This window comes from Cibotium barometz, chromosome 27 (genome assembly GCF_041138505.1).
Source record: "Cibotium barometz isolate CiBa-2024 chromosome 27, ASM4113850v1, whole genome shotgun sequence".
NCBI lineage: Eukaryota > Viridiplantae > Streptophyta > Polypodiopsida > Cyatheales > Cibotiaceae > Cibotium > Cibotium barometz.
Genome location: NC_141072.1, coordinates 38,966,259 through 39,038,347, shown reverse-complemented (window position 1 = coordinate 39,038,347; position 72,089 = coordinate 38,966,259). Strand labels below are relative to the sequence as shown.

The 72,089-nt window shown below is 42.5% G+C and overlaps 1 protein-coding gene across 2 annotated transcripts; it reads right to left on the bottom strand.

The window, feature by feature from the left end:
* Positions 1 to 27,500: 27,500 nt before the first annotated feature.
* LOC147623372 (uncharacterized) lies at positions 27,501 to 65,139 on the bottom strand. 2 transcript variants are annotated; one of them, XM_086821521.1, is made up of 6 exons: positions 64,907 to 65,139; positions 64,506 to 64,779; positions 63,773 to 64,062; positions 28,400 to 28,702; positions 28,176 to 28,282; positions 27,501 to 28,058 (listed from the first exon to the last, which is right to left on the bottom strand). In XM_086821521.1, exons 2-6 carry the CDS (start codon positions 64,704 to 64,706, stop codon positions 27,787 to 27,789), a joined length of 1,173 nt encoding a protein of 390 aa, XP_086677647.1. In that variant the 5' UTR covers positions 64,707 to 64,779; positions 64,907 to 65,139; the 3' UTR covers positions 27,501 to 27,786. The 2 variants fall into 2 exon arrangements, with proteins under 2 accessions (XP_086677647.1, XP_086677648.1); XM_086821522.1 differs by lacking the exon at positions 64,907 to 65,139 and having other exon boundaries at positions 64,604 to 64,741.
* Positions 65,140 to 72,089: the final 6,950 nt, after the last annotated feature.

The following is a 72,089-nucleotide window of genomic DNA, read 5'->3' as shown; positions in this document are numbered from 1 at the left end:
ACTGTATCTTACGTGCCTTGGTATTTGTTTCATAGAGCTTTACCAAGGTGTCCCACGCCTCCTTGGGGGACTTGGCATCCTGAATGTGCCCAATCATGGTGTCCTGTATACCAATACACATAACCTTCCTAGCTCCTTGGTTCTAGTCTTTAAACTCTTTCACATCTGCAGTAGTCGGATTTATATCCGGTATCTCTGGTGCCTCTTCATGCTCACCTTCTATGTAGTCCCAATAGCCTTTTCCCATCAGGAAAATCGTCAACCTGAACCTCCAAACATGGAAGTTATTCTTATCCAGCTTCTCAGCCACAATCTGTGTTATGCCATCATTAGACATCTAGCCAAACACACAATTTTACCAGAAACTGTACTCTGGTTTTTCCTGCACAACTGCTGTATTTTCTGCAGCGGTACTATAGTACTCTCAAATGTCACAACCAGTGACTTCAATGTGCATACATACACCCAATGGTAACTGTAGATCTCTTTGCAGCACCCACAGTGTTTGCACAGTCAATTTGTCTTCCTGCAGTTCTTGAAACAAAGTTCTGCAGAGAATCGATGACTTACAATGCTCGAAATCGCCTACTTTCTGAAAAACGGAGGTCCAGACGCGCCCGAAACGCGTTTTCGGCCCAGAAAATGTCGTCCGATATGACAGTATAGTTGCCCTATAGCTTTACTCCCGCGAAGAAAGCTCCTCAATCAGAGATCGTTGCCGGTGCCTCTCGTAGAGCTCCCGCGACAAGGGTGTAGTCACCAACACAAATAGGGAAGAGTAGTTGCAACTCTTACCCTTGTACCGCTTCCTGTGGTTCTCTTGCTTGCAGCTCAGCCCTTAGCACGAACCAGGCTCTGATACCATGAAAAGATGCAGGGGGGAAGAGAGCTTGAGCTCTTGCAAGCACACACACACACTCACAAAACCCTAATAGAGAACACACAAGGTGAGAGGCTGAAAATCTTCTTCTTCTTCACTCAACACTCAACACACCATATACAAGAATAAGAGTACACACAATATGAAAGGTACTCAACCAAATAAATACACGGGTTCTCTATAGTGTGAACCCGACTAAATGAGCTGGCGCTATAACTATGCCAGTCTCTAGAATGGCTGTCACACAGCCTGTCATCCCACTGGCCGCATATCACCCAAGATCTCACCAACCATGCCAGTGGTATAAGTGTGGGGCCTATCCCCCAAGCGGGTCATCAGTGTCCACCGCCTCACTAGGACGAGCTCGATATCTCAACAGTACTCCTTCATATCCACAAGTTGAGAAGCACATTAGGGGAAATACGGACTACAAAAAGGACCCTTTAGGATTAATTTTAATGACATTTTAATCTAGTTTGGACCAATGGGCGGGGGGGTGCACATTCTATCCACTAGCTTTAGGACGTAAAGTAGGGGTATTTATTGATATACTTTAGGCTTGTCCCTCTAGTAACTCCAATCACATCACATTTTTTATCCAGTAGCCCCACTAGTGTCACTTCACCTCCCTTGGGCCCCACCAGATCTGCATGGCCAAAAAGTAACCCTAAAAATCAAAATTTATTTTTCCTCCAAAAATGTGATTTTATCCCCAAAAAAGTGCTTCCATATTATTCTATAGTGGAAAAAGGATTCTCCAAGCTTCCTAGTCCCTTTCTATGCTCTTAAACTAATTACACCTATAAACCATTAGTCCTAGAGCTCCCTAATCCCTCTCTAATCTTGCCTACAACCTTCTAATCTCTTTTTCATCTTTGTTGTAAGCTTGTAATCTCTCATCAATCCTCTTGTGTGTCTTAATCTCTCCTTAATTTTACAGCAAGTTTCAAACCCTCTTGCAAGCTTCCATATCTCTACTTTAATTTTGCTTATAACATCTATAATCTCTCTCTAATCTTACCTGTAGCCTTTTAATCTCTTTATAATCTTTGTTGTGAGCTTATAATCTCTCTCCAATCCTCTTGTGTGTCTTTAATCTCTCCTTAATCTTGCAACAAGTTTCTAACCCTCTTTCAAGCTTCCATATCTCTCTACTAATCTTGCTCTAACCTCTTTAATCCCTCTCTAACCACTTGTAAATCTTTCTACAAGGTTTAATGGCTCTCTAATCTCTTGTCTAATCCTCTAGCAGCCTTCTAACCTCCCTATTCCTCCTCTAATCCCACTTAAGTCACTTTATCCTCTTGTAAAGCAAGTTCTCAACAGCCATGGAAACATCGAATAGGAGACCTAGTGATTCCATCTTTGAGTATGTTCTTAACAACTCTAGGAATGAGCAAGGTATGTGGGTTGGAGAGAGATTTAGGGTTAATGATTGGGTTTACTTATAGCCAAGCTCAAGAGGGTTACACAGAGTCAAAGCTTATAGTGTTTTGGAACATTATTTTAGAAGGAAATATTTCTAGCTTTCAAGAAAACTCGTAAATGAAGGCATGGTGGCAGTGGTTCAACATGTCTACATGGCTTCAAACATTCATCTTCCTCCTCAAATGGAAAAAAGCAAGTTTCCTTGTAATTTTAAGTATTTTGTTACTAATATGGTTCTATTCAAATCATTTTGTAATACCCTTATTATTCACTTCTTTTTTTTGTGGCTTTGTGTATGTAGACATATTCCCATCAAGTTACATAGAGGACAACCATTGAAGAGCATAATAGGGAACCATTAAAGAGCATAATAGGGACCTTCAATGCTTTCCATTCCACTATAGGTGAGGTTTTATTTCCCAACAAAAACCCTAGGACACTTCTTGGCACTAGAATATTATTTTTTACACACTCTTACATAGTTCCCTTTAGGCCTAAAAACTATGGAAGACTTGAAAATTTTCCATTTTGGACAATCCTAGACAAATGGAGTGTAGATGCCTATGATTAGTGATATCCAATCCTCTTTAAAATTTACAAAGCCTTCTCAATCAGTAGGTCTTAATTGGTATGCTCCCATTCATCTTTTTGAGCAAGTGTTTTGTAAGCTCTTGCCACAAGCCACTCCAGCAATGTTCACTTGCAAGAAATTGCAATTTGAGAGCAAATGAATGGTTTATTTGAATGGTTTATTTGAAAATGCATGGGATATAGTGGAAGGGGTGCATAAGGGAGATGTATATTCTTGTAGAGTTGTGATTTCAAGGATCACACTTCAATATTTGAAAGCACGCTCAAATTTATACATCTGATTCCAGTACGAGTGATGGATGAAGAAAAGGGAGGAGTGGATACCATTGCAGTCATGTGAGGGTGTTGATTCATCCATAGAACTACCGGTCAAACTACCCAATGGCACCATTGACCTTGTCAATGCTAGAAAAGAATGGAGCTTAGCATACATTCGAAAACACCTAGGCTACTAATCATGGGATTTGAGAAGTACAAGATGCAAGCTTCAAGATAGAATGTGGAAAGGTATTACCTTTTTACTCATTGATTTTAGAGTTGATTTTTCTCGACCATCCATGCTCTAGTGATATTTGTTCATATGTGTTTGTGTAGATTGGGAGACATATGGAGAAGTCTTTCATGGTTCGTGATTCTTGGAGGGACGGGGGTGTGGAATTGCAATTAGGAGTGTAATTGGGTAATTCATTGTAATTTTTTTCCATTGTAATCTAACTTTTCCATTTTTGGTCGATAATGTAATGAGTGGCTTGGACTATTTGGATCAAGCTTGAATGATTGCAATAAGTTCAACTTGGATAAGTTTGTACAAAATTATTATTTGGATACGTTTGATTAAATATATTACTTGGATTAATTTTTTAAATTAAAATGACTACATTTAATAAAGTATTTTGGGTGATCGGCCCTTTTTCATCCATTAAGTGTGAAATTATCGATTTCAAGCCCTTATTTTTTCTATAAACAGGGAAACTCCCTCATTTTTTTCATTTGTATCACTAGTACTCGCGCGCACTTTGCTATCATACATTCCCTACAGCTTGTCTTACACTCTCATCTTCATTGCATCTTCTATCTCTCTCATCTCTTTTTTGCCCGTGAGTTCCATTGTCTCATTCTCTTGCTTCTATTCTATATGGAATCCACAAAATGTCCTTCTCGTTCAATAAACTCTTGTGTCATATACAGACAACAAAAGGGATGATGGAACTTGGGAACCCAAGACTTTCATTGTAAACGATTGGGTTACTTTGTTGCCCTCAGCCAGGGATCTCACAAGGTGAAGAAAACGAAAAGAGAGGATACAAAATACCATTGAAAGGGATGCATTTCTGCTTTCAAGGTTACATCTGAAGGCTAGTTTGCTCAAGTCCAACATGTTTACATGGCAAGGGATATGTACTTACCTCTAACTCAACATATTCCTATGCAAGCACATTGTAAGTTGTAGTTCAATTTTGCAAATATGTTTTTTCTTTTAATACAAGTTTTAACTTTAGATATCTTTCCCTCAACGAGTTTTTAGTAGCAGCTTGTGGAGAGCTTCAGTGGTACTTTCCAAGCCATTCACAAAGAATTTGCAGAGCTCATGTATGGTGACCAGAATGCGGCTTTTTTTAGTAAGCGTAATCTTTTTGTATACTACGCATAGTACGTTGTTCCCCCAAAACCAGGTGTGTATGGGCAAATTAGGATTTAGCAGTGCTAAGCCTTTCTTCTCTTAATTGGGACATTCCAAATGAAGCAACGATACTGAGCTTCAAACATAAAATATCCCAGGATATTCAAAAGGCCATGACTCTAGGAAGGATCTCGAGGAGGATAATGTTATCATGGTTTGTGCCTCTACATGTCTTTGTAGCTTGCTTCAACGATGCAGAGTTACAGAGGACAAAGGCATCATGGCTAAGTAGAAACTTCTCAGCATAGCATTTGGACAACATTATAGGACTGTTTTGGAAATCTAGAGAGTATGACCATAAGGAACCTTTGGATTCTGATGTAGATTGCATGTCATTTAGGTTTGAGTTGCAGGAACTTAAGTTGGGTATCTAGGAACCTTTGGATTCTGATATAGATTGCATGTCATTTAGGTTTGAGTTGCAGGTTATTCCACATGCTGAAGGAAAGGAGGTTAATGTTAACTCTCTGTGGACATTAAAAGACCTTGGAGTTTCTTGACAACACCACCCCTAGTTATAAATTCAAGGTCAATGGTACGACAATTGGAAGAAGAGATGAATGCTCTATATCTTGTATGAGTTGTTTACCTCCAATTGTTGTAATCTTTGGACCATGAATGAATAGACAATTGACATTTTTCTTGACCATTGCCATTTGTGAACAAACATTTAGTAGATAACTACATCTTTCATAAACGAATTGTGATTTATATACAACAAATGGTACAAATACATCTTGCGAGTTATAAAATGTCACTGCGTATGTGTGAAGTTACAAAATATTCTAATGCTCTTGATCTTCACTTTGTTTATTTCGGCTCCCAGATTGGGTGCTCTTGATATTCTTAGGACTGGGTGCAATAGAAACCTATGCTATCTTTGGATCTTCAGTATATACTTTCCTTGCAGTTTGCTTTGTCCTTGCCATAGATTGCAAACTGAGAAATATTTGAGACATCCTGCAACTATAGTTAAAATCCTTTCTAGATTAACAGAAGACCCTCAAACAAGAAGAAATAAAGAAAGGATGTACATGGCTAGTGGTTTCAAAAAGGAACACAAAAGGATGTCCCAAACAAAAGCAAGAAAAATTTGTTCCATATACTTATATGCTAAGCACACAAAGCATATGGAGGTCTCAAAAGTGGTTGCATAAGGTATGACATAATAAAGGATTTGCCAAAACGCTAAGCACACACCATCTCTTGAAACCAAAAAGTGATTGCATAAGGTATGACAATAAAGGATTGCTAAAGTGCTAAGCACACACAACATCTCAAAACCAAAGACAATTAAGGAGGTTGCATAAGGTACTTGCAAATAAAGGACATGCACAACAATCCGTAACGGTGCAAGTAGGTGGTAAAGTCCCATGAAGATGCAGGCAATTCGCACCGTTACGGATGGCTAGAAACACTACTAGCTAATCTGCGATAATTCGGCAATGGCGCGAATAGGGGGTAAAATCCCATCAACATGCAAACGATTCATGCCGTTTATTACGGACGGCTTAAAAAGGCCTTGCTTGTTGGCTTAAAAGGCCTTGCTTGACGCGAATGTCTTTGCTTAGTGCTTAAGGGTAGTCCACGCCAACCTCAATGTTGAGCATTAACAACCTCAATGTTAAGAGCATTAATAAACAATATAAGGCCCTCGTTTCACCCCTAAAACCGTGTCCAACGGTGCGATAGGGGGCAAAACCATATGCTACTTTAGATCCTTTCACGCCGTTTATGGAAGCAAGAAGATCACAAGGGATCACCTTCAATTTGGGCACGTCGAGCCTTCACTTGGGAATAGTGTGGTCGCACGCAAGGACATAGCTCTCTCAAAGTCAAAAATGAATAATGTGGTCCCACATTTCTATATATACCTCACTGATCATTGAACACTTGGCACATTGCCATTCGTTGTCTCCAACAGCTATGACACATGAAACATTCTTATTGGATCTTTCATCTCAACAATACATTCCATGTGGCCTTTCGTGATTTGTTATCATACAAGGCATATAAATGTTGTTCCTCATTTCATTTTTCCAAATTATTATTAACGGCGCAAAGGCTTGATTTATAGAACTTGAAGGTCTCCTTTATCGCACCATTTCGGAATGCTCTAGCTACAACCGATGCTAGGTGGCTACAATAGAAGGAAATTTCTACACTCCAGGGGAGCACTGACAAAGGATGATGATGTGATAACTTGGAATAGACTTTTTGTACAGACTCCAAATTACAATAGATAACTTTTTGTACAAAGTTATGAATACAACAGTTCTCGTTTTTTACAGTGTTATGTGTCCGAAATCTCATTTTTCTGCATTCTTTGTAGTTGTCTTCTGAAAAACTAGTTTAACTCTGCAAGAGCATTGCTTCTTGTAGCCCCTCCACCATGTCTTGTGCTCCAAAAGAATGATGTGTGTGCCTGGTAATGTGACTTTTCCATCCCTTGGTTACTATATGTTGCTAGGGGTCCATGCTCCTCAACAAAATATGGCCCATGTACATGGAGGAAGTGCTGCATAACAAAAAAAAAAATAGCATATGTCAATTCTACTGAGTGTATCATGAATACAAAGGAGTCTTACCAAATAGTATGTGATATCTTTTTCTCCCCCCATGCTTCTTTGATTATTTGAATGAGATTTGTAATAGAACTTTTGTACTCTTGCGCATATGTAGCTGATGTCTTCTGTTATCTAAGAACATTTAAAAAGATGTCAAGATGCTTCCAAACCTCCATTCTAAGATTTGCTAGCCACGGTGTACTGGCATTTGTCATGATCTCACACAATTCTTTCCAACAATCCCATGTTACATTCACTTGTTTTTTACTATAGTTTCCTAAAAATCTTCTGGCTTTTGCATCTCCCATGGAGACATTTGCCAAGAGACATCTCGTGTTTTTTCTGAAACTGTTGGATCTTTCCTTAAATGAACGTGACCCCCATGAAAGCCCATTTTTTATAACAATGCTTCACATTTATCAATACATTGATCTACCAATGATGTTGGTTTAATAGAATATGCATAATCAAGATGCAATCTCAAAAGCTTGTCAATTATTCTTATCTCTACATGCAAAGTGCATATGTGAACACTCTTAAGAGAGATCTATAGGAAGAATGGGATCCCAAATGTCTTCTTTATTCTTGAACTTACTCAGATCTATAGAGTCTCTCATTGGGACTCATCAACGCGACTTGGCCGGCCTCTCTACCTTTCCTTTCCTCCCAAATCCAGATGCCCATTGGAAACTGCTCCACTCTTTTGATCCCATAACTTCCATACAATAAATGCAAGGATACTTTGCATTAGCCCCGTTGCATATTCTAAGCATACATTTGATAATCTTCAAGTCAGCACCCAAATGCCATTCCACTTTGAAATTTCCAACTCCATCAACTATCAACATAACTCCAACACTTTGGGATTGAATGATATTAGGGATACCTGTGTGGGAGAACAACCATTTGAGGGTTTGATGATTTTCAGTTGGTATTTGAGCTGCACCAAACCACCAAAGCTCCATCTCCGACTGGATTTTATGTTCTGGTTCCTCTCCTCTACCATTGTTGTACTCAATTGCCCTATTCATGATAGATATGCTCACTCTTTCCATCTTTTTTCCTTTTTGGATCTGTGCCTCATCCAGCTTCAACACATGAACTTGAGCACACCACCACATTCTTCTATAGTAATTTTATACATATGCACCATTGCAATTTGTACTTTTCTAAGATCCACCCATATATTGTTGAATGCATTATAGACAAATGTACTCTTTTTCTTCTGCTTCTCATAAGGCATTATCCCTTCAATATGTATGTACTCTCCAAAAATACTCAAAATTTTCTGATTCATAGCAGTCCTAGTAGTAGAAATTGAAAGGGATCTTGGCAAACCAAAAGCCCTTATTCTCTTGCATCTAAGATTTTGGAACCATAATCCAGAAAGAGCTTGGTAATCTTTGTGACTAATACCCACCATGTCACAAGTCTCTACTATTTCATCTGGTTTCACAATGGTCCTTAAGTCTCTTACCAACTCTTTGAGAGTAAGATCTCTCAAATTTGTATTCTCTGGAGATTGAAGAATTCTGACCAGGTCTGCCTTGTTCATGGTTTCAATGAGAAGCTTGATTCTCTCCTCATTTTGATGGATATAGCTCTCCTGAAGTGCGAGAGACACGTTTCTTTGTAAGGTTGAGTCTCCTCTTTTTAGCCCCACTATTTCAGACAACTCACTTATATTCTTTAAAGTTCTCTTCCTCTCTCTGAATCCTCCTGGGGTTTCTTTTCAAGTTTACTAGTTTCTCTTTCAACAAGGAGTGGTTTACAGCTTCTAGCTCTCTAATCTTATCATAAAGCTTTGAAATAGTTTTCTGAGATGTTAATAAAGTTTCTTTTAGTTGATGCATTTGGACTGAGCACACAGAAGATGTAGAATATAACTTCATACACAGTAACCAAGTAGACCATCAAAACCATCTCCAACAAATCTAATCAAGTCATGAGCATTTACAAATGGAGGAGGTCTACTAGTTGAAGGATCATTGGGATAAATACTTCCATCCACCCACAAATCAATGTGCTTTCTTCCCTCTAGTTGTAGTTTGTTTGCCTCATCTTTGTCCAACAATGCTCAGTGATGAATACTTCTCCAAGATCAATAGACTTGATGTATGTTAATAGCAAGTTTGTATCTGCATTCTCTTGCATTGAGTAAAGCGTTAACGATAGACATTAGAGTATAATCCATTGTGCGAGGGTATAACAAAAAAGAAGAGAAGAGAAGAGAAGACACACAGAGAGAGAGAGAGAGAGAGAGAGAGAGAGAGAGAGAGAGAGAGAGAGAGAGAGTGAGAGCGAGAGTGAGAAAAAGAGAGCACTCAAATGATGACAAGAGGAAAAACAGACGTGTTTTGGTGGGAATATTTGTACAATAGACATTTTAAAAGTTCAAATAACATTGAGAATAACGACTGAAAAGTACCTCTGACATGATTTAAGGAATGTTAGCATTTATTGTGGCCCATCTCTTAAATGCACCAAAAGTACCTCTGACATGATTTAATGAATGTTAGCATTTATTGTGGCCCGTCTCTTAAATGCACAAAAATTTCCTCTGAATAGCCAAATTTGGAGGTCTCATTCTACTAAAACCTCAGCTAATTAGTGTTGTAATCAAAACCGTAAAGGGCTCTTTTTTTTCGTTTTTGGCCCTAATGGGCTTTAAAAAAAAGTTTCGGATTCTTCGAAGAAAAAAATCCTAGTGTTTTCTGAAAAGTTTTGTTACGAATTCATAATTCAATTTTACAATTCAAATGAACTTTTTTTTTTGTAAATTTGTAAACTCTCTAGAAGAATTTACAAAAAAATTACAGTTATGTGTTTTATAACTTGCTATGAGAAACATGGTGCAATCGAGCTCAATTTTGTACCTGGTACATTAATAAAATATATTTCAAACTTAAATATTTTGAAATGTGTCCCAAAATAAAAATCCATGACTATACAAGCTTAAAATGAGACAAGATAAAAAAAACTTAAACTTTCTATTGATAAAGATAAGTTCCTATATAGCAACACTATTGATTACAAGTCTTGACAAGACAAAATTGGATGTATGGATGTGGATGTGGATGTATGAATGTGGATGCGAAAACGGATGTATGGATGTAGATATGGATGTGGATGTGGATGTGGATGTATGGATATACGAATGTGGATGTGAAAATGGATGTATGGATGTAGATATGGGTATGGATGTATGGATGTAGATGTGAATATGGAAATGTGGATGTGAAAATGGATGTAGATATGGATGTGGATGTGGATGTGGATGTGAATATGGATAGATATAGATATGGATGTGGATGTCTCTCAATTGACAATTTCGTGCTATCGGGATCGCGAGGACGCTTTCTACCAGTAGTAGCAGCATTGGGGGCAGGACGAGGAGGTACTCCACGTGCAGTATTCTTAGTTCAAGCCATGGGTGAAAAAGTGAGGAGAATGAAAGTGAAATGACAAAAATGAGGCCATAGAGTCCTATTATATGCACTTGAACAACAAGCCAAATTTTCAAAAATGACAATTTAGTGTGAAACCCCAAAAAAATGTCCTTTACAATTTAATGTTATTTCACCCAAAATTTGCCATTTCTAACCATTATGGCACGCTATGCAGCATGGTGTGTTGGCCCACTACTTTGGTTCCATTCGGCCTTATTGGTCTCCTTCATGCGGAGTTGGACTGCTTTTGCAATTTGACATGCCTTTGCTTTCTCCTTCAATAAGCTTCTACTCAATGTGTATCGGAAAAACCAATCAAACATTTCAATGAGGTAATTTGTTCATGTCACCCCTCCACCATGACGAGTGTTCTTGAAATAGATTCCCTTTGCCCTATAATGTGACTTCTCCATCCCTTGGGTACTCCACATGTTGAGGGAACCATAATTTTCCAAGTAATATGATCCATGAGCGTAAACAATATGATCCATGAGCATAAACAATATGCTGGAAACAAGTAATTGCGTGAGTGATTATAAATACATATAGATTGTAACAACTTGATAATAATAAAAAAGTACCATGTAATGGGTGATTAATGTTTCTCCCCAACTGTCATGAATGACCAGTGAGTAAACTTGATGATTAATGTTGTCTTGAATATTCTTTGTTGTTCAGCATTGGTAATAGTTAACAACATGATCAACACCATCTTGTCAAACACTGAACGAAGGCACCTTGTCCTTGCCCTTTGCAAGTGCCATTGCCTCATTCATGAGTGTAAGTCCCATTCTTTCCAATCTATGCCCTTTGACAATTTGACACTCATCTAGCTTCAATATGAAAGAGACCACTCCCATAGACTCTACAATCATGAAGCAACACATGATTAGATATACATGTTATTTGATTTTTCACCATGAATAAGAAAGTTAAAATCATACTAACCTTCATGAGAGACTTTATAAAATTTGATCATTTCCTGTTAAAGCCTCTTTAAATCCACAAAAAATGTTGTTGAAGGCATTGTAATCTACTTTGATATCACCCTTTGATTTTTCCTTTAATACTTTTGTTCCCTCTACATGGAAATACTCACCGACAAGCATTCTTACATGTGCATTGTTTGCTTCTTTGCCAATGCAAATTTGTACGAAGGTATAAGTAAGTGGCTTTTGATCCCTCGCTTGTGTGAAGAGCCTCCTTTGTGATGGCATGAATGGACTCATAGCCCTTGCAACTTATACCTTCTTCATCACAAGTACTTTGAATATCATTTGCACTCAAAATCCCCTCAATGTCCTTCATGACATATTTTGTCAAAACATCACAAAATCCCTTGTAATTGGGGTCACAAAAAATAGCCAACATGTCTTGCTTCCTAATGCAAGCTTTCAAAAGACTCTGGGTATGTGTTTGTGAATTCCACGTCGATCCATCAATCAAAAAGTTCCTGAAATGTAAACGTTGATGAAGAAAAGTGTTAGTTGTAGAACTCTTATTTAAATTATAAAACACTCAATTATTCTTATTCACCTTGTTTCCATGATTCACCTTTTCCTAGCACCACCGCCTATTTTGCAAGCCTATCAATTTTTGATAGCTCTCTTTGGCGTTCCCTTGCACCAATTGGGGTTTCCTTCAAATGATCTAATTTGAATCTAATCTTATTTAATCCTTTCTCTTGTTCCTTGATTTGTATCTCCCTATCTTTATCCTTATTCTCTAAATTTTATACTTGTTTTGTTGAATCTTCAATATTTGAATGAAGATGCAAATTTGATGTGTATATATGCTGCATGTAAGCCCTGCCACACACTGTTAGACGTTTACAATATCCAAGAAGTCCATTTTCCCCATCACCAATGTGACGTACTAAACTAGTCAAATCACTGAATGGTGGGGTTGTCTAAGGTCAAAGTGCACCATCAACCCATAAGTCTACATGTTTCTTTCCCTGAATCCTAAGTAAAGAAGTGGATGCATTATCCAATGGTTTTCTTACGTAAGGACGTTTCATTGATGCATATTCCTCTTCTACATGAATATGAAGATCTATCTTATGTTTTCTTGTGTTAGTAATATCTTCTAAAGGAGGCATGGTTTAGACTAAGGTCAGCAATGAAAGAAGGATAAGAGGGGGCTGAAAGGATGATTAAAGGAAGATGAGGTAGTTATTGTTGAAAATGACCTTGAAAAGGTACTTTTGAGGGTAACATATGATTGAGGGACCCTTTTTTTATTTTAAAATATTTAAATTTAAAATTTTCAAAAAAAACTAATTTTAGGGTCCCTTAAACCCGCGTTTTTCATATTTGGGGAAGAGAGGTGTGGGACCACATATATATGCATGAGATATGATGGAAAAGATATGGGACTTGAAGAGGCAATTATTAACTGAAAGTGATCCTGAAAAGGTAGTTTTGGAGGTTACATATGATTGAGGGACCCTTTTTTATTGTTAAAATTTTAAAATTTCAAAAAAAACCCTAATTTTAGGGTCCCTTACATCCGCTTTTTTTAAATTTATTAAAGAGAGAAGTGTGGGAGCACATTAAAAAGGCAAGTGGTCCAAGGAATCTCACACATAAAAATTTTCAAAAATGAGAATGGACTCTAGAAATAGTAGTAACTTTTTTAAAAAGTGAGTGGACCCTAGAGTAATAATAGAAGAGGATCTAGGAGTTACTAGTCTAAAAGGGATCCAAAAGTAGGGTATTCATTAGCTTGTCCCCTACTTTGGAGCCAAGTTTAGCATTCTCAACCCAAAAATTTAGCAACCTAAGGTAATCCTTAGAAAGCCCTTTCTATAGTCCATATTTTCCCTAATGATCTTCCATATTTTTACTGAGAAATGAAGATTCTATCTAGCTCTTTCCAGACCTCAATATCCTAAGCAAAAATACATAAGCCTAAGGTCTCTCGTATCTAACTCTGAACTCAACATCTCTTGTGTCTACTATCATAATGAGATCATCCACATATAGAACAATGATCACTTACCTACCATGCTAAGAGAATATATACAAATTTGTATATGGTAGGCTTTTAGAAAGACCAATACCTAAAAAGAAAGCATCTATCTGCTAGTACCATTGTCGAGGGGCTTGTTTCAGCCCATACAATGCCTTCCAAAGTTTGCACACTTTGTTTTTTTGAACCGGATATCTCAAACCTGTTGAAATTTGAGCATTGTGATGAGCTATGGTAGATCAAACACTAGAATCAACATCATTAACAAAGTGATTAGTAAATAATTAAGATATAATTAGTGGGTAATTAACAAATAGCATTGTGATGAGCTATGGTGGATCAAACACTAGAATCAACATCATTAACAAAGTGATTAGTAAATAATTAAGACATAATTAGTGGGTAATTAACAAATAGATTAATGTAGGCATGGATACTCAAAAACTAGCAAATTCTCATTAGGGAAATGCCTCAATTTATAGAGCTTACATCCAAGCATCAAATCCCACTGATTTCTCCATGATTCACTCCACCTCTTTTCCCTGATTCTCTCCACCTCTTCACTTTTCCCAAAATATCTCCACACTTCCCAGAATATCTCCACACTTCCTAAATCTTCTCATGCTACCCTTTATTCTCTCCCAGTAGATTCTTCTCACCTTTTCATAGGTTCTTTCACATTTACTCATCCTCTTTTACAGCCTCTATCCAAGGGCTTGTTCCCGCATACACCCTATTCACTTGTATTTTCAACAAAACCCAGGTAGCTATACCACATAAACCTCCCCCTCGAGATAGCCATTCAAATATGTTAGTTTCATATCCATTTGTAATACTGACCACTTTCATGAGCGGCCAAGGATAGCAATAGTGGTCAATCTGATTGTGGACGTAAACATCTCGTCTAAAAGTGAACCCTTCAACTTGTGCAAAATCCTTCGCCACCATGAGTCTTGCTTTATACTTATCCAGTGTACCATGAGACTTGTATTTGGCCTTCCAAACCCACTTGGTGCCAATAACCTTCCATTTTATAAGACGATCCATAAGATCCCAAGTGTGGTTTCTTAAAATTGAGTCATACTCTGATTCCATGGCCCCAATCCAGTTTGGATCTATTAATGCTTCCTCTAAACTGACTGATTCTTGTACTTTCATTATCTCAGTCTCATCAAGGCCATATTGACAATGTGAGTAGAGACCCTCTTCTACTCCTCTATTCTCTTGGATCTATAAATAGTTGATGGATTTTTTGTGATTGCAGGCGGAGCTTTCCCACATCCAAAATCTACTTCGCCTATTTAGGATATGGCTCCTTCTGTGATGTTACAGGCTTCTCTTCTTCATCATCTAGTGAATCCACCTCTTATGGAGTTGGTACTGCCCACTGGTGGTTGCATCTGTTGGGCTACTTCTTCTTTAAAGGATAGTGTGAACAGAGCCTTCTTCTCCTGATGAGGATGTTCCTCAAACACCACATCACAACTACTAATTATCTTTTTTGCCTCTCAGTTGTATAGTCAGCAACCCTTTGACTCCATATTATGCCCTAAGAAGATATGCTTCCTAGACTTGGGATTCCACTTGGTTTTGAATGACTCTCGAACATGCACAAAACAGTCAAAACCAAATGTCCTAAAATGTGCAACTGAGGGTTCCTTACCTGAATAAGTTTCTTGAGGTGGTATGCGCTTTACTGCCTTCGCACAACAGCATTTTCTTGTGGAGTATAACTATCAAATCTCTCTTGATCTCATGCTCCTTGCACAGTAGGCATTAAAAACTCGCTTGATATGAATTGGCCTCCTCGATTTTTTCAAAACGTTTCAGCACCTTTCTTGTCTCATTCTCTACCAAGCTATGCTAGTCTTATCTTGAAGAAAATACACCGACATCTTCGTACTAAGGTCATCAATCAGTAATAAGAAGTAGGAAGAACCACTCAATGCAACAGTTGGCATTTTACCAAAGATTTGCATGTACAAGCTAAAGAGAAGCCTGTGCACGATTCCTGCTTTCTTGTGGAAATGCATGCCGATGTTACTTGCCCATTATACAAGCTTCACACATCTGACATCTCTGAAAAATACTGGTAGATGTGCTATAATCCCAGACCTTTACATCTCTTTTAAGACAACAAAGTTCAGGTACACAAAGCTCTCATGCCATAGCTTGCTTGTCAGGCTTGAAGAAGGGAATGCCAGCTCCCTTTGACTTGTCATATGTTGGGATACTCCACTGTTGATGATTCATGAAGCATAGGATGCTGAGGAATGTTCTACCTTTGCACTGATTGCTTCTATTTCCATAAACAACTCCAATTCTGCTTCAACACCGTTTGTGGGCTTCTTCAAAGGCTTCAAAGTTCCATTCTTCTCATTTGCTTCCCTCACTCTATATGATTTGACCACATGCCCAGGCTTGTCGCACTAGAAACAATTTGCCTTTGTTTCCTTTTTCTATTCAAAAACACAAGAGTTATCAGAGCCCATCCCCTTGCTTTTCTTTGCATTTGTGGAGAATGCACCATCACTGCCATCTCTGGCTTTGAAACGCATTTCATCCTACACCAGCATCACATCGAACTCCTCTAAAGTAAAAGGTGGGTTTCGCACCTGCATGTTTAGGAGATGTTCAATGAGGTCACCAAATTGTCATAGTTTGGGGAAAAACGTCATACTAGTTCCTCACTAGACCATAGTTACCATATGCTCTTGTAGATGCTTTATCCACAATATGAACTACTATGACAACCACCATGCATTAGCTCAATATTAAATCTAATACTTAATCAAAACACGTGTGAAGGAAGGATAGTTTTGAAGCCCACCCTAGAGATTGCTAGCTTCCATAGTCCAGTTTGTGTGCCACGAACCATAAAGGAAATGTTCTGAATATCATGACTCACATGTTCAGTGGATAGGCCTAGTTGTGAGCTATTCATTGAACCATAAATGTCCTTAAACGTGTACAGTATCAAAATTAATATTTAATCGTAAAAATTTTTTTGAAGGTTCAGGAAATTTAGAAACACACGCACCTAGCCTCCGTGAGGTGGAGGCGGCCCTGCCGGGATGAGGGCTGGCGAACCCATCGTACATGCTTATAATCAACCCATCAAGGGTAGGTACCTAATGAGGCCCCCAAGACTCGAACACAAGACCTTGGGAGAGGAGACCAACGCTCTACCAGATGAGCTAGCACTCGTTGGTAAATTTAATCGTAATTTTGAAAATATGCAAGGTTATAGATGTAGGCTGCACTTACAAGTGACATTAATAAAAATGTTATTTAAAAAAATGTAATTTACACTTTTGATTTCAAATTAAACTTCAAAATACCTATATAAATCTAACAATCTATTACATATTATTGAGAGACATAATTTTTGCAAGGTGGCCAGCTGGAGGATGAGAGAGAGCTGAAATGGAGCAAGAGGTGGTGCTGACGTTTACGCTGGCTGACGCTTCATGGCACCTGCAACGGTTGATTGGCGATCGTTTCGCACTGCTCCTGGTGGAGGAGGCACTATTTTGCTTGAAGGTGAAGCCGCCGATGGAGGATGTGCCTGCGTTCTGCGTAGGATGGAGCTGTTGGGCATGTCTACCGACGCGCCACAGTATTGCTGTGCCAGCAGCTACTGGAAGGTAAGTTCCTGCAGTTCGCTTGCCTTCGAGTGCTACTGATTTCCACTACTGATGGAAAGGCAACTACTATTGTGAACGTTGGAGCTACTGTTGATGTGCTGATGTCGAGTTGCAGTGCATCTTGCTTTGAAAGAAAGCTGTCATGCTTCTGATGTTTACTGGCGAGCTTGGGAGAGCTGTGCACTGAGGTAAAGCTAGACCAGGGTTGAAGTGGAATGGCGCAGTAGGCTTGCTATAGACACAGCACAGAGGAGGTAGGTACTACAGACGACGATAGTAGATGCTGCCTTTTTGTTGAGCTGCACGTTCTGTTTGAAGAGGTGCCTAAGAGTATGCGGCTCGAATAAACATGCGTTTATGAGATGGAAATCTCTCTCTCTCTCTCTCTCTCTCTCTCTCTCTCTCTCTCAGCCTGTTCTAAATCCTCCTCTAGGTAGCCCCAACACCAACTTGGAAATCCTCATAGCTTGGGGGGGATAACCAAAGCAAATAATCAACCTCCTAATTAGATAATGAAGGTACTATTTTATTTATAATAAAGCAAATAATCAACCTCCTAATTAGACAATGAAGGTATCTAAGAACTTTATTGATAAATAAAGCAAATAATCAACCTCCTAATTAGACAATGAAGGTATCTAAGAACTTTATTGATAATAGGCTTAGCAAGATAAGTCCAACACAAATGACATCAATCTATTCCATTAAATTTTCGCTCTTACAATGATTCCAAGTACATCCAATTGTAGCTAAAGGAGCATTACCCACAAACACACTCTATTACATATTAAGCACAACTGTGCCTGCCTCTTTAAGTGGAGAAAGGAGATGAGATTTGTTGAAAAGGAGAAAGGAAAAGAGACGACGGTTTTTCCACACACCTAGGGGTCTAAGTATGGTATGGTGGAATACTATATGAGTTATATAGCCCAAACCTTGCCTTGCTGCCATGTTTATCACATGATCTGCTTTTTACACATGTGCATACCCTGGCTGTAGTAGCGGAGTTGTGTCTAAGAGGGCAAAGCACACGGTAGGTTAGGCTATAGCAACTGTTAAGACAGAGCCCTGTTCCGGTAAGTTGCTGACTTGGTATACAAAGCAAGTACTCCACATTGATGGTTATGGAGTAATGATACATTGAATTTGCATTTTCAGGTAGTGACAAGCCGACGTCTAGTTTTGCAGCAGAGGAGACCATGCAAGTACGAGAGAACATGTCAATGCATGCGACTGGTAAATTTATTTTATATATTTGTAATAAAAACTTGTATCTTTCAAGTTTCTTTGGGGATCTTCTAATGTCTCTACATGTATACATGTAGAACAATGCTCTCATGCTAGTTTGGACAAGGTGGGGGGTTCTCAATTTGAAGAAAACCCAACCCTAGAGGTGCGACGCAAGAGTGAGGCAGAGTCAACATTGGATGATCAATATGTCGAGTCACTTAGGGAGATAAGCGAAGTGGCAAAGAATCTTGGAGGAACCCCCTCCCCAAAACCTATGAAGCCATCCCCAAAGTGCCTCTATGATCCACCCCAAAACGATTAGGTGTGATGAAGAATTTGATGTCCCCTTAATCCATGGTAGGAAAAAGAAAAATTGTGCTAGAAAGCAAAAGTTGTATGCTTAATGATGGTATTGTGCATTGTCACATGCCATGCATTTCCCTTTTGTAGCCACCATCTTTAACAACTTGTTGTTATGGCTTTCCTATTCTTGCAAGTGTCTATATTCATTGTTGCAACTTTTTGTTATGGCTTTCCTATTCTTGCAAGTGTCTATATTCATTTTTTTTATGAATGTTCTTTTATTTCTCCAACTGCCCACGGATTTTCCTTTTGTAGCCATCATCAATGGAAATGAACAACTTCTTGTGATGGTTGTTCCTATTCTTGCAATATTTGACATGCATGTGCATAAGCAAATATTTGACATGCATGTGCAGAAACATCCAACCCTCCAGAGAATGTCACTGTGGCGGCAGAGGCCAATGCTAGTGTTCAAGAGAATGTCAGTGTGGAGGAGGAGGTTGTTAATATAGACACAGAGGTTGTTAATATAGACACAGTTGTGGATGTCACTGTGGAAAATGCCAGTGTTCAAGAGAATGTCAATGTCACTGTGGAGGAGAATGCCACATGGAGGAGGCTGTTAATATAGACACAGCTGTGGATGTCACTGTGGAAAATGCCAGTGTTCAGGAGAATGTCAATGTTAGTGTGGAGGAGAATGCCACTGTGGAGGAGGCTGTTAATATAGACATAGCTGTGGATGTCACTGTGGAAAATGCCAGTGTTCAGGAGAATGTCAATGTCAGTGTGGAGGAGGATAATAGCCATTGTGGTGCCAATGCTAACGTTGAGGACAATGTGGCTGTGGAACAAGACAATGCCAGTGTGGAGGAGGACAATGTCGCTGTAGAACAGGACAATGTGAGTTTAAGAAATGACACTATGGAACAGGACAATGCCAGTGTGGAGGAGGATGTTAACATGGAAACAAAACAAGACAATGGTCTTGCAGCAATCCCATGTCAGGTTATATGTACGCCCTTGCGTGTGAATATTTGATGCATATTGCTCAATGTCAATGGTCTGTTAGTGAAAAGGTATAGAATAACATATAATCGGGGAGTCCCTCAAACATGGATTGATGCTAAAGTATCCAGTCTATACCATATCATCAGCACCCCAAAGGAGGATAGAAAGCCTCAGTTTCAATATGTTGTAAGGCCTGATGCTCTTAGATTCCTCTGTGCAGTTTGCGACACACTTTCATGCTGCCTTATGGACTAGTATGGTCAAGGACAACCTGTATGCAATGTTGAAGGCATGTTTTCCTGAACTACAAAGATCCTTTCTTGTGGATATTTTGCCACAAGAGAGATGCCAGGTTGCACCATTCACCTTCAAAGATGTGACAGGTATCCCCATCTCTGATTCCACAGACAAACCAATATTTTTTACGGTGATTAAGGATGACTTCTTGTTATAGCACCCACGGTTTTTTGCCCAAGACACTTTGTTGATCGATGACACACGGTACAAAAGCATGAAGAACCCCTGGGAATGTTGTATATGTCCACCCTCATTTGAACCGGAGGATGAATCTCAAGAACCAAAATTCTTAACGAGGACCTTGATTCCATGGATGGTCAAGTGGAGGTGTGCTAAGGAACCGGAGGATGAATCTCAAGAACCAAAATTCTTAACGAGGACCTTGATTCCATGGATGGTCAAGTGGAGGTGTGCTAAGGATCCGTGGCGTTATGCATGGGATAACATGATGTATAATCCTAAGGATAATGTATCTGCTGCTGTCATCGAATACTATGAACACTCGCTGCGACAAAGGCAATGAAATATGCAAGCGCTAACCAAGCACTACATTGGAGGCTTTTTGTATACACCCCCATTATCCTTTTTGTATACACCCTCATTTTTGTAACATCCATTAACTTGAATATAATACAACTGGCGAAGTTATTATATGATTTATGGCTCAACTAGAATTGGTTCTTGTTTTGTCTATGCTATTTTTTATTGCTTAATCCTTGGTTCTATGTTTTGTGCACTGTGTTATGCTATATAGTACCAATGCTATATAGCACAACCAGATTGAACTTAGAGTGAGAGCGGCATTGTGTTGTGCTGTATAGTACAGGAATTGTGCTATATAACACAACTAGACATGGTGAACTTAGGGTGAGAGGGGCATTGTGTTGTGCTGTATAGTACAGAAATCGTACTATATAGCACAACTAGACATGGTGAACTTAGGGTGAGAGGGGCATTGTGTTGTGCTGTATAGTACAGGAATCGTACTATATAGCACAACTAGACATGGTGAACTTAGGGTGAGAGGGGCATTGTGTTGTGCTGTATAGTACAGGAATTGTGCTATATAGCACAGCTAGACATGGTGAACTTAGGGTGTGAGAGGGACATTTGTGTTGTGCTGTATAGTACAGGAATTGTGCTATATAGCATAACCAGGCATGGTGAACTTTTAGGGTGAGAGGGGAAATGTGCTGTGATGTATAGTACAGGCATGTGCAACACATTTTTCCTTCGCTGCTTGATTTGCAAACAATACAATGACATTTACACAAGCTTCCATGAAAGCCAAAAGCATCTAAGTGCATCCGACTGAAGGCATCTTTTAGGTATAACATTTGTATGTGGTACACACAGCAACATGTGTTCCAGTCATTTAGCTTGCACACAAAGAAAGGTTTGAGCTTCTCGAATGAGCGTTGGCCAATTTGCAGATGAGGATAAGCAAACTTAAACCTCAAAAAATACTCTGTCTACAAGGAACATAGACTATGAAGAATTTGCAGATGAGGATAAGCAGATACACAGTGCTATGTATTCACAAAATAGGTCAGCTATATAGTACATGGTTATGCATTAGTACTGTACTATATAGCTCGTACTGATTGCTATGTAGCACATGTGAGCTATATAGCACATGCACATTGCTATTTGTGAATCTTAGACATGCATCATTGTACAAATGCTATATAATTGGTTCAGTGCTATATAATTGGTTCAGTGCTATATAACTGGTTGAGTGTGTTGTAGAGAGTGCTATATTGTACATGTACCAAATAGAACCCCAGGCTTTAATGATGTGTGCTATATTAGGGGTGGTCATTGAACATGTGCTATGTAACTGGTTAACTGTGCTATATAGCTCGTAGTAGTGACTGCTATGTACTCTCTATGTACTTCATGGTCATACAAAATAGCCCTAGGGTTAGTAGTCAATGTGCTATACCAGTGTTGTGAGCTATTAGTCAATGTGCTCTATGAGTAATTCTTTCAGCTATATAGCGCGTGCACAATGCTATTTGTGAATCTTAGACTTATACATCATTGTACACATGCTATATAACTGGTTCAATGTTATATAACTAGTACATGGCTATGCAATAGAACCCTAGGATTTAATGACGAAGGGATAGTCATTCAACATGTGCTATGTAATTGGTTAGCTATGCTATATAGCTCGTATAGAGACTGCTATTTACTACATGATCATGCTATATTAGGGATGGTCATTCAGCATGTGGTATGTAATTGGTTAACTATGCTATATAGCTCGTAGAGACTGCTATTTACTACATAATCATGCAAAATAGCCCTGTGCATTAGTCAATGTGCTATACCAGGGTGTTGTGAGCTATATAGCATTCTTCACTGAGTAATCCATGACCTCTACTCCATGATATGCAAGACATGAATAACAAACTACGCTCTTATCCACAGTGGAGGTATGTACCTGAGATTCATCCAACAAGTGTACCGGATGTTCGATTGATTGCTTGTAGCCAGTTCGAAAGCCGACGAATATCTTTCTTGTTTGGAGACACCCTTGTATGCTCCGTCCAAAATTTCACTACTATTTCCTTGACCTCTTCAGTCAGCTAGAATGGGAACTCTTTCTTTTACATGCTTCCAGTGGCAATAGAGAAGCCTGAGCATCACTACTAGCTCTACTTACCGCAACATAAAGGTTTCTTGGGTGAATGTTAAGAAGCTTTGCAGCTTGAAGAAGGCTGAGGTCTTTGTCACCATATCTGAAAACGTGATTTAATCCATGAATAAGCATTGTTAGAGTGTTGCGCTTCAAAAACAATTCATCCGAGGATCTGGAGTCTTCAACACCTATAATGAGCTACTGATTGCAGAGACCAAAAGAGAGAGACTTTTTTATTTGTCCTCTGTATATGGTAGAATCTATTCATTACTGAGAGGACTTGCTTAACGATATCTGCCCTTTCATTTTTCTCGTAAGGTTTTAGCTCTGTCAAAATGTGCTCAACTAGGTGCTCTGCACATTTTTGTTTCCTTAATTCAATGTCTTCCTCATTGTCTATGACTTGTGATTGGTTCTGTAATAACCGACGCCTTTTCCGATACTCCCTCTTTGTAAAAGCTTCATACTTTCTAACTGCATCCTGTTCATCTTCAGTGAGAAGCTGATTTCTTCTTGAAGAATGGGAACATTCTTGAAATGAAATGAAATGTGCCTGTGTGCAACCATCAAATGCACAACAGAAAACATCCTTCCTGATTTGAAGGCTCTATACTATCTTCTCTGCCTTCCATTAAACAAAACCAAGGATAGATATGGAAATAGCCTCAAGCAGATATGGAAATACCCTGTTAATCTGTGTGTGTGTGTGTGTGTGTGTGTGTGTGTGTGTGTGTGAGAGAGAGAGAGAGAGAGAGAGAGAGAGAGAGAGAGAGATGGACAGAGGTTCTCTATACGGCTCTTTGTGTGTGATGACAAGGAGATGGGCAGAGAGAGATAGGTATAGAGAGGGAGGGGGAAGCAACAAAGGCTTCTGAAGAAAGAGGAAACCCACATAGCAACCCCACTACATGGGAGTTTCAAATCCGAGATGGGAAGAGAGAGAGAGGTGCAGAGAGGGAGGGGGAAGAAACAAAGGCTTCTGAAGAAACAGGAAACCCACGTAGCAACCCCACTACGTGGGAGTTTCAAATCTGTTATACATATAATTTAATTTAATTCTTCTTTGTGACTTTTGAAACATAAACCAACCCTTGAAATATAGTGCAATAGCTAGTGTCCATGGACACATCTATATGAGCCACCATACCATGCATTCACCCATAGATACATTGGCCGCTCACAATTAATTGTCACATCAAGTCACTTGCTCATTGAATGAGTTTCCTTTATATATATATCATTAGAAAGCAAATTGCCCACCACTCCACACACACATATATATATCTTCTAATATTATATTATGTGCATGTGTAAGAGAGAGAATGTACATACCTATACATACATAAACACACGCATATATATTATGTATGTATTTATATATGTATGTATCTATAGGTATGTATGCATGTATAAATAAATAGATCTATATATATATATAATACATTAGAAAGCAATCCCCCCCACCTCTACACATACACACACGCACATATCTTCTAATATTATATTATGTGCATGTGTAAGAGAGAGAATACACATACCTATACATACATAGATAAATAAATACATACATACACACACACACTCATATATTATGTATGTATGTATGTATCTATAGGTATGTAAGCATGCATGTATAAATAGATCTATACACACACACACACACACACACACACACACACCAAACACACATGCTATGTGCACACACGCACACAAATACCCACACACACACACACACTTGCACATATGGACACACATGCACACACATAGAGATATGCACACTTACACGCACACACACACAAGCTTGCACATACACATACATGTGTATACATACACACAAGCACATACATATACACACATACATACACAAGTACATGCATGCACACATGTATACATAGATGTAAACACATACGCATTTGCAGGTGATACATGCACACACTCATACACACGTGCACGTGCACACACATAGACAGAAAGATATACACACAGACATATTCACATGCTCACACACATGTACATGCACACACTCGCACATGGATACACACAAACACAAACATACACACCACGTACACACACTTACACCATACACACACTAGCACATACACATAATCAAGACACTTGCACAACGCATGCATGTATGAAGTTGACATTACACAATCACACACACGTGTGTATGTGCACACACAATCACATATATATGTGCAAGTGTGTGTGTGTGTGTGTGTGTGTGAGAGAGAGAGAGAGAGAGAGTTTCTATGTATGTGTGAGGGGGTGTGAGAAGAGAGAGTGCATGTGCATGTATATTCATGAGGTGTGTGTGTGTGTGTGTGTGTGTGTGTGAGAGAGAGAGAGAGAGAGAGAGAGAGAGAGAGAAAATCAGAGAGGGGTGGGTATATTGCATGTGTACGCATGTGAGAAAAGAGAGGATGTTTGTGTGTGTGTGCATGGGAGATTGTGTGTCTGTGTGTGTGTGCATGGGAGATTGTGTGTCTATGTGTGTGTGTGTGTGTGTGTGTGTGAGAGAGAGAGAGAGAGAGAGAGAGACACGTGTGTGTGTGTGTGTGTGTGTGTGTGTGTGTGAGAGAGAGAGAGAGACACACACACACATGCATACATGCACACATGAACATGCATATGTACACACTCAGGCTTACACACACACATGCATGCATATGCATGCACATAAGCACATACATACATGCATACACACTCATGTACGCAAGTACACGTGTGCACACATGGACGTGCATCGCCCACACATGCACATGTATACATAGATGCACACTCATACACATTTGCACATGCACACATATGTACATGCACATGTACACATAGACACAAAGATGCACACACGGACACATTCACATGCATCCCCACCATTAAAATTTAATTAATTAAAATTATATGTGTGTGTGTGTGTGTGTGAAAGAGAGAGAGAGAGAGAGAGAGTGTGTGTGTGTGTGTGTGTGTGTGAAAGAGAGAGAGAGAGAGTGTGTGTGTGTGTGTGCGTGCATGTGTAAGGGGGGGAGAGACAGACAGACAGACAGAGAGCATTTCTATGTGAGAGAGAGAGAGTGTGTGTATGTGTGTGCATGAGAGAGAGAGAGAGAGAGAGAGAGACAGAGAATTTCTGTGTGAGATAGTTTGGGTGGGAGGAGAGTGTGTGTGTGCATTAGTGCATGTGCAGGTGTGAACATGTGTGTGTGTGTGTGTGTGTGTGTGTGAGAGAGAGAGAGAGGGCTATAGAGAGGGAACCGGTTTTTTTTTTTTGCAACCTTGGTCGCCGCAGCAACGCACGGGTCCAATACTAGTATATATTGTTGCAATCCAATATATAAGATGCAAAGGTGAGTAGCAAGTTGACCGCCTACAAAATAATGTGTTCAAGACCTTTCTAAATATATATTGGTACTCTGTTGTGCTTGCACCATTTGTACTTTTCAGGCACATTGAGGCTCCAAGTCATGTAATTTTTGAAGCGTTGTACTGCTGCTAAAATTTCTAAAGACAATCCAATGCTTTGTGCCATATGCTACATGGTGCAAAAGTATCACGTGTGGCTACTTGCCATCTTCACCCACTTACTTTCACAACTCGTGCATCAGAACCTCCAGCTAACCTTTACCCACAAGAAATTAAATTAAACAATTCTATCTACCTATAAGAAGAACTTTGTGTGGGCTTTAACAAGAGCGATAAGTTGTGGCCGAGATAGCACTTGCTACCAATGGCTACAAGTAATCGGGTGATTGGCTACACCTCACATCTCTTTTAGCGAGGGAGCGGATTGAACTCAGGCACCTAAGAACAGCTTCGGATAGCATACCCTTCAAGTAAATAAACCTCTCGAGTTTCTACCATCCTTGAACATCCAACAGCACCCAATCTGTTGCAAGTACAATCTTCTGCAAGGTTTTTGTCACACTGGTTTATGGCATGTCATTGACCCAATGAACTCAGTTTTACTATAGAGTAATTCCCTGTAGTCATGCCGACAAACTCAGCACTCCCAAGAGCACCAGAATAAGCAGCAACATAAGCTTTTGTATTGATCATGGTAGCATTTACAGACACTATAGATAAGTCATCTAACACCGTCTTGTAAACCACCTAAATATTATTGCATCTTACCAAAACCCCACCTCAACTTTGCACCGCTCTCATCCTCCTCCCATAACCGCATGACACTACCTTCACTAAACTATATGAGCCGTCCGAAGACACATACAACATCTTACTTCTAACACTACTCAACACAATAAAACTATCCTCACGGGCAAAATGTCAGAATTCTCCCCATAAAGCAGGTTCTACGGTTTAGCATCCATCAAAAATAATAAGCGACGTATAGGCATTTTTCTTCATGCAAAAAAATGGGTCCATGTCCTACTTCGATCCATCCTAGGCCCAAGTATAACCTCAGTCCCTCCTACCTATGCCCAAGCTCCATTTGGCTCAATTATCTTTTGTAGGAGCATCCATATGATTTCGCCTGGCGTGCCACCTCACGTATTCCGTTCCACTCATGATGATCTCAGGATCTTTTGTAGTACCATCACATGGCATCTAAATTTTGAGTGGCTTGCCACTTCATGGTGGTAATTTATGAGAATTTAAAATTGTTGCTCTCGAGTAGGCTTCTTTACCTTACTTTATAGAATCATAATCTGCTTGTAGCTCATTTGAACAACAGAAAAAACCAGGACACGGATCGATAATGGTGGAATTGTATAACACTGGTGCCTCCCAACAAGTTCACAACACGAGGTCATATCAATAAAAACAACCATTCACAGATGTTTGACTGAAAACTTTAACTGTAAATCATTTCCCTTCTTGTGTAAGGTCTTACACAAAGGTAGCACAAACAAATGATAACGCCATAATGTCACTATTAACCTGGCCCTCAGATGGTTCCCCTATCTTGATAAACACAATAAGGCTCTTAACCATGTGCTGCAGAGTCAAAACTAGTGCTTGAGATCAAAAGCACCATCGATGTTTGATTAAAACCTAAGATGTGGCTCTCCAGATAGCTTCATAGAAAGAGATGTGGCATAGATGCCGTGTTTGACACTACAACTATCAATCTATGTGCTGATGGAATCCTGGAAGAAGGGATGTCACAAAACCCACCACAAGCATTTGCACTTCCTTTAGAAAACCCCACCATGTGGGTCCCTGAGGAGGAGCCTGCTGACGCACTTGATCTTCCCCAGTGTCACCAGCAACACCACCTCCAACAGCTGGTGCAACCGCATGGTCATCTGCTGCTGGTGCAGCACCAGCTGGTGCACCTGGAGCGGGAGCATTTGCTGCTGCATTCTCACCTTGCACATGACCCCCCAATTGAACATCTGTACAACACAAACTTCGTGAGGCCACTTTTCTTTCCGGTATATGATAATGTCATTTCTTACACAAGAAGACAGCAGCTGGAATTACATCTGGTACAGCAGCATGTCAACTCATACCTGCTGGCACTGCATGCACAGGCTGCAGTTGCTGAGGTGGCATCATTGCCCGCTGGGCGCTTTGTGAAATCCAGCGTAGAAGGGGAGCGAGTGCTCCAGTTTGGTACCTAGCATTGCCCATTACTACATCCTGGTTAGCCACTCCATAAAAATAACCCACTTCTATTCAGAAAAGCACCTATTGAGATTAAATTTCATAAGAGAGCTTCCACTCAGAAACTTACAGGTAAACAAGACCAGCAAGAAACAGCAGTAGGAAGAGTCTGTCTCTGGAACCATCTTGGTTGAAAATAAAGACCACTACTGCCAGCTTGAGGATAAGAAGCAAATCGATCTGAAAGGCCACATGAAATCTTCGAACAATCTGCCTTTGCCCTTCTGGCCTCTGTGCTTGGCCAGCCTGAACAGCAGCGGGCACTGGGAGGTGTGGTCCAGCACCTGGACCCTCCTGTGCTGGAGCTGGCATGGCTCTTTCAGAAGGTTGCGAGGCTGCAAATGATGTCGCACTTCCAGGTACGGGCATGCTCCTGTCCACCCAAATATAAGTTTCCACAATAACAAGACTAAGTATTATTTAGCAAAGATCAGATAGCAACCACTTAAACAATCACTTGTTGCCAACGCCACCCCCGCAAAACATGCACAACCCCACTTCAGCAACTCTGGTAATTAGTTAAAACAATAGCCAGCTACTCCATCCAAAGCTGACAGCTTCCTAAACTTTCAATGTTGTGACAAATTACCCAAATCGCACCACATTCACAATGTTGCTGGTGGGTCCTCAATACAGGTCCCCCCAATGACATCCATGACAATGTTGCTTGCACTCATGAAAGCAAGTCAAGGAAATAGTGCTTCCAGATTGCTAGTCAAAGTGCACAACGAACTCACAACAGGGCAAGAAAGTGTACAGAAAGAAAATGATTGCAATGAACATAAACCAGTAAATCACTAAAAGAGGTGCATTTCATGATTTGAAGGTGCAAGAAGTGAGGTTATTGACTTACAACATGCTCAGACTCAATCATATGACAACTAGGACTTGTGATAGAGCAACCCACCAACCCAATTCCCAATTGGCAAAAATGATCTCAGCATGAACAAGCATGATTTTATGTGGATTTGCATATACAGGGAGACATGGTGGTGGACATGAATTTTGGTGTGAGCGCTTTATCTATCTCAATATGAGGCCAGATGAAAGCCCAGGTATCCATGTCATGCTCATTACAAAAATGTGAAGTTTTGTCACCAAGAAGAGGTACTGCTATTAGGAGACTGAAAGCACAGCAGAGATCCAGGCACAGATGCTAGATCCATGAGAAAGCACTGATACTTCCAAAGTGGTATTTCAGTCAGAAGATACAGGAGATATGAAATACTTGTGCTTAGTGTGCAAGAGTTTGACTGAGAGGTGAGCAGTGGAACAGAAAACACAAGCACGTCACAAGTAAACCTAAACCTACTGTATATATATATATATACCTAGATGAATCCAAGAACATGCCCAAATTCACCTTTTAGGAACGTGCATGTTATATACTCATGATACTCAACCCACAAGACTATATAACTATCAACTCCATTATGCATAGTATGGACTAGATACAACGACATCCCCACTAACGTCATCAGTGCCCAATAGTGGGTGTAGAACTCTGTATCAACACGCACTCCACACACACACACACATAAGAGCATATATTCACACAAAGCCCTTCGTACTGAGTTTCTGTCAAACCTCCTCTATATTTCATGTACAAGAAAAGGTTACAACTGAATGTACTCAAGTACAAAATGGAAACGCCAGTAGATCTCCCCAGATCTTAGCTAAACACTGCTGTTGACAACAGCTCAGCCCACCCAAAGTTGACTGCTGCAGATTAGGCCCCAGCTCTTTGTGCTACTGAGAATCGCTCTGGCTGCAGAAGAACTCCATGATATTGATGAGATGCGAAGCAGTGACCCCAAATGCCGTTTATAAGTAGTACAGGATAACCATCCTGCTGCAAAACAGCACCAATAGCATGGTTACTGGCATCTGTAGTGACTTCAAATGCCAAGCCAAGTCAGCCAGCCCTTGGCCTAGTCAGCCAGCAGCAAGACTCCTATATATGCATGTGCATCCAGCTAGAAGCCCATCTCTCATCATCGCTTGCACACATAAGCTGAATACCACTGTTGGATGCAGATCTCAAGCATAAACGCAAGCAGCCAGAGGTCGATTACAGTCCCAAATCAGCATTAGAAGCAGAACGCAGGTATTCTACCTGTGTGAAGGAAAACGCACTTCACACGTTCTGTCCAGCAGGTGCTACACAAGGTGTTGGGATTAGAGTTAGGGTTTGCAGCAATGCAAAAAGTCGTGAGCAAGGAGGCACAATAATCTATGCTGATTGAGTGTACCACAATGCTAGTACAAAATGATAAGTGAGTGACCTAATGTACAAAAGTCACTTCATACACACACTCCCAAAAGTTGGATATCCTCTGCATGGGGAAAAAAAACTCCTAGTGAGAGAATAAGTGCCCTGGCTGATCCCAAAGTGTTCATACACCATTGCCCATGACATCCCCAAGAGTGATGATGTGAACAAGTACAGGGATATGGTGGATATGACGGATCAATCCCCGAAAGGCAATATGCCCAAAGCTTTGCCAAAGGCTTCGTACTTTTCACAAGGAAAAGCCTTCATGAACAAACTTGCCACATTGTCATGTATAGAGACATACACCAAGCTGATCTCTCTTGCATGGAGCCTCTCCCTCACATAATGGTAATGCAACTCAATGTGCTTCATGTAAGCATGAAACATTGGGTTCCTCACACAACTACTACCAGTGCACTCTGAGAGTCGGTGTAGTAGGAGTGGAGGGCTGCTATCCCAACAATATGATCTATCCTATATCTTGGACTTTAAAAGGCCCAATCATCATAACAATAGTTTGCTTCCTCTATGGGAAGCTCTTTTTGATATTTGCATTTGCTTTTTTTTAGTTCTTTTCATTGTGGTTGTTTTTCCCACAATGTCTACATGGGTTCTTTGAATAATAGTCCTTCTCAACATGATTGTTCCTACCACAACGAGAACATTTTTTACCTTTGAAGCTCTTTTTTATGAAGGAAGAGCTGCCCCCAAACACAACCCTCCTATTTTTGAGCTTTTTTTCTTCTTCCTTTCAAGGAGGCTATGACCCCTTCTAAGGTGAGATTGGGCATGTTCTTTAGTGCAGTGTGATGAGGTTTCCGAATTGCTCTTCAAGCATTGATTTTATCAATATTGCTAGGGCCACATCTTCTACATTTGCTCTAAGTCCTGCAAGTTGGTTCATTAAAGACTTCATTTTATTTAGAACTCTATCGGAAGAGAAACCTTTGAGTTTCTTGCCTAAGCTCAAAAGAGCTTGTCTAGCTTTTCATAAGCCTCTTTGGAGGTAGGGAGATCTGCAACATGATGTATAAAGTTATCAGAAAGGCCAAGGGCTATGAGGCCAAAGGCTTTTTGATCTCTGAGCTTCCAAGCCTTCTGTGCTACATCTTCAATCTCTGACATCTTCTCATCCCCTTCAATGAAAGGTAGTGGCCGCCTCTCATCAAACTAAACTTCAGCTTAGTCTACCAAGTGTGGAAATCCTCCCCATAGAATTTTTCAATGAACATGTGGGAAGCCATTTTTTGCTTTGAAATTGGGAAGGTTTAAGCAAAGAAAAGTATCCAATGTTAATAAATAATCCTGTACAAATAATGCCCCAAAAAATTAGGGTTTTTTGAAATTAGGGCTTTTTGAAAATGATGCTATAGGGGAGCATAGCAACACTTGAATGCTTAATGTGTCCCCTCAATTTTGAAAAATGATGGGAGATTTCAAATTAATGATCTAATTAAGCAGGATTTGTTGAAATGAAGGAAGATCTAATTAAGCAGGATTCGTTGAAACGAAGGAAATCCTCAAAAATTATGATTGTAGCAACATGAATTTACTCTTCATTTCAAAAAGCTCCAATTTGATTTATGATGTTTGCATCTTTCTGAGTTGGTGTTGTTGATTTTGTTGCAGATAGTTTTTCTTTTTTTGTTAATTCACGTGCCGGCTAGTCGATGTAGGCAATGCAGGTTGCTAAGCTACGTACTTGGCTTAGCTTGGCTAAGCTTAGCTTATGGGTGGCAAGGACAAGCGAACAGTAGTTGTTGAAGTCAAGCCAGGTGGTAGTGCGAACAGCTATGACCAGACAAGCTGGAGCTAGACGGAGCGGTGTGCGGCACGCTGATTGGAGTGAGCAGGGCCACAAGTAACTACACTACTGACAGTTGGCAGCCCTATTGGCAATCAACAGCGCACGACTAGAGCGAAGCAACAAGACACCATGCGGGCTATAGCAATAAAGCAGCAACATGGTGTTTGGTTGGGCAGCTACAGGTCGATAAGGTACATGGCTCTGATACCATGTTGAAGTTAATGATAGAGGCAGCTATGGTGGCTGGAAGATCTTCATGTCATAGGAGTGAGTGTGCAAAAGGATAAAGAGAGAGAATGTAACTACTTGGCCCTCCTAGCTCTTTTCACATGATGGAACACATGGCCAGACACATGGACGGGTTGATGAAAGCATGGGAACAAGGATCATGAAGTTAGCTCAGGAAAAAGCACCAATTATGGCAAGAAATAGCAAAAAGTCAAACTAAGTTGACCGCGAGCTAAGGACACCATTAGAAAGAGGTGAGCCGGATCAAAAAGCTTAGAGCCACTTTTCCAAAAAGCAGCGCTCCAGGGCCAAAAAGCAAGGCCTTGAAGCTAGATAAGTAATAATTCAAGAACTTTGACAAAAGATGAGTAATATTTAATTATTATTAAAATATAAAAGCAAAAAGACAAAAGCAAAGCAACATCTCTTCTAGCAAAAAGCCGGGCTCTTCACACGAGTATAAAAAGAACCTTGAGCCTCTCTTTTGGCATCAAGATTGTAAAGAGCAAGGATATCATCACCATCATCTTCATCATCTCCTTGTCGCCATCACCGCCACTGGACAGGCCTGTGCCAGCCCCTACCACCAGCTGCGCCGCCGTCGCCGCCTGTGCCACTGCCCAACCAGGCTCTACCTGTTGTGCCACCAACACCACCCTCAGCCGCCAGTGCTGCCCCGTTTTTTCTCTAGCTTTTCGGCAAGAGATTTACTGCCATCTTGGTGTTTACTTTCTTGAGGAGCTTCTTGAGGATTTTCTACAAATTGGGTATTGAGTTTTCTTGGACATCATTGAGATTTGGGATTTGATTCAGATTTTGGACATTGGTACTAGACCGGTGAGAGATTCTTGAGGGTCATTCTTGTGGTGTGCTCTACATCAGAGATCTTGTGCCTCAACATCGACTTTGACTTTGATTTCTACATCGACATATTTGTTTAATATTGTATTCATTGATTGTATTGGTCTTGGCTTGGAAAAGCCCCTGTATTATTCCTGAATAAATTCCCGAAAGGAGGCGAGGCCTGTTCCCCACTCAGTGTGGTATACTATGCAAGTTCCCTATACCTTTCTCTCTCTCCTCTCTCTCTCTCTCTCTCTCTCTCTCTCTCTCTATCTTTATCTCTTGGATACCTGGTTGAATCTGTCACGACACGCCCCGCTGGGCTTAGAGTGGTATCAGAGCAAGGATTTCTTTTGAGGAAATCTTTCTTGGGGTGGCAAAACCATGTCAAGAGCAGAGGGAGACCAAACGCCTAATGAAGGGAACAATTATGAGGCCAATACAAGACTTCAAGATGGGAACCAAGGCCGACGATCTATTTCTCATGAAACTACGGCCATGACATCGACAGAGTACCAAGATTTTCAACAGTTTAGACGGTTTCTCCAAAATGAAGAATTCCTAGCTTGGAGAACCAAGAAGGAACACGACCATAGAAGGGCTCGGATGTTTGAAGATTTCATCAAGGACCAAGACACCAACGCCGAAGAAGTAGAAGCTGCCAAAGCTTATCTTCAGGCCAAAGGGGTCACCATTGCAGAAGGATCTAGAGCTACCCGTTCCGTTTCTCGTGGAGGAAATAGGGAGGCTATCCCTAGGCCCGCTCTCTCGGATGCAGCATCATCAGGCCAAGTAAGGGAAAAGAAGGTGAAGGAGCCCTCCACAGCCGACAAAGTGGACTTCAAGCTCGGAGAGAAAAGCGTCAAGTTCGACGCCTTTTATGGAAAGCGAGACACCCAAAAAGCCCTATCCTTCATCAAGCAGTTTGATGCCGCTTTTGGAGGCGAGGACTTCTCCGAAAAGTCCAAGCTCTGCATAGTTCGTATGCATTTGAAGGATGCCGCCTTGAATTGGTGGCTAAAGGTGGTTAAAGATGGGACCAAGCCAAAGTCATGGACCGATTTTAAGACCATGTTCAACAAGAAGTTCTTACCCACAAATTTTGAAGCAGATATGCAGAAAGAATGGAATGAGGTAAAGCAAAAAGTCGGTGAGAATGTCACAACTTACCTTCATAACATTTCAGCCGTCTCATTAAAGTTTACTTCTTATACTCCCATTCCATCACTAATGGAAATGCATAAGTTTGTGAATGGATTGCAACCTAAGCTTATGCAAGCAGTTTACATGGCAGGACCAAAAACGTTGGAGGAAGCACAAGACAAAGCTCTACAAGCCGAGGCTTCAACACTAGGATGATACACCACCAGAGAGAAGGCAACTTTTCAAGGCTTGGGACAAAGTGGCTAACCAGCCCGTGCGTATCCATTTCGATAGCGGTGCTACCCACCACTATATCCATCCTTGAGTGGTTGAAGCTATGAACCTCCCTCCAGATAGGTTTGGAGCTCCTATTTCTGCAAGTGCCGCCTTCGAGGAAAAGTGACCCCTATCTTAGGAAGCTTTATATACCTAGATGAATCCAGGAACATGCCCAAATTCACCTTTTAGGAACGTGCATGTTATATACTCATGGTAGTCAACCCACAAGACTATATAACTATCAACTCCATTATGCATAGTATTGACTAGATACTACGACATCCCCACTAACGTCATTAATATCCAATAGTGGGTGTAGAACTATGTATCAAGATATGCTCTCACACACGCACTCCACAAACACACACACCACATATGAGCATATATTCACACAAAGGCCTTCGTACTAAGTTTATGTCAAACCTCCGGAGATGCAGGGCAGACTCAGCCATAATGAAGCCTAGCACTAAGGGAAGTAGCAAATAGAAAGAATTAGTACAGCAAATAAGTAGTTGATAGGGTAAATGCACCGCTATAGATAGAAAGAATTAGCACAATATCAACTGGCCGCAACTCCGACGAAAACTTCACAATGTGAGATCTGCATGTCCGCTAATACGGCTGAATTATATACCTAGATGAATCCAGGAACATGCCCAAATTCACCTTTTAGGAACATGCATGTTACATACTCATGGTAGTCAACCCACAAGACTATATAACTATCAACTCCATTATGCATAGTATGGACTAGATACTACATCATCAGTGCCCAATAGTGGGTGTAGAACTCTATATCAAGATATGCTCTCACACACACACTCCACACACACATACACACACACACACACACACACACACACACACACATAACAGCATATATTCACACAAAGGTCTTCGTACTGAGTTTCTGTCAAACCTTCGGACGACGGAGATGCAAGGCAGACTCAGCCATAATGAAGCCTAGCACTAAGGAAAGTAGCAAATATGTCACGTGCACACCAGTCAGGTGTACAGTGACATGGCATCATTATGGCATCATTAGCATCACAGATTCATCAAGTATTTTTACCAGCATTTATCAGGCATTTTTATGCATTTTTGGGGCAGCCGACTACCATTTATGGTATTTTATTAGCATGTTATGGGAGATATGAACTGGCCGACTGCATCAGTGCTGGCCGACCAGCCCTCTCTCACCCATATAAATACAGGCGCCTCTCCATTCAGTAGATCATCCATTCAGTCATCAGGGGATCATCAGAGTGAAGCGCATCCTTCATCTGGATCAGCAGCGTTTCAGCATATCTCCATCAGCATTCAATTAACGCATCATCTCAGCAGCAGCATCAGTAAACGCATCTACATCAGCATTCGTCCTCAGCAAACGCATCATCATCAGCCCATCAGATCTGCGTTTCATCCTCAGGACAGCATTCAGCATCATAATCAGCAGTTCAGCCCGCATATTCAGCATATAGGCAGCATGTTCAGCTTTACAGATCCATTTGGATCTTCATTGTAACATCATTCATTCATTTAATATAGCTGCATTGCATTGACACATACTTGTCTATCTGTTTGTCTCTTAAACATCATTAAGTGCAGTTAAGTGTAGACTAAGGTTGTGATTACTACGGTCTTAAGCTCTCACATATCACATTGGTATCAGAGCGTTACAGGGTAACCAGCCTTAGAGCATGTTCATTCCAGCAGTCATTCAGTCAGTCATCATTTTTATCGCTTCCGCACAGTTAAACCCAGTCCTGAAAATTTTGCAAGCCACCCTTAGGGATTTTCCCTTAGGTCTGCATTAGTAACCCATCCATCTGCATTCTTGCACAGCATATAGGGTTGCACATGGTTTGCATAGCAGTCATCCTAGCAGTCATCTTAGCAGTCAGTCCTGCATACATGTTACCCATGAACTCTCAGGGAAGAAGGACATCCATCATCAAAGGAGCACATAAGTTTTGGCTTCAACTGGCAGCAGGGGGTTTCTCTTCCACAGAAGACGGAAGTTTGCTCCAACATTCGCCTCAGGAGGTTCAGAGCTTCAGGTACGACGGAGATGGTAGGTGAAAGGTTTCCAGGAACAGGTCAGGGGTGACTCAGGTAGTTGCCATTCAGTTCCCACAGTACATAGAGTCTTGGCTCAAGGATTTCACTCCTGCAGACGGCCTCAGTCCCAGCAGAAGACAGAAGGGGGCAGTGGTTCGGAGGAGAAGGATCGCAGACGAGTCGAAGGTTGCCAGGTATCCACCCAGCAACAGCTCAGCAAACGCATCATCATCAGCCCATCAGATCTGCGTTTCATCCTCAGGACAGCATTCAGCATCATAATCAGCAGTTCAGCCCGCATATTCAGCATATAGGCAGCATGTTCAGCTTTACAGATCCATTTGGATCTTCATTGTAACATCATTCATTCATTTAATATAGCTGCATTGCATTGACACATACTTGTCTATCTGTTTGTCTCTTAAACATCATTAAGTGCAGTTAAGTGTAGACTAAGGTTGTGATTACTACGGTCTTAAGCTCTCACATGTCACAAAATATAAAGAATTAGTACAGCAAATAAGTAGTTGATAGGACAAATGCACCACTAAAGATAGAAAGAATTAGCACAATATCAACTGATTGGGTATGTGGACCATGAAAACTTTGTTGTTGGAAAACTGGACATTGTGATGTAATTTTGGGTATGCCCTGGCATAAGAAGATAGATCCGGCCACTGATTGGACTGGAAACAAGATTAGGTTTCCTTTTAAAAGTAAAAATGTTACTTTTAATGTAGGAGTTGATGGGAATTCTATTCCACTCATCAATCATGTACAGGTTCCTAAAGCAATAAAGCAATCTAGATCCAAAGGAATCCGTGAGTGATGAATCACTCCCAACCCTTGATCATGAAAGGAAAGACTTCCTAAAGAAATATGAAGATTGTTTTGCAGATACTCTTCCAGGAGAGCTACCTCGAGAGAGACCGGAAGATCATCAGATTGACATCATGCCAAGAAGTTCACCTCCTAACCGACCTCCACATCGTGTGAGCCAAGCACAACAGGAGGAGATTATGAAGCAAGTGAATGAGCTATTGGAGAAGGGTTTGATTAGACCGAGTTCATCACCCTTTTGCTCTCCAATTTTGTTGGTTTAGGAAAAAGATGGTTCTGTGTATCGATTATGGGACTCTTAACAAGATCACTATGAACAACAGGTTTCCTATTCCTAGGATTAATGACATCCTAGATAGATCGGATGGAGCCACCATCTTTAGCAGGATTGATTTGAAGAGTGGTTACCATCAAATCAGGATTGTTCCAGAGGACGTTCCAGAGAACATTCACAAGCCCACATTCAAGACTACATTCAGACTCTGAGTATTTGGTGATGTCTTTTGGTCTTACCAATGCCCCACCTGCCTTTAACCGAACGACGGAAAGAATATTTCGACCACACAAAAAGTTTGCAGCTACTTTCTTTGATGGCCTTATTGTGCATTCTAAGAATGAGAAAGAGCATCGAAAGCACCTGGATATCGTGTTTTAAGAACTACGTAAGCACAAGTTAATGTGAACGGCAAGAAGAGTGAGTTCTTTTTGTCATAAATTCACTACTTGGGCCACACAGTGTCCAAGGAAGGGATCAGGATGGATCCAGACTAGGTCAAAGCTATTAAGGAATGGCCAGAGTCGACCAATGTGCATGCAATTCGAAGTTTTCTTGGCTTATGCTCTTACTACAAAAAGTTTATCAAGTGGTTTGCCGTGGTAGCTAGTCTAGTGCATGATTTGACAAAGAGAGCCGTGGGATTTCAGTGGGCCAAACCTGAAAAAGAATCCTTTGAAGCATTAAAATTCTATGCTAGCAAAGGACCAATGTTGATTATTCCAGACTTATTAAAGCCTTTTATGGTAGAATGTGATACCTCAGGAGATTGCATTGGAGAAGTCTTGAACCAAGAGAGCCATGTTGTGGTCTATCCGAGTCGAAGACTTCAAGGAGCCGAAAAGACCGCAACTAAATTGGTGGCTATCATTCATACCTTGAATATTTGGAAGCACTACTTGATGGCCAGTCCACAATCAAGGGCCATGCAAAAGGGACCAAAAGGACACCAGAAATGAGTAGAAACTGGGGATGAATGTGCTAACACCCCCTCTCAGCACCAGATGCTGAACAAACTCCGAAAAGCCAATGAAGTCGTCCTCTGTCAAAGACAAAAGAATGCAGCAACAACAGGTACCAGGAGAGCTCCACAAGCAATCTCCCCAGCAACTTAGCTACAAAAGCAACAGAACAAGCTGCCAGGTACACTGCTCCTCTAGAAGAAAACAACCATGTAGGCTACGTCATGCTGCTCCAAATATCGGTGCCAAACCCAAATGTAAACACAGTGCCACGGAAATCCCTAGAATCCTGTAGCTCCAAGAAGATAATACACGCGGAAGCTTTGGGAGTCTTCTTTCAGCCCTAAACACTCTTGGAAACCATCTGATGCAAAACGCAGATATAAAGAAAGAGTAGAGAGAGAGAGATGTGCTGGAAAATTCAGTATATTTCATATAGTACAAAAAGGGTACTTTGCTACAACCCTAGGCTGCCTTCATAAAAAGGTGATAACACCCAAAATTATGTCCCCCTATGGGACTCCTAATGACCCAATCCCTAGAGGATTGAATGAATCTTTCAAGGAGCCTCTTGTGCTATTCATAGTTCTTTTGACTTTATGGAGAACTGGCCGACTACTGGTCGGCCAGTTGATGGGACAAATAAATCATGTTTTGATGCGCTTGTAGTCCCTTTGCCATATCCTGATGCGTTTCAGCCGCCATGCTCTCTCGTACCGACAGAGCCTGTGTCCAGCCAATAGTACCCCCTTTCCAGGTAGCCGACAGCATCCTCTTCTTGTTTTCCCCAAGCTGTCACGTGCATCCCGCACTTGGATGCCACGTAGACATTTCTGTACAGAAGGTGCAGGACCTGGGATGGTGAACTGGTCCCATATGAGCCCAGTCCGGGACGAGTTAGCGAGGGATCCATCTCAGTCGTTCGAGGTCAGGTATGCATTGTCCTGCACATGAGTCCAAGGTCAGATGTGCACTGTCCTGCACATGAAACAGTGCCAGTCCACGCTGTGAGTCTCCCTCTGGAATGATGTCAGATGTTCTGTGTATCTAGTTTGCAACCAGATGCCAGACCTCTGTGGGCATGTAGGTTTGCATGTAGAGATGGGGCCAGCCCATAAGGCTACCCCAGTGCGAAGATTTGCACCCTTAGTGTGGGCATGGGGAGATGTAGAACCACCCCCAAGGAGCCAAGAGGGCCCACCAGCTATGGCATGGGCTGGAAGGGCTGTCGGCCAGCCCTAGTGCTTCTGGACAGGCAGCCGACAGGGCTAAAACCCCTACCCAGCAGGTCGGCCAGGTGTAGGGGGCAGTCCCACACCCATGCGCAGAGTGCCCAGCAGCCTGGCACTGTCCCAGCAGGCATGCGCAGAGTGGCCAGCAGCTTGCATAATGTGAAAGCATTTTATTTCTAAAAACCTACTCGTGAGGCTTTTATAAAGCTGGCCGACTGGATGATAAGAGGAGTATAAATACTCCAGCCAAGAAACAATGAAGGCATCTCATAATTCACCAAGTGCTTAAGCAAACAAGGGCCAGGACAGCCAAGAAGTTGCTAACGCAAGGGGTGAAGGACTGAAGGTCAAGGGCAGGATTTTCCAGCCAAGAAAAGGTCAAGTTTCTGTATTTGTTTTCAGATTTACATCATTCTAATAAAGCAAATACACCATCCGTGGTGGGGGCCCTACAGAGGGTAATTGGGACCCAATACTGTGTCCTCTCCATCTCCCCCTTCTCTCTCTATTTTTCTGCACATCTCCTTTCAGTTTGTGCGTTAATTCCATCGCGAAAAGAGTGCTGATTTCTGAGTTTTGAAGTACCGATCCTTCTCCGAAGCTTCCGCATATTGCAGTGGTATCAGAGCCTACTTCAAGGACAAAGATTCAGCAAAGAAAACCAGAAAAAAAAATTTCGCTCGTGTGGTTGGTTTTTAGACGCCGGTGGATTACCCCTTTCGGAGTGACTCCTGTCCCTCGAAGGACGGTTGGTTTTTAGCCTCCGGAAGCCTCCGGAAGTCTCCCACACAGATAGTGGATGGTCAGATTGCGTTCCGGAAAGGAATTGCATTTTCCCGCTATGGCGAGTTTTGGCGACGAGAGAGAACCAGAACCATGGGACCAGAGTGCACCAGGCAGCCCAGCTAGGGCACCCAGCTTGAGTGTCACAGACATGTTCCAGCAGATGATGCGAGCAATCGCAGACCAGACAACCAAGTTGGATGAGCAGAAGGCGCGGATTTTGGCTCTGGAGGAGCGTTCTCGCTCTCCAGCGTCGCGTTTTCCATCTCCTCCTCCCTCTCCTTGCGTATCCCAGATACCAGATCCTCGTCACAGGGACCCTCTCGCGGGGTCACAGCCGCAGCCAAGCTCCTTGCTTGAGATGCAGATGCGTGCATTGGAGATTCGACAACGAGAAGACGACGCCATGCGACGAGTGGAACACGAGCATTACCTCAGAGCTTTGGACGCCAGATTGACACCGGCGGCGCCCTCGAATCATTTTCCCGAGAAAATGAATTTCAGTAAGTATAATAGTAAACTCGATCCCACTACTCTTTATTCATGGTTACATCAATTTGAAGCTTACTTTGCCGCAGTTAGGAAAAAAGATACTGACAAAGTGATCTCTCAGTGGGCTCATGCCCACACCAGAGCAGGTATAGCAGCTTATGTGTGGGACGAGTTCGTCCGCGACCTTAAGCAGCGGTTTCTACCGCCCCACTACCTTGAGCGACTCGAAGACGAGTTCAGGGAAGTGCGTCAGAACGCGCAACCAGTCCTTCAGTTTGCCAATAAAATTTCGACCTTGTGTCTGCAATTAGGCTTATCTGATACGGACAAGAAAGGGCAGTTTTTGTATGGCCTGCACACGCAAATCCAATGGGAGGTACGTATGTTTAGGCCAGCCACCTTTGAGGACACACTCTCGCTTGCGCAGAGTGCAGAAATGAAACACAATGGTGGCAAGCCCAAGACTTCCCAGCCGGCTTCTCCCAAGGCTAACGCCTCGGGGGGCAAAAGCCAAAACCAGGCGGGGTCTTCCCCAGCACAGAGCCCGGGAGCCTCTGGCTCCAAGAACTCGAACAATGCGTCTAAGCTTACTCCAGACCAAAAAGCGGAGGCAGGCAAGACAGGTGGCAAGTTGAGTGCTGAGGAGCTTTCTCAGTACAAGAAGGAGGGTAGATGTTTCTTTTGTCACACAAAAGGACATACTTCTCGGGATTGTCCGAAGAAGCCTCCAAAGGCCGCCGCCGCCTCCACAGCTTCCGTGGGGTGAGCACAGCTCCCACACAGACCCCAGCGGCTACCCCTAGTTCTTCAACCCCCGGTGCTTCAGTTGGAGCAATTATTAGCCGGGAGCTCGAAGATAAGCAGAAGGGCACCCATGACCAGGAGTATGAGCGCAACGAATTGCTCAAGTCCTTTGGCTACATAGGTGGCCAGAGAGTCGTCGTCTTGTTTGACAGCGGCAACACGGAGGATGTGATCACGGAACAGGCCGCTAGGCGTGCCCGTTTCGAGCTGACTCCGGTGGACAAACAAGTTGAGGTTTTAGCACAAGTATGACAACGAGCGTCAAGTATGAAGCTCTAGGTGCTAGGTTAGTGATTCAGGGCATAGAGTTTGTGCGTGACTTTATGGTTGCCCCTCTTGTAGGAGCAGACATAATTTTGGGTATCCAGTGGTTTCACAAGTTTCTTCTTGATGTCAAGTGGGACAAGCACACGTTCCAGATCGATCGGAATGTGTCAAACACCCCGGTGACCATTAAGTGTGAGCCAGGCATTCCAAACTTTCCGCTCATAAGCCACTTGCAGGCTAAGCGAGCAGTCAGGAAAGGCGCACAGTGTGCGATGATTTACATCCAGACAGCCCAGACGGTGGCCAGTGCTTCCGAGAAGTACTCGGTTCTTCATGAAAAGTTCCAGAAGATTTTTCTTCGGGACAGTCTCCCTCCCCAGCTTCCCCTGTCCAGACCGGAGGATCACAGGATTGACCTCCTCCCAGGCTCGGAACCCCCGAGCAAGTTTCCGTATCGCCTTTCTAAGGCAATGGAATCGGAGTTGGACCGCCAACTCCAAGAATTGTTGCAAGCTGGCTTCATCCGCCCCAGCGTGTCGCCATTTGCAGCACCGATCTTGTTTGTCAAGAAGAAAGATGGGTCTTCTCGGTTGTGTGTCGATTATCGTGCACTCAACAAGCTGACTATCAAGAGCAGATTCCCGATGCCTCGAATTGACTATATTCTCGAGAGGCTGAATGGAGCTAAGGTGTTCTCCAAACTGGATTTAAAGAGTGGGTACCACCAGGTACGGATTGTAGAGGGGGGCATCCCCAAGACAGCCTTCCGTACAGAACGGGCCCACTATGAATTTGTGGTTATGCCATTTGGATTGACGAACGCCCCAGCTACATTTAACCGCATGATGATGCGTATTTTCCGGGAGTTGATTGGAGAGTGTGTGTTCATATTTCTGGACGACATACTCATATTTTCAGCTACAGTTGAGCAGCATGACATTGATGTGGAGAAAGTCCTTAAGTTGCTGGAAAGCAACGAGCTCTATGTCAATGAAAAGAAGTCAGAATTTTATCTGTTCCAGGTACATTACTTGGGATATATAATTAGTGCTGAAGGCAATCGACTTGATCCGGCTAAAGTGGCCGAGATTGTTAACTGGGAAGTACCTCAGACCGCTTATGACATTAGATCATCTGAGGGTATATGCCAGGCATATTCCACCCACATTGACAAGTTTTCTGATCTCTCGGCAGACCTCACTGATCTGCTAAAGGGAGTGAAAACAAGAAGGCAAAAGATTCGAATGACTCCACGAGCGTTGGAGGCATTCCAGAACCTCAAGGTGGCTTTGTCAGAAGCGCCTTGTTTAGCCCTTGCCTCGTGGGACGAACCATTTCAAGTGATCACCGATGCGAGTAACATCGCAATTGGAGGTGTATTGCAACAGAATGGTCATCCAGTAGCTTACATGTCTCGTAAGTTACTGCCCGCCGAAAAGAACTACTCAGTCTATGATCGTGAACTCCTAGCAGTTATTCAGGCCTTGAAACATTGGAAACATTTCCTGTATGGCCGTGACTTCGAGGTTCGCACTGACCATCAGGCATTGCGCTGGATTCAGACGATGCCAAGTGCACAGTGGAGTGATCGACAACACCGCTGGAGTCAGATATTCCAGCAGTTCGGTGGCATGATTGAGTACCTTCCAGGAAAGGCCAATCCAGTGGCCGATGCTTTGAGCAGGAAGGGACAAGTATCTGCGATTCAGACCACTAGACTTGACCTTGTTGGTACAGGACTAGAAGACATGAAGCACACGTACGCGGATTCCGAGGAATTCGGTACACAGTGGGAACAGGCATTGGATGCCACAGGACCATGCCATTTTCTGATACGCGATGGTTGGCTTTTCTACAAAGGCCGACTATGTGTCATGAAGTCATTCCGAGCAGCTCTTCTCCATGATGCCCATGACGCCATTACAGGTGGTCATATGGGCATGAATTCGACTCTGGAGAAATTAGAACGGCAATACTATTGGCCAAAGATGAGGCGTGATGTGTTTACATATGTACAACGCTGTGACATTTGTCAAAAGGTGAAAGCTCCTCGTGGAAAGAAGATAGGGTTGTTACAACCTTTGCCAATTCCTGAGGGTCCTTTCCAGGACATTTCGATGGACTTTGTCACAAATCTGCCTAGCGTAATACGCAGTGTTTAACTATTGTTGATAGGTTCAGCAAATTTGTTATGCTTATTCCTTGCAGGGCCAATGTGACCGCCGAGGATGTTGCCCAGCTATTCATTCGGCATTGGTACCCGATTGGCGGGATTCCTAGGACCATAGTGTCAAACCGAGATACCAAGTTTACCAGTCATTTTTGGAGGGCATTGTTTGATAATTTTGGTACTAAGTTGAATTTTTCCAGTGCATTCTGTAACGGGAGGCGGAAGCGTGTATTGGAATCGTATAAATGTGAACAAGATTCTGAGCACTTAACACTTGAGCATTACAACCACAAAGCTGAAAATGACAGTACACCACATAAAGGGGCCGATGATAGGCCGACCCCCCCCCCCTTTAGGTTATATTACCAAAAGAGTCTACAAGTACAAGTTTACGGGTGCCTGGGGATTCACCACCAGCCTGCACCTGATTCTTCCAAATACATCATGAATGAATACATTTCAAACAAGAGAATCTGTAGGTACATCCGCCCTACACACAGGTACATCCGCCCTGCACAAGCCTCTTCACAGGTACATCCGCCCTGCACAAGAGTATCACAATCCTCACAGGTACTCCGCCCTGCACAAGATGTAAATGGATCTTTAGGCCCTGTTTCCACGCGAGAAACTGATCCAGAAACTTGTGTTCTCCGCGAGCAAGTGTCCCCAATGCTTGCCCTAAGCACCTGTTACACCAGGAGTCCTTGAGACACATCCATGCTCACATATTCCATTGCTGTCCGGCCTGTTTTGTGCAATAACCGGTCCAAAACAGCAACTTTCCATCGCGAGAAATCCACCTGTAAAGGGTCCTACAGCCCTGTGGAGGTCCCTAGAGCTGTCCTGTACTGTCCAAGTTGACTTTGGACACCTGTAACCAGCCCAATACTTGCAATAACCAGAAATTGCAGGTCTGAAATTTACCAACCAGCCCTTTAGAAGAGTGTGGGGATCGATATCCAAGCTTGTGTGAGCCCGGGAAGCAAGCAACCAGCCCTGTAGCAACTCCCAAAGCTTCAACCAGCTCTCCAATGTGTTGAGTTATGAATAAAACAGCCCAAAAGGGCTCTTGAAGGAGGCGCCTTTCTCCAGTGCCACCTAAGGGGCTTGGTGGGTACACATACAGGCTGACAAGTGTCCCCATAAGGTGTCCAGGTAGGTGTCCAAGTATAATACATACATGCATCCGCATGTTTCTAGGCCTGACACGCATCCACATGTCCCTAGAATATAGGGATTTGTGACATCCCCCCGGCTTCTAATCAGTTGACCGCAACTGAAAAGCCTCCAGATAGGCCTTCAAAAGATCTGGGTAATCCTCGAAGTAGGCCCCATCCATCCATTTCGCATCCAAAGCTGAATAATTCTTGAACTTCACAAGGTACCTACGAACAAGTTTGCCTCCCGCAAGCTTTCGTTCCTTGTGAAAAACAATCTGTTCAGGTTGAAGAATCTCTTCCAGCTCATCCACCTCGGGTGGGTCTTCCAAAACCGGCTCAAACGGTGTCGGTCCCACATAAGGCCTCAATAGGCTCACATGAAAAGCATTATGCATATTCCAATGATCTGGGAGTACAAGCCGAAATGCAACATCATTGATCTTCTCCAAGATCTGAAAAGGTCCATAATACCTGTTGGAAAGTTTAGGGTACTTTCCCTCTTTTCCTGGCCTCTTCCAAAGGCGTGCCTTTTCAAATTTCAGCAAGACCCAATCACCTTGTTTGAATTGTACATCCCTTCTATGCTTATCAGCTGCCTTTTTATTCTTGGTTTGAGACCTCTCTATGGCTGTCCGTACCTGTGCAAATGCAGTATCCAAGTCTCTGACGTACTCATCTGCTGCAAAAATCTCATCCTTTGTACGAAGGATGGGTGGTAGTACCACCTTGCCATAGATAATCTCAAAGGGCGCCTTGCCCGTAGAAGTATGTACCGTGTTGTTGTAGGCAAACTCCACAAGTGGTAAATACTTCTCCCAATCCGATTTGCGGTCGGATACATAAGATTTCAGCAAGTCGAGGACGGCTGAATTTGCTATTTCACTTTGGCCATCTGTCTGTGGATGGTAAGCTGATGAGAAGTTCAGCTTTGTACCCATATTGTCAAACAATGCGCGCCACAATAAGCTTGTGGTTCTAGGATCTCTATCCCCCACAATAGATTTAGGCATGCCATGGTGTTTGAATATCTGTGCCAAAAACATCCTAGCCATATGATCTGGCTTTATTGTCTTGCGCACGGGAATGAAATGTGCCTGCTTGCTAAACCTGTCAATTATGGTCCAAATAGCATCATTTCCCTGTGGCGTCCTTGGCAAATCCATAATGAAATCCATAGCAATGCTTTCCCATGGTTCATTTGGTATAGGCAAAGGTTGAAGCAATCCAGGTGCTTTATGTCGGTCAAACTTGACCTTTTGACATACCATACATTCACGTACATATGCTTCAATATCCTTGCGAATATGTGGCCAAAAGAAATACCTCTCCAAAGCTTGTGCTGTGGCCAAAATGCCTCTATGACCTGCATATGGAGGAGCATGGCACTCATCCATAACCTTATGGCGAAGGTTCTTTACCACACACATACGATTTTGCATCATGAGATATCCATCTCTTATGACATAAGATGGGACAGCAATACCCTCTTGCAAATCAGCCCATACATGTGCAAAATCCTCATCCATATGATAAGTATTACGCATATCCGATAAGTCCTCATGGTATGCAACTGTAATAGCATGAACCTGTGGTCGTCTAGATAAGGCATCTGCCACCACATTCTTTTTCCCTGGAGTGTGTAAAATCTGAAAATGAAACATTGAGAGGAAATTTGCCCATCTCATATGCTTCTCTGAGAGCTTACTTTGAGTCAAAAAGTATCTCAAACTTTGATGATCAGTTTTGACCATAAAATCAGCCCCTAAAAGATAGTGTTTCCAAATAGTAAGGGCATGAATTACAGCCAACAACTCCTCCTCATAAACCTGTAAGTGAAGCTCTGCATGTTGCAAGCGTCTGCTCTCATAGGCAATGGCATGTCCTTCTTGGTTCAAAACAGCCCCTATGCAGTCCCCACTTGCATCACATTCCACAACAAAAGGTTTATGCAAATCCGGAATAATGAGTACCGGTCCCAAGATGATTGCACTCTTCAACTTTTGAAAGGCATCTCTCTCTTCTTGTGTCCATTTAAAGATTGCTTTCTTCTTCGTTAAATCATGTAACGGAGCGGCAATGAAAGCAAAATGCTTGACAAACCTCCTGTAGTAAGCACATAAACCAAGGAAGCTCCTCACTTCATGGACTGATTTCAGCTCTGGCCATTCTTGCATGGTTTGTATCTTTGCGGGATCCATGCGCACACCATCCTTTGATACAATGTGACCAAGATAGTGAATCTCTGGGAGGAAGAATTCACTCTTTTTTGCATTTATGTAGAGCTGATTTTCCTTAAGCTCTTTTAACACAATAGCCAGGTGCTCACGATGTTGGGCTTCATTCTTTGATACAATAATGTCATCAAAGAATATACCCGTGAACTTTCTATGCTTTCTAAACACCCTGTCCATCATCCTGTTGAAGGTAGCGGGTGCATTTGTAAGGCCAAAAGGCACCACCAAAAACTCATAAAGACCAAAGGCTGTCCTGAATGCAGTCTTGTGTACATCTTGAGGTGCCACTCTGACTTCATGATACCCACTCTTGAGGTCTATTCGGCCGAACCTTCAAGCTTGTCCAGGATGTCATCAATGCGCGGAATCGGAAACCGATTCTTGATGGTTATCTTATTGAGGGCACGGTAATCAACACACATCCTGTAAGTACCATCCTTCTTTTGAACAAGAAGTACCGGCGAGCAATATGGCGAGAAACTAGGCCGAATCAAACCCTTTTCCAAAAGTTCATTCACCTGTGCCATAATCTCTTCTTGTTGACTAGCACTCAACCTGTATGGTGGCCTATTAGGTGGAGAGCTACCGGGAATTAGATCTATGCAATGATCTTCCGGCCTCTCTGGTGGCAACCTTGCTGGCAAAGCATTTGCAAAACAATCTTTGAACTCATTCAAAAAGTTAAGCTTGTCTTGATCTAATGTACTAACATCAACACTAGAATGTTCAATGGTATCACGTACAAAAACCAAGTAAGAACAAGCTGATTTCTTTATTGCCTTATTAATTTGTACATGGCTTACAAGAGGTATGGTACTTCCAGTAGTACCAGCATCTATAGAGTGCTCACGGCCTCTATGTACAAAGCTGATTTTCTTCTCTTTGTAAGCCTTAACAGGCTCTAAACGGTGATGCCAAGGCATCCCCAACAAAACATCACAATCTGTAATAGGAGCCACTAAAAAGCTCTCATGGTCGAGGTAGTCCTGTATATGTACACGGAGCTTACCAATGACCGGAGTTACATCAACCTGTTTGCCCTCAAAGGCGGCATCTGCATTCATTTGCATTCCCATGTCTTCCACATTGAGACCTATGGCGGCAGCCATCTGTACGGATATAAAGTTATCTGTGGAAGCATCATCAAAAAGAAACAAAGCGGGCTGATCCTTCAATTTGCCCCAAGCCTTGCATATGACTCTACTCTTGGGCTCATGCCCTGTATTACCCTGCACATCGGGTACAACATTCACAAGAGGCTTTTCCACATTAGGCTCAGCATTCTTAGGATTCTGTGGGCATTTAGGATATATATGATCTTTACTGCCACACTTAAAGCATTTTCCAGCCTTCCTGTACTCTTCCAATTGCTGTTTTGAGAGCCCAAAATTGTGGCGTTTACCCCCCGGCTTCTTTTCGGAGTCATCCTTTGCATCTCGGCCATCTTTGGGAGCATTCTTAGGTGGCTGTCCACCCTTTTTCTGGTCATAACCAGCCCTGAATTTGCTCTTGTTTTGACCTGCAAATGGCTTATTTGTGGGTGCTTTTATGTGCAAGTTCTCCGCAATCATGGCTGAGTGTATAAGCTCTTGTATGGTCTTATTTGGGTACACTCCCAAGCTTTGTTGAATGATGTGATGGAGCCCCGATTCAAACTTTCTCTTCTTCTCGTCCTCTCCAATCTTCATGAAGGGAGTAACCTTGAGAAGGACTTTCCAAAACTTTGCTATGTATGAAGCAACGGACTCTCCCTCATCTTGGGACAACCAATCCCACTCCTTGCGTACATCCTTTGCAAAGTTTGGTGGTAAGAATTGATCATAAAACTGAATTTTGAAAGAAGACCAAGTTGGGGCAGCACTTCCATCAAGTATTTTTGCAAGCCACCAATCACTTGCCGTATCCTTGAGATGCATTCCCACATGCCTGAGCATAGACTTTTCCGAAAAGTCTTCATTGCAAAAAGCTATCTCAAACTGTCTGATGAAAGCAAGTGCTTTGGTAGAGTCCATCCGTCCCTGAAAGTTTTCAAACTTTACATCCTTGTCACCGGACTTGAACTCTCGAGGCTTCTTCCTTCTATATGCATCCCTATGTACATCCTGTTCATCTGCATGATGATGATGCCGCGATGAAGATTCACGATCCCTCTTCGTTCTCTCTTGAGTCACACTCTCCAAATGAGTGGAAAGCTCAACACGAGAACGGACATGTCTTCTTGGAGCAAAGCGGGAATGAGTAGAGGATCCCTCATCCTTACTCTTCTCTTGACCTGCATCAAGCCTAGCACCAGGGACTCTTGTCCTTTCAGCATTTGGCACTTGCTGTGCTCTTTCTGCTTGTTGTGCATCATGTGCATCACCACGGGCAGCCATGAGGGGTGGCTTCTTGAAAGCCAAACTACCATCAGCTTCAGTGTATACATCACCCTTAACCATTAGGTATGCAAGTGCAAGCTCTCGGGGTTTCTCAACATCCATTTCCTTTGCAATTGCTTCAAAAGTGACTTCATGGACCGAAGCCTTTGCCTTCGCAGCCAACACCCTTTGTACATCCGGGTCATTTTTCAATGACCTAAGCTCTTCGGTTTCAGCCCTATAGCGTCGCACTTGACGCCTCAAAGATTCCAAATCAGAATGCATAGTGTCATGAGTACCTGCATCTCCATAGACATCATTGCCTGCAGCATCTCTTGCATCCTTTGTACCATGAAATTCACGGTCCTGTGTGTTCTCCACACTGTCAGAAATGTGGCTGTCCATGACACTCAAATCAAGTCACCACTTATGATTCCAAGCCTCAGACCGTTTTCCAATGAGGGGAAAAACTGAGCTCTGATACCAATGTAACGGGAGGCGGAAGCGTGTATTGGAATCGTATAAATGTGAACAAGATTCTGAGCACTTAACACTTGAGCATTACAACCACAAAGCTGAAAATGACAGTACACCACATAAAGGGGCCGATGATAGGCTGACCCCCCCCCCTTTAGGTTATATTACCAAAAGAGTCTGCAAGTACAAGTTTACGGGTGCCTGGGGATTCACCACCAGCCTGCACCTGATTCTTCCAAATACATCATGAATGAATACATTTCAAACAAGAGAATCTGTAGGTACATCCGCCCTACACACAGGTACATCCGCCCTGCACAAGCCTCTTCACAGGTACATCCGCCTTGCACAAGAGTATCACAATCCTCACAGGTACTCCGCCCTGCACAAGATGTAAATGGATCTTTAGGCCCTGTTTCCACGCGAGAAACTGATCCAGAAACTTGTGTTCTCCGCGAGCAAGTGTCCCCAATGCTTGCCCTAAGCACCTGTTACACCAGGAGTCCTTGAGACACATCCATGCTCACATATTCCATTGCTGTCCGGCCTGTTTTGTGCAATAACCGGTCCAAAACAGCAACTTTCCATCGCGAGAAATCCACCTGTAAAGGGTCCTACAGCCCTGTGGAGGTCCCTAGAGCTGTCCTGTACTGTCCAAGTTGACTTTGGACACCTGTAACCAGCCCAATACTTGCAATAACCAGAAATTGCAGGTCTGAAATTTACCAACCAGCCCTTTAGAAGAGTGTGGGGATCGATATCCAAGCTTGTGTGAGTCCGGGAAGCAAGCAACCAGCCCTGTAGCAACTCCCAAAGCTTCAACCAGCTCTCCAATGTGTTGAGTTATGAATAAAACAGCCCAAAAGGGCTCTTGAAGGAGGCGCCTTTCTCCAGTGCCACCTAAGGGGCTTGGTGGGTACACATACAGGCTGACAAGTGTCCCCATAAGGTGTCCAGGTAGGTGTCCAGGTATAATACATACATGCATCCGCATGTTTCTAGGCCTGACACGCATCCGCATGTCCCTAGAATATAGGGATTTGTGACACATTCTACCCACAGACAGATGGCCAGACAGAGATATACAACCAGTTGGCCTTTGATGTGCTGAAGTGTTATGTCCACGATCAGCAAGGTAAGTGGGAATCGTTTTTGCCTTTAGTTCAAGCTGTTTTGAATGACTCTTTTTCTTCAGCTATTGGCAGGACTCCATATGAGGCAACGTTTGGAAGGCCTTTCCAATCGTTGTTAACCAGGACTTCGTCTTGAGTACCGGAGGCGAACAGAGTGACGGAGTCTTACCAGGAGATCCTAGAGTCCGTTAAAGACAGATTGGCTAAAGCGCAAGAGGCCTACACTCGACAGGCCAATAAAGACCGAAGGGACATGAAGTTTTCGAAAGGGGATTGGGTGTATCTTCGGATTATGAAGCAAAGATTGAGCAGGTGGGCAACGGGTATGGGCTGGAAGGGCTGTCGGCCAGCCCTAGTGCTTCTGGACAGGCAGCCGACAGGGCTAAAACCCCTACCCAGCAGGTCGGCCAGGTGTAGGGGGCAGTCCCACACCCATGCGCAGAGTGCCCAGCAGCCTGGCACTGTCCCAGCAGGCATGCGCAGAGTGGCCAGCAGCTTGCATAATGTGAAAGCATTTTATTTCTAAAAACCTACTCGTGAGGCTTTTATAAAGCTGGCCGACTGGATGATAAGAGGAGTATAAATACTCCAGCCAAGAAACAATGAAGGCATCTCATAATTCACCAAGTGCCTAAGCAAACAAGGGCCAGGACAGCCAAGAAGTTGCTAACGCAAAGGGGTGAAGGACTGAAGGTCAAGGGCAGGATTTTCCAGCCAAGAAAAGGTCAAGTTTCTGTATTTGTTTTCAGATTTACATCATTCTAATAAAGCAAATACACCATCCGTGGTGGGGGCCCTACAGAGGGTAATTGGGACCCAATACTGTGTCCTCTCCATCTCCCCCTTCTCTCTCTATTTTTCTGCACATCTCCTTTCAGTTTGTGCGTTAATTCCGTCGCGAAAAGAGTGCTGATTTCTGAGTTTTGAAGTACCGATCCTTCTCCGAAGCTTCCGCATATTACACAAGCCTTGCTCCACACTACCCAAAGCACCTGTGCTCCAATCTCTGATCCTATCTGGTTCATAGTTTTTATCTGGCTGCCTCTTCTGGATCAGCGCTTGAAGATTGTCCATGGCATTGATCATGCACATGACATCCCCCTCTGCTAAACTTGATGACGGGCCTCCAACCTGTTCTTGGATGACTGTCATCATCCCATACTTTTTCCCGAAGCCCCTCTGTCATCCAGTCCCCAATCTGTTCTTGCCCTGACTCTGAACACCGTCTTGGTCTTCATTCCTGAGAAATGAGTCTGGCACTCTCACTCCACCCCTTGGAGGATACTCCTCCCTTGGGACCGTTGTCCGAGAACCTATCTGGCTCATAGGACTGCCATCCCCTCTGGCTTTGTGGAACACCACCAACAAACCTCGAGCTCTTCCCTGATCTTGTGTTCCTTGCCTCGGGCTTCGTATCCGTGCACTTTCCTGTACCTTGGACCTGTACACCATCATATGGGATTGAAACAGCGTTTAGCCTTGTTGAGCCTCATGCTCTGATACCAATGTAACACGCGGAAGCTCTTGGAGTCTTCTTTTAGTCCTAAACACTCTTGGAAACCATCTGATGCAAAACGCAAATATAGAGAGAGAGTAGAGAGAGAGAGATGTGCTGGAAAATTCAGTATATTTCATATAGTACAAAAAGGGTACTTTGCTACAGCCCTAGGCTGCCCTCATAAAAAGGTGATAACACCCAAAATTCTGTCCCCCTATGGGACTCCTAATGACTGTCATGTGCACAGTGTGTATCTATACGAGGTTTGGGGAAGCTTGGAGCTAGGCAGGCTGATTGACGAGCTGAGTTAGGGATAGACTAAAGGGCGGGCACCCAAGTATGGACGGGCGGGCACCCAAGTGTGGACGCCCGATGACCGGCCAAGAGCCTATAAAAGGGTGGCTATTGGGATATAGAGAGTCTCGCGAGTTTGTGAGAGCTCTATGGTCTTGAAGCCTGGATCTAGTGCAGACGTGCACCTGCTTTACACAGCCGAGGCCGACAGCAATCTCGAGGCCCGCGAGAGTAGCTTCGTGGTGGTATGGGACGTCGCGAGGAGGAGATTGGTCGGTATGTCAACCTAGTTAGCTCAGCTCGTGGCTCGATGGGGACAGCCAAGACTGTGGGCTTGCCCACGGCTGTCATGGTTGGGAGGTGAGTCAGGCTTGCACCCCCTTGTTGTTTATTCGTTTGTTTGCAGGATTCAAGTCTCGTACCAAGAACGATCACGAGGAGACTCTTGGGGATTTGACAGTGGTATCTGTTGGGTTTTATGCTGTGTATGCACCCAGAAGAGTGCTAGTGATCATCAGTAGATTACTGGGGCACTTTTTACTTCAGTTAGTGGAGGTTTTTTCCCCCAGTTTAGTTCAGTTTCACTTATATGCAGTTTATAAGTGTTTTGGTCCACCCGGCACATTTTATGGCCGCACATGTGAACACTTATCTTTAGGGTCACTATTATGTGGCTATTGTACTTCACTTTGATTATCAAGCAATAGACTGAAGTCGTGTTCTCTCGCTCTTGGTTTTCCACGCCTGCTTGAAGCTCCTATAAACCCTAACCCTAACACCCATTGCCTTCAATTGGTATCAGAGCATTGAAGCCTTGCCCTGCCCGTACACAACAAAGTTTTTGTTGCTGCTGCCCGTACAGCACTCGTACATCAAAGCCCATACATCTGTGCGCCGTACTACTGATTCCGTACAGTAAGCGCAGCACTCAAGTACTGTACCTGCCCATACAGTAAGCGCCGCCAGCAAATCGTCGCATGTAGCCTGCCGTACCTGTTCGTTGCTGTCAGCACCCCGTACCAGCTCTTGTCAACGCTGGTCGCCTTAGTGTACTCAGTCGACTGCTGCAACAAGCGTCGACTTGCTTCCGTACAGTCAGCGCTGTCCTCAGCTTCTGTTCCTGTCAGCGCACGTGTATCAGCTTCGATAGACTGCGCCTGTCAGCGCTGCTATACCTGCTACGTACGTCCGTGCCTGTAAACGCCAACTGTCACCTGCGCAGAGAACCGTGCAGCATTCAGTGCTGCGTACCTGGCGACTGTACCTGCTGTGATACGACTGCATGCTTCTGTACCTGGTGACTGTATCTTCTGTGATACGACTGTACCTGCTGTGACCTGCAACTTCCACCTGCTTCCGTACAGAACCAGTAAACTGTACCTACTAGTACAGTCAACAGTACTTGTTCATTACTCAGTACAACTATGGTAAGCATTACAAGTTTTGAATATTGGGCATTTTTATTTTCTCTGTGAAAATATACAGGCACAACAGGCAGATTTTCTAGCAAAGAACTATACAGGTTTTTTGCACAGTCTTGCGTGCAGCAAATTTGGGCATTTTTGGGGCATTTTGGCATTGTGTACGCCATTTGCTGCTCTACTCAGTCATTGGTGCATTGAGCTGCACATTCAGAGGATTGAGAGTGCAAGCATATTTGGGTGAACTGTATTCAGTGGAGTACAGTTATTATCAGGGTTTCTGCTCTACTGGGTTTTTTTGGTAAACAGGTACAACATTGTGCGTAAGCATAATGGCAAATCAACAGCAAAGTGATGTATTCACATATTTGTCTAAGGAAGACAAATTGGATGGCACGAACTACTCCTTGTGGAGTTTTATGCTGAAAAATGTGCTTGTGGCAAAAGGTCTTTGGGATTTTGTTAGTGGTGATGAACCACGTCCAAGTCCATTGGCTCCAGGGACTCCTCCCCAAGGGGGTGCTCGTGGACGAGGACAACAGGTACAGGCTCCAGGACAGCCATTGCCTGTTCAAAGAACAAATGCTCAAAAGACATGGGATGCCAGGGATGCACAAGCTTTGTCACTCATTGCATTGTCAGTACAGAGGTCCATTATACCTCATATTCGTTCAGTTGGCTCTTCACAGAATGCATGGGTGACTTTGGAGCAGATGTATGCTGCTCGTAATGAGGCTAGGATCTCATTTTTGAAAAGAGAGCTGGAAAATCAGAAAATGAATGAAGGAGATGATATGTCTAGCCACTTAAACAAGCTGCAGGATTTGAGAGAACAACTCATCAATGTGGATGAGATTATTCCTGAGACACAGCTTGTGTCCACCATCTTGCACTCTTTGCCAAGATCTTACTTGGCTTTTCATACCTCTTTGAACCTCAGCATGAGGAATGCTGTTGAACCCCTCAAGTATCAGGAACTTGTTGCTCTCTTACTACAAGAGGAGCAAATGAGGAAGAATATGAATATGAACACAAATGCTGAACAAGCATTTACTATAGGTCAAAAGGGGAAAGGAAAAACTCAGCCAAAGAGTGCAAATCAAAATTCAGGTGATGGTGGTTCTTCACAGGATACCAAGAAAAGTGATGGACAGCCCAAGAAGAAGGGCAAATGTCATTACTGTAAGAAGCCAGGTCACTACATCACGGAATGTAGGAAGAGGATTGCCAAAGAGAAGGCAAGGGAAGCTGGGATGTCTGTTAATGATGCTTCTAAAGCTCCTCCAGAGACTGCTTCTTTTGTTGAGGACAGGGATTACTGTTTTTATACATGCAGCTATGATGCCTCTTGGTCTTCACAGGCACTCAGTTTGACAGAGCATGCATATCACATCTCGCAGGGATTTGTTTAGTCATGTTGGCCCTGCTCCTGTTGGCAAAACTGTTCAGTGTGCCAACAATGCTTCATATCCAGTTCGTGGCATTGGGGAGATTCAGCTCACAGCCATTGATGGCTCCATTCTCCGCCTTACAGATGCCTTATATGTACCAGGGATAAAGAAGAATTTGTTGTCCATTTCTTCTTTAGCACATTGTGGTATGCAAGTCCACTTTGATGATGATAAATGCATGGTCAGAGACAAAGCTAATGCCTTGACCTTGATGCTTACTGGTACATTATGTCATGGACTTTATCAGTTGGATGCATTTCAGCCAGTGGATCAGTCTGCTTATCATGCATTCACTCTTACTCCAGCTATGGTTGATGCGGAGTTATGGCATGCTCGCATGGGGCATGTAAATTTTGGTAGTCTTATGCTTATGCAGCGACATAATATGTTTACAGATCTACCTCTCATGGAGAAGCCTCCAGATCACATTTGTGAAGGATGTATTTTGGGAAAAATGCATAGGTTTTCCTTCCCACGTGATCAGGCTCTAAGAGCAACTGCAAAGTTGCAACTTATACACAGTGATCTTTGTGGTCCCATGCAGACGAAGTCATTAGGTGGTTGCTTCTATTTTGCAACATTTATTGATGACTTCTCTCGTATATGCTGGGTCTATCCTTTGACACAGAAATCACAAGTATATGATGCATTTTTGGCCTTTGTAGCACTTGCTGAGACAGAGTCAGGATGCAAGGTGAAGACTCTCCGTTCTAACCGAGGGGGGGAATATATGTCACATATGCTGAATTCCTTTCTTGGGAGTAGAGGTATAAAACATCAGTATACTACTCCTTACACTCCACAGCAGAATGGAGTTGCAGAAAGGAAGAATCGGTCACTCATGGAGATGGCCAGATGTATGCTAAAGGCAAAAAGGCTACCATATATCTTTTGGGTGGAAGCAGTAATGTGTGCTTGTCATATTTTGAATCGATGTCCCACAAAGGCATTGGTTTCTATTACTCCTTTTGAGGCTTGGCATGGCCGCAAGCCTTCTGTATCGCATTTTCGTATCTTTGGGTGTCTTGCATATGCACACATACCCAAAGAGTTGAGGAGGAAGCTGGATGATAAAGCCACAAAATGCATTTTTGTTGGGTATAGCCGTGAGAGCAAGGGCTACAGGTTATATGACCCACTATCCAGAAAGATATTCACTAGTCGGGATGTGATTTTTGATGAAAAATCAGAAATATCCATGGCTGGTTATGAGGCAAATCAGGCTGAAAATGATGTGTTTGAAGGTCTACTACCCATGGAGTTTCATTCCACAGTTGGTGATCCAACTCATGAGGGTACAGGACAGCCAGCAAATGATGTAGGTGGTGCAGAAATTCAGCAACCAAATGAGCCAGAAGCTGAACCAAATATGGGGCAGCAGGCACCACAGGTCAGACATATACCTAGATGGTATTTAAGGACATTACAGGACAGCCATTTAGAGGGTCCTCTTGCTGGTCGTACTCGTAGGGAGACAAGGACCAATGAGCATGCACACATCATGGATTTGAATCTGGTTATGGCAGCCAGTTTACAGGATGATGATGAGCTTGATTCATTTGTGGATGCACGAGATAATGTGCATTGGAACAAAGCCATGCAGGATGAGCTTGATTCTATTAAAAGGAATCAAATATGGGATTTGGTTGATCTGCCCAAAGGCAAGAAAGCAATTGGTACTAAATGGGTCTATAAGTTGAAAAGACATGCAGATGGATCCATTGACAGGTACAAAGCCCGTCTAGTTGCAAAGGGCTATGCACAGAAGAAAGGCATTGATTATGAGGAGACATTTGCTCCTACATCCCATATGTCGACACTTAGGTGTCATTGCATTGGCTGCACATCGTGGTTGGGTTGTTCACCAGGTGGACATAAAGACTGCATTTCTACATGGGGACCTCGAGGAGGAAGTTTATGTATTTCAGCCCATGGGTTTTGCAGAACATGGTCATGAGGGGAAAGTTTGCAGGCTGAAAAAGGCCTTGTATGGTTTGAAACAAGCTCCACGAGCTTGGTATGCAAAAATAGATGCTTTTCTACTCGCTCAGGGATTTGTGAACAGTCCATCAGAGGCCACTCTGTATGTAAAGAAAGAAGAGACAGATCTGCTGGTCATCAGTCTTTATGTGGATGATCTCTTGCTCATGGGATCAAATGATGACAAAATTGCAGCTTTTAAAAAGATACTGCAACAAACATTTGACATGTCTGACTTGGGCCTTGTACATTACTATTTGGGCATACAGTTTGTGCAGGATAACAGAGGCATTGGGTTGTTGCAATCACGCTATGTTGCTAAACTTCTGGAGAAGTTTAAATTTCAGGATTGCAAGCCTATTAGTACTCCTATGGAGCCTGGGATGAAACTGTCTCTACAAGATGACAGTGTTTCCTTTGATGCCACTACATATGCTCAGGCTGTTGGGTGCCAAATTTACTTGTGTAATACAAGGCCAGATATTCAGTATGCAGTCTCTCAGTTGAGCAGATTCATGCACAGCCCACGGTTGTCACATTGGCAAGCTGTGAAGCGTGTATTCCGTTATTTGCAGGGTACCTTGTCTCTTGGATTGCTTTATCCTGAGGGGGGTGACATGCAGTTATACGCTTACAGTGATTCAGATTGGGCTGGTGATTTTGATACCAGACATTCCACTAGTGGAAATTGTTTCTTTCTTGGCTCTTCATGCATTTCTTGGCTAAGCAAGAAACAGACCACAGTGGCCACTTCGTCTTGTGAGGCAGAGTACAGAGCAGCCTACACTACTACTGCGCGTCGTCTCATGACTGATATGGATATTTCAGTGGAGGAGCCTACACCTATCTATACTGATAGTCAGAGTGCCATTGTTGTGGCCAGGAATCCTGTGTTTCATGCTCGCACGAAACACATTGAGATTCACTATCATTTTATTCGGGAGAGACTCCAGGCAGGAGATATCAGTCTGATCTACTGTCCTACAGATCAGAATGTGGCAGACATCTTCACCAAGGCATTACCACGTCCGAAATTTGAAGCATTCCGCAATGCTTTGAATTTGTTTCCTTTTGGTGGATGATGTACAGTGATCACATATCACTCCAGGGGGGTTTGTTGGGTTTTATGCTGTGTATGCACCCAGAGGAGTGCTAGTGAACATCAGTAGATTACTGGGGCACTTTTTACTTCAGTTAGTGGAGGTTTTTTCCCCCAGTTTAGTTCAGTTTCACTTATATGCAGTTTATAAGTGTTTTGGTCTACCCGGCACATTTTATGGCCGGACATGTGAACACTTATCTTTAGGGTCACTATTATGTGGCTATTGTACTTCACTTTGATTATCAAGCAATAGACTGAAGTCGTGTTCTCTCTCTTGGTTTTCCACGCCTGCTTGAAGCTCCTGTAAACCCTAACCCTAACACCCATTGCCTTCAGTATCAGAGCATACCTCATGAACGAGCAAGTCGGTAGGTAGAGAAGATGAGGTCGAAGAAAGGTATGTGTTCAAAAAAGCTTGCTGTTTTTCTGTGCATACTGTTGTTTTCAGAATATAGTGTGTTTTTTTTTCATCAAAGAAACCCATGTTGATGGAGATGGTGGTCTAAGTAGGGTTGTTTGCTTTGCAAAGAAGAGGAGAGATTCGTTTGTGCAGTCGCATGAACTGCAAAGAGAGAAAACAGAAAAAAAAAATAGGTTTACTTTTCGTTTAACGAGAGAGAGAGAGGGGGAGAGAGAGAGAGGGAGAGAAAGAGGCGGTTGTGGCCTGCTGGTCGAACTGGGCAAGGCTGGCAGCCGGCCAAGTGTACGAAGGCGGCCCTGCTGGAGGGCGCCCAAGGCTGTGTAGGCAGGCGTCTAGGCTTGCGTAGCCAGGCGGCCTAGGCCGCGTAGCCAGGCGGCCAGGCCCGCGTAGCCAGGCGGCCAGGCCCGCGTAGCCAGGCGGCCAGGCCCGCGTAGCCAGGCGGCCAGGCCCGCGTAGCCAGGCGGCCAGGCCCGCGAAGCCAGGCGGCCAGGCCCGCGAAGCCAGGCGCCAGGCGCCTGGGCCTACGCAGCCAGGCGACCAGCCTGGTGGGCGCCTGGGCCAGACCTGTGCAGGCGCCCGAGTCTACGCGTAGGCCAGCGCAGGGCGCCCTGTTCGCATGAGCCAAGGTGGCGCCGGCAGGAAGGCTGGCGAAAGCACCTGGGTGATGATGTCAGCAACGCAACAGCCAGCGGAGCGGCTAATCCAGGAGGGAATTGAAAAAAAAAACAAGGAAAGCATTCGCCGTTTTGGGCTGCTTTCGTTTTTTTTTAGATTAAATTTTTTTAAGTTTAAACCCCCCCCCCCTCCAAGGTTAAAGGTGTTTTATTTTTTTTTAGAAAATTGAATATATATATATATATATATATATATATAACACATAAGCAAAAGCTAAAGATAGCTTTTGGGGATTTTTAGCTTTTGGGGAAACCTTTATAAACTCCTTAAGTGGGCTTCTTGCCACACATCTCTCAAGTTTTCAAGCTCTCAAGCTCTCAAGTTCACTGGCACTTTTATTGTGCAAAGATCAAATTTTCTCTCCCCTTACCCTCTTCACGATGTCGACCCAAGAATCAGAGTTGGAGCCCCTTGTTGAACGCGAAGGCTTGCTGCCCCTTTGACTTTTGCCTTGTGGTAACTTTTTGGATTTTATCCAATCTCTTTTACAAGAGTGTGTGCATATGCCTTTATGCTGTTGTACTTAGATAAGGCTTGTTCTCGGACATTATTGGGCTAATGGAGGGCACTTGTGTATAGAAACTTTAAGAGCACATCTTTTGAGAGCAACCCTAGCTCTTGATGCCTATATAAGAACACCCAACCAAGGGCATAAATCATCTTGCGACCTGTGAGCTCAAGGGTCAGCCCAAGCATGAAGAAGCAACTCACCCTTGAATAGCTTGCATAAGGGGAGCATAGAGATCAACCATGTCTTCAACATCAGAAGGAGAGCATAGAAGGCTGTCCAGCCACCTTGAAACCCTAAAATGCAGGTCAGCACATAGGCAGAAAAGACAGCGTGTAGGCCTGGTGGAGAGCTGCAGCGACAGGATACACAGAGAGAAAACGCAGCCCTAAAGTTGCCCCGAAACAGACGTTCCATTCAGCCCAAAACAGTCCCCAAGGTGTCTCTATTCACTGTTTAGTAGATAGCCAGTAAGTCAATCTTGAACTTCATTTACATCTTGCAATACATAAGAAACTACACCAGGCAACAAGTGGGGACCCTTAAGAGGGTGGTTGGGACCCAATCGAGTGTGATGTGTGCTATCTCTATCTCTCTTCCTCTCCTTTATCATTTCTGCAAATTTCAACAAGCACTTTAAGCAATATCTTCTCTATTCCATTGAAAGAATACTTCCGCATATGTCACACATCACATCTCTCTATTGTGTATTGAGCATGAAGAAGCAGCAGTTTGTTGTGCATGTCACTCTTGCCAATCTAGTCATTTGTATTATGTTCCATTCTAATCTGTCGATTCATGTGTGCGCTATGCTGTGAGCACTGTGAGGACTCCAGACATACTGTCCAGAGGAGAACCACCACTTTAGTGTTAAGCAACCAACCCTACTAGTCACCTGCATATTTCACTATGGGCATCACAATTTTTTCACTTCTCACATCTCACGGCATATACACATGCACCTGCAACTAACCTTGTCAAAACCAACCCTCCAGGTACGTCTCTGGATGGGGGGGACCATGGCAGGCGCAAGCCTAGACCATGGTATTACCCATGGCCTAGAGAACCCTCGACCTTGCAGGAGGTCTCTGATTAGACGCTAATCGCAATCAATCAATCATAAACACGCTTCCGCAAGCACCCATGTCACATTGGTATCAGAGCATCAGGTTTTGACGGAAGAAAGGCTGCAATTTTTTTCCTCTCATAAGAGCATGGAAATCCATTGCAAAAAAAACCCCATTGCCATCAGGGTTTTCGCTCATGTTTGCACTCTTTTCATCGAGGGCTGCTTTTTGCAAATTATGTACCAAATAGATCTTGTGTGTGCAAGGGGCACTCAGCCAAAGGGCAAGAACGAGGGCAAAACATGCCAAGTAGAGGGCGGACAAAGCGAGCAAGCAAGGCCGCCTGTTGGTGCTTCAAACACAGCCAGACGAGGGTGGAAGAAGGTGCATCAAGGGGGTCCAATGGTGGGCACTCAAAGGCCATATTTGGGAGAGCATTAGGGTGGCCAGATGCAGCGAAAACGCAGCCTGAATTAAAAAGTGAAGTATTAAGATGCTATAGATGAAAGAATTGTGCATAAAGGCAGCCGCAAACAAGCTACATTGAAAAGCCTACAGGCTGCATGTAAGAGCCGTACAGAAGTTCCAAACCTCAGACTGACATAAGAAAGCATTCCAGAAGAAGACAACTTCAAATTGTCCTAGTGACAGATTAAGACCATCAGACTAACATTAAATAGCACGCCAGAAGAAGGTAAATTGAAAATCTCCCTAAACCGTTGGACTGATATTTGTTACGTTCCAGAAGAAGACGAGTTGGCAACTGTACACGATACAAAAATCTTTGTCCCAACAAAATATGTCACCACTACCAAATACTGGACCAAGATAGTACGCATAAAGCCCTGTTTTCAAGGATTATATATCTTCCGTGACTGACAACCAAGAGGCCATGCACATAGCACAATAAGACAAGCCAAAGCAGAAGTTGCATACGTCCAAACTACTCTCCATTCAACTGACAAAGATATATGCACAGCAGGCTAACCATGAAACATAGGTGCGACAGCCACGCAAGGCAAGCAGCATATACACTCAGCCAGGCCCCATATCGAGAAACCACAACCTAGTTAGCAGGATGGCTAAGTGGTGTGCTGCCAAATGCAAATAATGAACAGAAAAAGCGCACAATTGCCTTAAGTCTGACCCTATATTAAAACAACGCTTTTTTTAAATGGTCTACTTGTGTGTGAGTGAAAACTTACTGAGGAAGGTTGTAAGAAACTGGAATAAGCCCACTTGGGGGATATCCTGCTACAGGACCAATGACAGGAACCATGGGAACCGCAAAAATGCCACCACTTCGAAGCCGTTGCTCTTCTAATTGTCCCTGCAAAAACCCTGGAAATGGTGATGGACACAAAATTGGAACCATTGGTGGAAACCCCCCCGCTTGATCAAGTTTCCCTCCAGCCCATGGAGCAAACTCTGGACTCCACCTCATCCCGAGTGAATCAAACATCCAAGGATAACATGTGTTTTCAAATGGAGGTACCTGCACATAAAGGACTTCAAAATTATGAGTAACGTATGTAATACACCTTAATATTGCTTAAAAACCAAACATCCTGCAAAGCCGTAAAGTCGCATTTCAACGGCATGTTTAACTATGTTCAATTTCTCTTGTTTGCACTGTTTGGATGGCACTTGTTCACTATAACTCAGGTCAGTTGCAATTTTAAGGGCTTAGTCCACATCAAGTCTATCGGGCCTCAACTAGCCAACGTGGGAAGATGAAGAGTGGGGCTGCATTTATTGCCCTCACTAGCCCATGGCAATAGTGCCTATGTACATGAGCATATGCACACACACAGACTTATCTACTTATGTGAACATTCAACACAAGCATGTGTGCATACGGCACCTGCATGGCCGCCAGAATTAAAAAGGGTGTCTTTTAAATCAAAGAAACAGGTAATATGAATGAATGCTTCTTACTCTCGGATCAGTTCTTGCATTGGTGGAGCCGGGTGCGTGAGACTCGGCATTTGCACTTGCCGATGGCTGGGAGTGAGAAGGGCTAGCTTGGTTCTCACCTTGCGGCAAGGCTTTCTCCCCACTCGCCTCCTGCTGTTGCTCTTCTTCTTTGGCCTGCTTTGCCTGCTCTTCACTTTTCGCGTTTTCCGGCAAATTTGCCATCTGTGTCGGGAAGTTCAGAGCAGCAAAAATGTGCAACAAAAAGCGTAACTCTGCAAAAACCCTAACCCTAATCCTGCGCAAGAAACATCAGGAAATCATCAAACAAACGCAGTAAAAAAAGGCACAGATCTCATCAGTCGTCAGAAATGCACCCCCGGCAAAAAAAAAGCAGAGAAAAGCGACCGCATCACAGAAATTACCGATGCAGCTGAGACACTGCAAGGTTTGGATGGTAAAGGCACTCGCGTTGATGATAAAAACCTCTCGATCCTGTGCCGTCCCTGATCGTCTGTAATGAATGTGCCTTAACGGCAGACTAGTCTCTATATCTGTTCTCTATATATCTCAAGGCACAACGAGAGAGAGAGAAAAAACAAATCTAAGATTTTTAAAAATAAGAAGAAAAAATCCCTTCGATATTCTGATTGACTCTATTCCGATTGACTTATCTTCGCAGCATTTCGTTTTATAATATCTTTTACATATTCGTTTTATAATATCTTTTACATACATAAATTCTTTTTATACACACACATATATACATAAATACCTTTATATATATGCCTTTATATATATGTATATATATATATGATTTATTATAATTTAAACACATTATTCACTTTCTATAATAAATATATATTTTTATTATATATTAAATATATATTCATATACATATTTATTATATAATACATATATATTTATATATACTTATTATAAATCTACTATATATATATATATATATATATTAGATACTTAGAATATATATATTATTTATTTTAAAATAATTAAATATTTATTTTATAGTAAATAATTATTTATTATATAAAAATATGTATATAATATGTAAATAAATAGATGTTATATACATTGATATAAAGAGTTTTTTTATTTACATACTACATATAAATATATATTTATTATGTATTATATAAATATATATGTATTTATTATATAAATATATATATTTATTAGTATATATTTATTATATAAATATTTATTTATTTACGTAATAAACATATAAATTTATTCTATGTTAAATATATATATTTATTCTATAATAAATATGCATATTATATATATATATATATACTTATTATAAATCTACTAATAATAAATAAATAACTATGTGTATATGTATATTTATGTGTGTGTGTGTGTGTGTGTGTGTAAACACATAAATTTCACAGAAGTAGTGTTTTTTTTTAATGTTTGACATGAAAGTGTGTCTTTTGTCTCCATAAATTTGAAATATATAGTAGGGTGAAGTGATGTACTAGTAGTAGGTAAAGGGTAGAACTAGAAAGATGTGCTCGTAAGATAGTAGTAGAAGGAGAGAGAGAGAGAGAGAGAGAGAGAGAGAACAAGAAGAAGATAAACAAGAAGAAGAAGAAGAAGATGCTTTTAGCATGATAAGCCTAGCAGTTCTTGAAGGAGCCTAACACAACAGGAATTGAACTCAAGTCCTCGTGGTAAAAGTGATTCACCTACTACCACTAGGCTAAAGTCATGGTTTGTGATAGAAAATTGTTTTTCCAAGTTCCCAAGCTCACACATACACCCTAGGAAGAAGAGGCCTTTAACGTGAAACGAAGGTGTCCATGGTGGAGAGAGAGAGAGAGAGAGACAGAGAGAGAGAGAGAGGAAGAAGAAGAAGAAGAAGAGGAGGAGGATTTTAACATGGCATGCACGACCCTATTACTTCTTGTGACACATGGGAGTTGAAAGTAAGCTTGTACAAAAAGCGATTCACCTACTACCACCTAGGCTAAAGTCTCGTGTGGGTGTTGTAAATAGGAAATTGTTTTTTCAAGTTCCCAAGCTCACACGAGGCGTGCACACACACACACACGCCCCTTAACACACCCTAGTAAGAAGAGGTTTTAACCATGGCATGCACAACCCTAGCACTTCATGAAGGAGCATGACATTGTGTGTGTGTGTTATAGGGGATGGGCATGGAACAAGCTTTTTGGAGCGAACTTTTTTTGACCACTAATATCTCTATGTACCCTTCATTACCCTTGTCTTCTTTCCCACCCCACCTTACCTCCTTCATTCCTCTCTCTCTCTCTATGTGATTTCCCCCTCACTCTTTCTCTCTCCTATTCTTCTCTCCCTCTCTCTCTATGCTTACCTCACTCTTTCTCTCTCCTATTCTTCTCTCCCTCTCTCTCATTGTCCTATATCCCACTCTCTCTCCCCCCCCTCCTATTTATCTTTGTGTCCCCCTCTAGCCTCTCTCTCTGTCTCCATCTACCTCTCTCATTGTCCTCTCTCTCTCTCTCTCTCTCTCTCTCTCTCTCTCTCTCTCTCTCTCATTTCATCTCTTCAATATCCAAACACAAAAATACTTCCATATGTCCATTACAAAGAGGGTAATAGCAACCATTAAGAGAGAGAAGAAGAGAGCTAAAAGCTCCTCTCTTCATTTCATCTCTTCAATATTCATCCATGTAAACACAAAAAAGACTTCCATATGTCCATTAAAAAGAGGGTAATAGTAACCATTGAGAGAGAGAAGAAGAGAGGTCAATGAGAGAGAGAGAGAGAGAGATTTGCAAAATATTAAGGGATTCTATATAATAATAATAATGATGATGATTTTTGTTATTTTTCCCTTCCCCACCTCCCAAGTGGCGAGCTCGCCCACTTGAGGCGAGGGAAGGGAGAAAAAAATTAAAAAATTTACTTTTTTTAATTAAAAATAATTTTCCTCCCCCACCCCAAGTGGAGAGTTCGCCACTTGGGGGGTGGGGAAAATGAAAAAAAACATTTGGGGGTGGGGGAAAGAGGATTTTTTTGTTGAGATTTGTGTGATCTAGCATCCATTAGCATTAGTCCTTGGTGGATAAATATTGTGTGCACCTTAGGGATAGACATCCTAAGGTCATTTGGTCTCTAATTACCATCGTTTACATGTGTAGGCATGGTAGGTGGTTCCCTTGATGTAGGAGTCACTTTATGGTGAGACTAGTGATATAATTAGGGGATGGTGGAGCCAATCTAGGGAGCTCACATTTTTTCCTCTTGGTTCTCTATATAAACAAGGTACTACACTCTATGGTTGTGTAGAGAGGAGCCTTTGTAAGTTCTTTGTGTAAGCTACCATATGTTGGTAATATACTCGGTGGATCCTTTATGGGCATAAGCTTATCTCCTCATTGCATTAAGGTAATCTTTGTGGTATTCATGTTTATCATTCAATTCATGGTCTTCATTTGTTAACCCATCACATGCTAAGTGCATCTACATTGCTCATGTGCATCACTACAACATGTGTTGCCTCATTAGTGTGCATGCTTGAATAGCAATGAGTAAAGCATTCCTTGAGTAAGCTCCTAGTAGTGTTTATTTCTTTGTGTAAGTTGAATCTCATCATTATCTAGCTTAACAAGGTGGCATTGTTAAGATTGAGAGAGGGGGATTTATCACCTAGGGCAACACCATTGTGGGTGTGATCAAACTCTTGTGTTATTCATATTTGAGAGAAGAGTGCAAGGTTGAGTAGATTATTGGACCCTTTCAAGCATTGGAAAGAGAAGATCTACTTCAACAAACTCCTCATTCAACTCAAATTCATTAATGGAACATCAAGGTATTATGTACTATTTTTGTTCCTAAGTAAAAAAAGTGAAAAATCAATCAATTGCAGCACTCCATTGTGGGTGTATGGGGATTTTCTCCATAGCGTCTCTGAGGCCATTTGTAGCCCCAGCTCAGGGTGATGATGAGGACTCTACATAATCTTTGCCAAATCAGCTCAGAACAAGTCGCCAGGACCTCAGCAAGTGACAGAGGGTCCATAGCTCTATTAAGCAGGGAAGAAGGTATAGTTTGAGGCCTTCAATCCCTCAAAACTAAAGCATAGAAGGTGGGTTTCTTTCAGGTACCAGTAGCCCTATTCGTGGCACCCTCGCTCGGTACCAGAGCAGGCCAAAATTGCAGGCTGTGTGCAATTTTTGGAGCATTTCCTGCAGACTGGTATGCTGCCCCTTCTACACTAACTAAAGGCTAATTGGTGCCTTAATGAGCATCTAATCAAGTGGTATTAGGTGAAAATTGGTGGCAGTCCCTCTGGCACAGCTGACAGAAGTCTTCTTCCGTAGAAAATTGGCACCTTCGATCCATGAGTGTAGGAGATCCAGCTCTCTTCCATTTGCTCACCTTTCCTCCTTATTTATAGGAGGGAAAGATCAAAATTTCAAAATAAAACTTGGTGATTAATGGTTTATAAAACCTAAGGTGTAAAAATGGCATTTATACATAGCCTCTTTGTGAGCATTGTTTCCTTGGCCTTAGTGACACAACCCTAAGTGGACATTGCATGTCTTTGTGACATCATTACCTGGTAACATGACATCATTACCTGGAAACTCATCATGGAATACTAGGAACATAAAAACATGAGAGTAGCATCAGCCCCCAGTAGATGGTATACCACTCTCCAAAATAGGGGAGAAATGAAATGATATATTAACGTCTCTAAGAGGCCATAATGGCCTATGAGACCAAAACTGAGAGTACATTTGAAGTTGGTGTCTCATCAAAGAGAACAACCAAATGAAACTGAAAAAGTACAATAAATTGACTCTTACAGTTCTAAAAACCGTAAGTAAGACTCCTAGACGATACTACGTAGAAAATACTAGAAAATGTATATCAAGTAGATCCATGTATGCTGATCAGTTGAAGTGCTGTCCTCTCCTTAGATTTAATATCTCTGCCATGGGCTGTCTAGAATGGAGAGGTCGTAGAAGCAAGGTAGGCGCCTCTGATTCCAACCAATAATGGCTCTGATCTGGCGATGGTGAGGATGCCATGGAATGAGCACGACATAAGACAACTGCTCTATCAATGGTTACTCCCTCGGAGCGTGGCTGGTGCCCTAATGGCCCAATGGAGGAGGTATCATGAGGTGTGTGGGGGGCTGGGCTGCTGGTGCTAGTGCTAGTGTTGAAAAAATTTGTCAGGATCCTCTATCTAGGTACATCATGGCTCGGTCTCCTCTCTGCCAAGAGGGTCTCTCTGTGTCTCCTGAGCTCAAGTAGGAACAATCCCAGGCATCTCTGATCCTCAAACTCCATGACCCTGCTTAACGGCCCAAAACCCTCTTGGAAGAGGCAGTGATATCTCCCTTGGATCTCATAATAGAATGTACATCGGCAAATGTAGTGCTCCTCTATCTCTACCTCCTGGTAGCATAGCTGACAAATGCGGTCATTCGAGATCTGATGCACATATCACCTTGTCTTGATCCGCAGAGCTGGTGTGATAAGGTCCAGATTTGTCCAATGGCACAACGTATCCCATGTGATAGGTGTACATCCATGTACGCCGGGCGGGTGATAAAATCATCTGGTGAGAGGTGTAGAAAATGGCTCTTGTAAAAATGAGCCATTTTCGTGCCTAAGGTCTCAAGGGGACTAGTACATGTCCTCTCTGTGTCCATCTGCTGATGATATCCATCCTAATCACGTGGTTCTGCTCTGAGCGGCGGGTGAGATCCAAAAATAGACAATCTAGGCTATACTCAGAGAGAGAGAGAGAGAGAGAGAGAGAGAGAGAGAGAGAGAGAGAGAGAGAGAGAGAGAGAGAGAGAGAGAGGATTGAAGGGTTGGGTGAGCCGAGCTAGGCTGGGAAGAGGAGGGGAGGAAAGAAGAGATGTAAGAATTAGGGAGGTGTCTGTACAAAGAGATGTAAGAATTAGGGAGGTGTTTGTATAAAGAGAGGGTGGTTGTCAAAAAAATCTCTCTCCCAAAAAGCTCATTGCAAACTCACACTCTATGTCATAATTGAAAAACATTTTTTTAGATTCCTAAGCTTGTATGAGGCTCACACACAAACATGCCTGAACACACCCTAGGAAGAAGAGGCTTTTAAAGTGGCATGTTTAACCCTAGCACTCCATGAAGGAGCATGGCATTGTGAGATATGGGGATTGAACTCAAGACCTTGTGGAACAAGTGAATCAGCTCACCTACTACCACTAGGCTACGATCATGGGCAGGACTAGAGAGTAGTTCGCACAAGCACACACACACACACCCAAATGCAAGAGAGAGAGAGAGAGAGAGAGAGAGAGAGAGAGAGAGAGAGAGAGAGAGAGAGAGAGAGAGAGATGCATCTACGAAAGCCCTAGATGATCTATGAGACTAAAAGTAGAATATGTAACCCATGAGAGAGTGACAACTTTACAAGATTAATTATTCCAACAAATTCAGTTATACTCTCATAACCCTTCAAACCTAGTTACTTGATAATGTTGCAGTAGAGGCAGAAGTACAACTTCACTACAAAAGAACAACCCATCAATAGTGAAATCCAGTAGTGAAAGAGAAACAAACCAAAAAAAAATTATGGCTAGAAAAGTTGCAAGTCATGCTCTTTCAACTCTAGTGATGAAAAAAGCAACCAAAATAGCAAGGTTGGAGAAAAAAATTTGCTAAGCAACTGTCTCATCTACAAGGCATCTAGTTTTATGAGCTCCACGTGAGAAGACAAGGTGAGATTCATGTGACTTTCCAAGCAAAGGTAAGCTTCTTGTTTCTCCTCTTTTTCATTTTCTTCTTATGCAAGAGTGAGCTTCTTCTTTCTCTTTCCTTTCACTTGAACATATGCAAGGGTGAGCTTCTTCTTTCTCTTCTCGTTCACTTTCTTCTCCAAGGGTGAGCTTCTCTTTCAATGCATAGATCTAATGTTTCTTCACATAAGATCATAGAGCATAGAGATTATTGGCATAGATCATAGAGCTATATGCCAATAAGCTCTCTTCTTCTCTTTTTCTTTTGCCTTATACATAGATCTAATGCTTTTTTATAGGAGAGCATAGAGCTCTATGCCAATAAGATCTATGCATGGAGCTCTATGTATAGAGCTATGCATGCTCTATCTCTCTGATTTTTCATGTTTCCTAATCTTAGGGATTGTCTGGGTGAATGATGGTGTGTTGATGCATATTCTCTTCTCCCTCTTTCCTTCTCTTGTCTAATCTCTCATGCTTTCACTCACTGCATGTGGCATAGAAGTAGAGGTTGAGCTTCCATAGCTTTCTCTCTCTCTCTCTCTCTCTCTCTCTCTCTCTCCACCCATTTTCAAAGCTCCTTTGTGGTGAGAACAAAGGAGGCAAGGTTGAGGACCCTAGATCTCCACAAGAGAGAGTTACTCTTGTAAGAGTGGCTTGAGGTGCACATTGGTATGACCCTTGCATTTTCCTCTCCTTCTCTCTATCTTGCAAGGCTTGAGTGCTCTCTCTCGTTGATGAACATCGTCAGTGCCGTTGCTAGGGAAGTGCCTTAGCTTAGGACTCCCTTGCTATACTTTACATTTGGAGTATTGCCATAGCCCACTTGGATTACAAATCCACTAGTTTAACCTTTGTTTATT

Bases quoted from the DNA above. Each gene is read 5' to 3' on its own strand.
- LOC147623372 (XM_086821521.1), bottom strand. From the start codon at position 64,706: ATGGCAAATTTGCCGGAAAACGCGAAAAGTGAAGAGCAGGCAAAGCAG. The intron at 28,703-63,772 runs GTAAGTTTTCAC...TTGGGTGGACAG, and splicing joins GTTTCTTACAACCTTCCTCA to GAGCATGCCCGTACCTGGAA. The intron at 28,059-28,175 runs GTATGAGTTGAC...TGTGTTGTACAG, and splicing joins TGTGCATGCAGTGCCAGCAG to ATGTTCAATTGGGGGGTCAT.